This window comes from Pinus tabuliformis, chromosome 4_1, assembly GCF_031772625.1.
Source record: "Pinus tabuliformis cultivar Carrire ecotype Pingquan chromosome 4_1, CPIR1, whole genome shotgun sequence".
Taxonomy (NCBI): domain Eukaryota; kingdom Viridiplantae; phylum Streptophyta; class Pinopsida; order Pinales; family Pinaceae; genus Pinus; species Pinus tabuliformis.
The window spans coordinates 487,977,166-488,049,254 of record NC_142303.1 but is presented as its reverse complement, the minus strand read 5'-3'; the positions used below and the strand labels follow the sequence as shown (position 1 = coordinate 488,049,254).

At 36.2% G+C, this 72,089-nt stretch overlaps 1 long non-coding RNA gene and 1 pseudogene across 1 annotated transcript; one reads left to right on the top strand and one right to left on the bottom strand.

Moving 5' to 3' along the window:
• Nucleotides 1–37,431: 37,431 nt before the first annotated feature.
• On the bottom strand, nucleotides 37,432–43,146 carry LOC149176639 (transcription factor MYBS1 pseudogene; annotated as a pseudogene).
• Nucleotides 43,147–46,195: 3,049 nt separating this feature from the next.
• LOC149176638 (uncharacterized) lies at nucleotides 46,196–46,953 on the top strand. The gene is made up of 2 exons (XR_016258658.1): nucleotides 46,196–46,320; nucleotides 46,609–46,953. It is a non-coding gene; the product is annotated as an uncharacterized LOC149176638 (long non-coding RNA).
• The last annotated feature ends 25,136 nt before the right edge of the window (nucleotides 46,954–72,089 follow it).

Here is a 72,089-nt window from a genome sequence, read left to right as displayed (position 1 = left end):
AGGGTGCATCCCCTTAAAACCAACTCAAAGGTATTCCACATCTCCTCGTCATGAAGTCCTGGTTCTTCTGTCAAGGATGATGTCTTCAGGTAACTCATCGAGATAATGTTGTGCAAAGTCATCAACTATAGGAACTGTGCCCAACTCCTTGGCGTCCATAATCAATGGTGGCTCATATAGCTTTAAGTTCTCCACATTCACTACAAAGTACATTTGCATATATATCAACAAATCAAGATGAAAGGCATTATTCCCAATCTTCTCCAAGATAATGAATGAACCATACTGGATTGGTCGCAACTGTTATCGGGAAAAGTGTCCATTTAGATCTACTCTATCCCAGTAAGGTGTGACAGCTACCTTAGAAACAAACAGAGAAAACTACTTTTGTATTCTTCTTTATGAACTATAAACAAAGAGGAATTGGATGAACCACCCTGTGTATTGCGCTAGTCCTTCGATCCAATCTCTCTCCTCTTTGACAGCTTCCAGCTACCTGCTCCCTTACTTGCCCAGCTTCACCAAGTACCTGCAAGATCACAGAAGAAGGAAACTATACAAAGACATGGGTTTATATTCATAAATAACTTAGGATCAGATTTAAGTTAACCATACAAATGTAACAAACATCAATGAAACACAAGCATGGAGAAGAAACTCAAATAGTTTTATTGATATACAAGAAGATCCAGGAGGAGTTACAACCGATGACTCCTGACCCAGCATCAACCTCCCAGCAAAGAAATCCCTTCTTCAACCCCAACAATGCATAGATCACCCAATTCTTTGATATGTATCTCAAAACCAACAACAATTCCTTACAATATGCAAAATTCCAGCCTCTGGATCTCTGGGATGAGGGATCCATATATAGATGTATGCAAGGAGGATGAGTCAGCTCATGAATTGATTAGTGGCTTCTCTCTGTCAGTTCTTGCTTCCACTTGGAGACTGAGAGCCTCTTACTCATCCTTGGTCGAATTCAGTGAGGCAAGTGTCATTGGAGAAGATTCTGGAAGCTTCCATTGTCTCTCCACCTCGTGGAATGACTCTGCCACTTGTCATTTCCCGCTCAACGCACCCTGGTAGTGCATTTAGGTGTGTTGCAACACACCTAGCTAGTGGACTTAGGTGCTATGCAACGCACTTAGCTAGTGGAGCAGCTGAAATGATCCTGATTTGACTTATTCTGAGCAGTTTCTGGTGGAGAACTTCTGGGAGAAGCTGTAATTTGTTGACCTTGTTCCTTTAGGAGTTAGAACAACACTTTTAGGGACTTAGGAGCCCTTGGTTTATGGACATTTCATGCTTAGAGCTGTAAGGCACAAAAATGTCTATAACAGTTGCCCCCTAAAGTATGAGGCCGTTTATCGGGTGAAATGCTTTATTAGGAGGATCCGAAGTTCTTTCAATGCTGGGAGGAGACCTGTAATAAGATACAATACAATACATTATCTTCATATTGTTTTCATGATCTAGCTGAGGCGGACATTCCCATGCTCAGCTTTATAAATTCATTTTCATGTACATAGGATAGACAACTGTCTGATGGCAGACTGATGATTCTGATAGAGCCATCATCCTTTTCGTAGGATGATTATCTGTGCTGCAATGTTGTACACTTCAATATCTTTATCTTCCTGAATATATATCGCAGCCCGGACGGATGAAACTAGATCTGGGGTCTTCAATCTCGTCCGATCTTCACTCGAAGTACAAGTCGATCCATGTGAGAAATGTTTTGAAGTCGAACATGGAAAGACATCGCTTGATTACCAGTCAATGATGTAAACTGTTAACAAGTGTGAGAGGAATGACCGATAATGATAATGACTCTCAACGTACTGTAGTACAATTCACGTGGTGTGAATAAAGGACTTGGCGTCGAACACCACGCAAAATCTTTCGGTCGAAGGTCATTGATGTATACCTGTCGCCGGAAGTGAGAAACGTGCCATTGAGGCATGCAAGCTTTAAAGTACTGAATGGGGTGTTCCTAGATCAACTTCTTGGATAATGAGCTGATGTCGACAAGAAGTGATCCGTCATAGGAGGGCCTTAATGAATCCCACATCAATGACACGGAATGGAGCAAATGATTTTGATGGAGGTGAAAACGATCTGATGATATATGGTTCAGGGTGGCGGTCATGAAAGAATGGAGTATAATGTATGGTAGTGGGCAGGACACAGGTGGCCTTTCTGGATGACTTCTCTTGAACATGTCGGCGACACTTATGTGTTGGATTGGTAGCATTAACCCCAAATGTGGATGGTATGGCGAGACCATGGCGATGTGACCAGTGAATGAAACAACCCAACCCGACTCGGGCACAGAGTGGAAGTGTCATGTTCAAGAGCGACTTGCTACCAATAAAGATTCTTTGAGTTTTCTTCCCAATTTTTCACCAGTCATTGCTGACCAGTACCTCTTTATTTTTTTCAAGCTTGAGGAGGATAACATATGCTTGTTCTATAATTTTCCCTTCGGGCAAACCCATCGCTATGTTTTAATGAGCCTAGCGATAGTGAAACTCGTTCTCGTCTAAAGACAAGTTTGTTGCTATTAATCTTTTTAACGAGTCTAACGACAAAGATAACTCGGTCCTTTTCATTTTTAGAGAGTCTGAAAAGGTACGTAAAGGTAACTCCAAAATTCCTTTTTCGTCATCTAATCCCTTAAGTCCGAAAAAGTATAAAACAATACAGAAGGGATGAATTTTCGATCGCTTTAACGAGCCGAACAAAACAAGCGCTCCGTCTTTTTGTGCAATAATCCCTCAGCTCCAAAAAGATTAAAATCTAGAGGAGGGATAGCACTTCCTGTCGCTTTAACGAGCTGGAAGGCCAAAAATCGGCAATATTTTCATATTTTACGAGTCAATTGAAAAGAGCTTAAAGAAGACTCGTATTTTGAGGAACGAGTGGGTAGCAGCTGATTCCTGGTAAGGTTTGGAATTTTCCAATCACGGCAGTGTTACAAGGATGGCTAGTGAAATCACTCTTCGCAACTGTTCCTCAAAATGGGTAAACAATCAAATGGAGGTGAGTGATCGGCCAATGGAAAAGTGGAGGTGACGGTGCAAACACGACCAAGGCTTTAATGGCTGAAATGCTTCATTCACGGTGGTTATTTACCGGGGAATAGTTCATTTTTTAACGAGCTTAAACGCGGGTGGAAACATTTGCTCATGTCTTATGTTTATTTTTTAACGAGCTTGAAGTAAGTGATAAAACTGCTCGATTAATCCAGTCATATGATAAGAATATCTCATATAAGAACGACAACTTTTAGATTTGTGCCCCACATCCTTTCTTTATGCAAGTTAGGAAACAACCAATCCTACGAGTTTAAAGGGTTAGAGGTCCTATAAATTTTAAAAAAATAAATGGTCGCTCTTCGCTTGCACGCCAAAAGGTTTGCATGCCCCTAGGTATAAAATATGGTTTCAAGGTTACCCCTCAATTTGCAGACAAAACATTTGTTCTATCGGGAGAGGCCTACCTCTTACAGGTTACCAAAGATTGTCTTATTCGCGGCGCAAACAAAACACTTCTTCGGCGATGTCTACCGAGATAAACAAAGGTGAGTGACGATGCCCGCCAACTCACATAACTTTGACAAGAGAATCTTATTCTATAATAACCCCTCTTTCACTTACGGACGGGGTACAGACTAGTCATATTCTCCCGCGGAAACCTACCCTATACCCGAAGTTTTCCTGCCCAAGTAGACCAGGATGCATGCCCCCTGGGTTTCAGTCATATCCCTCCGAATTACTCGCGCTCATCGGGAGGATGGACTGGGGATTGAGACATTTCTTGCGGGAAGAGACCATTTAGGGACGGTATATGACTATTTGCTATGCGTGATCTGGGAAATGAAAGCTGGTCCACGAGCTTGACCACTATTCCTTCGTGCGGAAAACACATTACTCTAAAGAGTGAGGAGACAATGGCTCCCATGCAATAAATATAGTCTCATCCAAGGAGTAGGTTATAATCCAAGCGTCCTTGAACTACCATGACGTTCATGCGAACTGTCTTCCTTCTCAATGTTATGGTCACATCGGGAAGGATCCCTAAAGGTTGACTGGTTCCTTTATCAAAGCCTGTCAGATTTCTCATCTCAGGCAAACGCGATGGCGAACCAAGCGCTTTCCAAGCAGTAGAGGAAAGGATACTCATAGAATCCCCCTCATCTATGATGGTACCAGCCATGACCATTCTATATATTTCAACGATAATTCGGAATGGTACACTTGCTGGTAGGCGGGGTCTGCCTAGTTGATTCCAGTCAAAGGAGACAACTAGGTTGCTTGGAGGTGGGACCGAGTAGACGGTCGGATATGGCTCTAACAAACTTCCTTCCTGCGGTAAAGGAACGGGTAGATTGCCCCCATGTTCGTCAGAGTCTGTGTTGATGAAGAGAATTTGGACGGTGTCATCCTTGTTCTTTTCAGTGACTGTATCATCCGAAGATAAAACCTCTGAAGGCAAGACCGGGTCAACTGCCGCCTCGACCTTTTGACTTTCGTCTGGTATGGATTCAGTTGATTTATCTTCAATGATAGGTGCTTCAGCCAACCACCTGAGCGGGCCAACCGGATTCTCAACTAGTGATGGACTCGGCAAGAGTTTTTTTATATCCAGGAGGAAGTCGTAACGGTGAAACCGGACGATCATCCAAAACTCTTTTAGCTTCATCTAAGAAGGGACAATGGTGGAGGGCATGATTTCCTTCGCACAGTTTACAAGGAAATCTGGCTTTCCCTTTATGTCCTGGGGCTTCACTTTCACTAGTTGATGGTGTGCTTTCAACATGATCACCAAAGGTTGACGACACCGGGTTGTGCAAACGAGGAGACCAGTCCCTTAGTATCCGGGGGATGCAAGGACAATCTCTGTGAAAGTGGTCTCCTTTGCAAATGACACATGGTGATTTAGGCCTGGTCGGTGCAGTGTGTGGATTTTCATTAGACGACACTCGTTTTCCCCCATTCGCCTTTGGCTCCTTCTTCTTTTTATCTTTCTTCTTCTTTTCCTTCTTCTCCTTAGGAACTTGGATATTAGCTTTACCAATTCCATCAAGCAAAGAGGAAGGAGGAGAGGAAGAATTAGAGGAAGTAGAAGGTTGGTGGGCAACTCTGGACTCGTCTAATTGCTGATTCGATTGTTCAGGAATGGTGGTGTTCTGAATGACATTGGTTGAGAAGAGCCATAGTGGCAAGCCAATTGTCAGTCCTGGAAGCAACAATGTGGCCATATGGGGCGCACCAACATCTCCCCAAGAGGAGAAGGGACTAGGATTTCCACCAAGGGGAATTCCTTGGTTGGTAGGCTCCATTTTCTCAACCCAAGATCAACGTAGGAAAAGGGTATGAATATTCCGTTTAAAATAAATTTTAACACGCTTTGACACAACTTGTTTTTTCAGTTTTTAAGAGTCGAGAAAAAACAAAAGATGACTTTAGTCTCCTTCGATTTTTAATGAGCCTAAAGTGACAAGTGCTCAGATGGACCTTTTCCGTTAGGGAGTCTGAAAAGGAACGAAAGAGACTGCTCTAGAGGTCTAGGTAGAGGGAGTACCAAACCAATCGCAAAACTGCAGAATAATTTTTATGTTACGGCAGTCAATCTTCCTGAATGATGTGTTCGGTGCATTGCGATCAGTAGGGCGGCCGACACGGCTTCCTATGGATAAAGGTTTTAAGCCTGTAGGGGTCTCCCAATATATACTCGACGGTACGTGGGAGCACAAGTCCGTACTGGCACTTATCATCTCAAAGTGGAGGAATCACCCAACCATCAGTGAGGACAATAGTTACCAAGCTTTACGACGCCGGAATACGTCTCTAGCCTAGACCTCTAAATGTTGTGCGTTAAGTTCCAAAGCGTTGTTAAGTTCATTGAGTTTATTTCAAGTTGATCTTTCTTATGAAGTTTTCCTTTTGGGATCACCACGAGATGTAGATGTAATTCCTAAAATGCAATCTAAAGATGATAAACAAACTTTTATCTCTTTTCAGCAATGAAAATCCTAGCTACTAAGGGAAAAGAAAGACACAATCTTTTCGCAAAGAGCAAAGAGCACACTGTAAATGCACTTTCCTAAATCAAGCCAAACAGACTGCCAATATGCAAATGCACATGCATGTGTTTTTTTTTTCACTTTCTTAATATTGATGCCTAAAAAGAAAGTTGTTGTACAAATCTGAATTTGCTTCCAAGTGATAAACACAAACAAGCTTCTTTTCAAAATCAAAAGGTAGAGATGATTACGACACTTTATGATTTTGAAATAAATACTCGTTTCGACACTAGAAAGTCACAAATTCAAGCCAAAGGCAAAAGTAAAAGCATAATCGACTATCAACAGCAAATAAACTTTCTCCTATGATCAAAATCGACACTTGCGACAGATCTAAATCAAAGGACGACAGTACGACTATTATACTTTTGCAATGGAAAATCGTAAACGAAGCAACAAACACATAAAAACGTCTACGGTTTCTTTTGTACAACTGAGGCGGAATATTAGTAAGGAAAAGGGGTTTGAAACAGTGAAATACTGATCACAGGCTGCAAAAAACAGATACAAAACTAGAAAAATGAAGCAAAGAACCTTAGTTGCACAAGGCTAGGCTGATCAGCGCACCTGTTACACAGAGAAATTGCATTGCAGCGCAGGTAGCCCGCTCGGGAAGTGCGTTGAAATGCAAAACCTCTTCACAGAGCCTGCACTGGGGCAGAAATGAGAATTCTATCCGGGTTCTGGGTCACGGTTTACAGTTTAATCCTTGGTTTTTGGCCAACCAAAAGAAATCAATAATACACAATCAGAGGTAGATCTAAGGGGGGGTCCTAAGAGCTATCACAAGGGAAATCAGTTGGTCTATGAATCAGCTGTTCAAGTCATAAATAGATCCAATGAATGGATCGAAGTAGCAGATGTCTACTTTGCATTTGTTAATGGCAAATGCAGTTCGATTGCTACTTCTAAGTTTATGAAACAAACAACAAGAGAAACACAAACAAACTAACTAGACACGATCCCCAGTGGAGTCGCCATTTTGTTATCGGGAAAAGTGTCCATTTAGATCTACTCTATCCCACTAAGGTGTGACAGCTACCTTAGAAACAAACAGAGAAAACTACTTTTGTATTCTTCTTTATGAACTATAAACAAAGAGGAATTGGATGAACCAACCTGTGTCTTGCGCTAGTCCTTCGATCCAATCTCTCTCCTCTTTGATAGCTTCCAGCTACCTGCTCCCTTACTTGCCCAGCTTCACCAAGTACTTGCAAGATCACAGAAGAAGGAAACTATACAAAGACATGGGTTTATATTCATAAATAACTTAGGATCAGATTTATGTTAACCATACAAATGTAACAAACATCAATGAAACACAAGCATGCAGAAGAAACTCAAATAGTTTTATTGATATACAAGAAGATCTAGGAGGAGTTACAACCAATGATTCCTGAGCCAGCATCAACCTCCCAGCAAATAAATCCCTTCTTCAACCCCAACAAAGCATAGATCACCCAATTCTCTGATATGTATCTCAAAACCAACAGCAATTCCTTACAATATGCAAAATTCTAGCCTCTGGATCTTTGGGATGAGGGATCCATATATAGATGTATGCAAGGAGGATGAGTCAGCTCATGAATTGATTAGTGGCTTCTCTCTGTCAATTCTTGCTTCCACTTGGAGACTGAGAGCCTCTTACTCATCCTTGGTCGAATTCAGTGAGGCAAGTGTCATTGGAGAAGATTCTGGAAGCTTCCATTGTCTCTCCACCTCATGGAATGACTCTGCCACTTGTCATTTCCCACTCAACGCACCCTGGTAGTGCATTGAAACACACCTAGCTAGTGGACTTAGGTGCTATGCAACGCACTTGGCTAGTGGAGCAGCTGAAATGATCCTGATTTGACTTATTCTGAGCAGTTTCTGGTGGAGAACTTCTGGGAGAAGCTGTAATTTGTTGACCTTGTTCCTTTAGGAGTTAGAACAACACTTTTAGGGACTTAGGAGCCCTTGGTTTATGGATATTTCATGCTTAGAGCTGTAAGGCACAAAAATGTCTATAACAACAACTTCTTCCCTTCTCCCTTCATCCTGTCCTTACTGATATGGAACCACACTTTTTTGCCCACTTGAAATTGTTGGTCGACTTGGTGTTTGTCGTGTCGAGCCTTGTACTTGGCTTGAATTTTCTCCAACTGCTCCTGTACTACTTGGTGAATCAACTGGATCCACTGAATGAAATGATGCGCTTTGTCCCTTTCATCACGTCCACTAAAGTCAACTTCCCTTCCGCAGACTATATCAAAAAGGTCTTTTGGCATGTAGCCAAAACATGTCTCAAATGGTGAAAGATGTGTAGATGAGTGCACTACTTGGTTGTAGTGCTACACATATGGAAGATGCTCATCCCACAACTTAGGATGTTTTCCACAATAGCCTCACAACAAATGCACCACGGTGCAGTTTACAACCTCTGTCTGTTCGTCAGTCTGTGGGTGGAATGTCGTGCTTCTTTTCAACTTGGTGTCCATCATCTTCCACAAGCTGGTCCAAAACTCTCCAAGAAAGTGAGAGTCCCGATCTGACACAATTGATGTGGGCAACCCAATCTGGAGCCAAACATTCTGAAAGAAACAATAAGCAGTTTGCTCTGCAGTGATTTTCTTTTTACAAGGCATTAAAATATACATCTTACTAAAACCGTCAACAATGACATACAAATAGTCGTGACTTTTTCTAGACAAAGGCAAATCTTCTACAAAATCCATCGACACACTTTCCCATGGACGACTTGTAATAGGGAGTGGTGTGTAGAGCCTGTTATCACTCAGGTTGTTCCCTTTAACTCCCAAGGGAATACGGTCGAGGTAACCATAAACCAATCTTTGGACTGCAGGTACTAGCCTACCTGCAATCAGAGAGGGCTCTCTCTTTATGATTTAGCTTTTTTGCTGATGATTTTAGGCTAGTTATTGAGTTCAAGGGGTTTTGTTTAAGTTTTGGTGGGAAGGATGAAGCTCCCAAGTAGAGAGGTAGGTATAGTATGAAAGTTTCAAACCATTGGGCATGGAGTCAAGGAGTAGGACTGCTGGTGCGTTTTCTTAGTCACAAGAGAAAAATGGAGCAAGGTAGCTACACATGAAACAACTTTCGAGCTGAATGGAGATGGATTGAAGGCTAAGGAATGAGAGGCAATTAAGAATCTCTCTTTCAGCTTAACAGAGGGAAGATGAATGAGCTCTATCTAGGAGCAGTAAAGAATCCCTAGATAACTGTCAAACATGGGTGAATTAGGGAAAATATGAGCCAAAGGGAATTCATATTTATTACCAATTCAGAGGAAAACATAAAGAAACAGCAGAAATTGAGCATAGAGTGCAGTAAAACAAAGTATAAGCTATTCCTCTTTTCTGCTATTTTAGATGGTGACATATGTATGATATGAGCATATATCAACGGAAAAGAGAAGTAGAAATCACTTATTGAGTCATGTTGCAGCACAAGAATTCCATATTCATTCTTTAAAACATTAATAACATAGCAGACAGTCCATCCTCCAAGCTTTTCAGCAGTCTTTGATTAATGAAAAAATCAAGTATACAGAGCGAGTCTCTAGTGGAGAAAATCAACCAACCAACCCTCTAAACAGTAAATTAGGGTGGTTTTATAAGCAAAATATCTACAAGAATCAGATCTGAGACAAATCTGATGTAATAAGTGTCTTTAACCTAACATATGCCTGAAATAAATGCAAGAAAATATCTTCGAGTTGCGCTGGGGCCAGCTGTATCAAAAAGAGTTAATGTGTTGTCTTTATGGCTCTGTGCTGATCATTTAGTCATAACTGTGCTTTGGGTTTTGATCCCCTGCTCTTCAATGGTTTTGAGGTGCATTAACTGTGATTTGAGCGTTTTGAAATAGCTTCACCGCTTTCTTTGACTTTGCTTGGGGGCCTCCAATGTCTGCTTACTTTGGAAATACGGATTTCCACCAAAAGTACTAACTGATAATCTACGCCGCTTCCTCTGATACACTTTCATTGAATCTGGGCTCCTTGTTGTCTTATGATTGCTTTAAACTGTCCCATCAACATTTTATGGTTGCTGCTCAGCCCTCTGTTTTCCTTTAGAACTGTCTTTGCCCTTTTTCTGAACCTATGTGAAGAAATTCCTGTGAATTTGTGAATTTCGGGCGCTGCTAGTAGCCGCACCATGAGAGGGCTTCCATTTTGGCCTATTTTAATCGTGCATCAAAAACTGCCTCAGTTTTTCATTCCGGGCATCCATTGCTGTAGATTTGATGATTCGTGCCGTTTTTGATGATGACGTCAGCATGACGTCAGCGGTGGGTCCCAATACGGCAGTGACGTGGCAGGGTGATGTCAGTAGGGTGACGTAAGCAGCACGGCCGGGTGACGTGGCGGTACTGTAGGGGTGATGACGTGGTAGTACGATGGTAAGCGACGTGTCAATAATGTGGCAAGGACACAGTGGCAGGAGGCCGACGCAGGATGATGACGTCATGATGACGTGGTGCTGACGTAGGAGGGTGGAAGGTGGTATCCGGTTTTCCCCGCACCACCTTTCGGCATAGGCGGTATTGGGGGAGGGGCCTCCAAACACACCGGGAGGCTGACACGTGGCGAGTGTACAACAGGGAAACCACCCATCCCCCAGATGCTAACCTCTGACGGATCGGCATATGAAAACACCCGCCCACCGTTGATCTCGGGCACTGGCCATCGGACGGCTGGCAGGGTAGGTGAGGTAGCGGGAGGTTAGGGATGGGACCCGCCTGTTTTATTTAATCAAAATGCACGACGGGGTGGGGGGGGGGTCCAAAACTTTGGAAATGTGGGTTTTATGGGTTATTTTTAAGTGGGGGGAGACAACAATTTAATGTTTAATAAACATTTAAACATTAATTTTGGGAAAATGACTGTGGCGGGGTAGGAATATGAGGTTTTATGGGTAAAGTGGTGGATATAGGTTATTGGCCTAACCAGAGGTTCAGACCAATCCTAGAGTTATGACACGGATGGGTTCATAATAGTCCGAGGTGGACTATTATATCCCAGAACTATATGTACATAGCTATAGTGCTATAGGGGGGATATGTAATATTTTTGGGGTTTTTATATAGTTTTTTGTGTAATAGGGGATAAGGAGATGATTTAGGGAGCTAGATAGTAGAATTAGGAGTTAATATGAGTTTGTGAAATGGAAATGTAAGGGGAATGATGCCAAGTTTATGATCTGAAACTTAGACATGAGATTTGAATGGGATATGGAGAAATGAGTTTACACAAGAAATGTGGCTTCTTTCCACTGAAGAAAGTCAAAGCTTGACTTGGTATTTAAAAAAAATGAAGTAATAACAGGACTGGTTGGGCAGATCCTAAGGTCCTCAAGGGGATGTTAGTAAGTGATTTGGGGATTTAGAAGAAAGGGGAATTAGACATGCCTCGCTTGAGCTCTTCCAAAGGGGAATTGCCTTATACCTGTGACCTCAATAGTTATAGCATTAAAAAGCATGAAATGGGTCACCTAGCTTGATTCTGCAACCACAAAACTACTTACCCAGCCTACTTACCTAACATTTTTTCTTCTTTTTGCATGGGTGCACTAGGACTTGCAGATCCTGATTATCCTTTTTTCTTTTTGTTGTCCTCCTATCTAAATCTACACTTATTTCTTCCAAGGGCCCAGATTAAGCAGTTGGGCTCCTTTGTTTCTCTACCTACCTACAAATCTGCCAAGATTAAACTTTTTGGACAGATTTTCATTCTCTACATTCTAGAACAAGAAATTGAAACCTAGGGAAGCCAAGATTAAGCTGTTTGGCCTTCCCTTAACAGAAAATTCTTCAAAAAGGAATAAATCATCAAAATTGGAATACAACAGTGGCATTTAGACTGGCACACCTTCATGGCCTCTTCTTTGGCCTCTTTTGGAAATATGGAGCATTGCAGCATGCAAAGTATGACATATTTGGCACTTTCAACTGTCAATCATGAAAGATGAAAACCTATTGCAACAGGAAGCTAACAATGGCTCCACTTGGGGATGGCTTTTCCTTGTGAAAAGCCAAGAACAGCAGTTCAGAATGCCTTGATCTTCTATTGTTGTTGTAGACTGAAACTTCCCTTGTGCTAGCTGTCAAATGATTTGAAAATTTGAAACCTGAACACAACATTCTCATAAACTGAATTCTTATACAATAGCAACACTACCTGCTTTCTTCTGTGTGCTCCATTATTACATGCACCTCTGCCTGAGAACCTACCTTTGAAATAGACATAACATAGGGGAACAAAACTGGAGCACTTCCCTTGATTCTGTCTTGAAAAAGGGTGCTGATGTAAACTGAAAATCCTCCTTTCTTTTAATACTATTGACTGAAAAACTATCTGCTCTTTTGCTGAGATTAATGCAATGACAGAGATCTGAATGGAGGACTTGCTTTGGTTCTGCCTTTAAAAAACTTTGTTGCATTGTTCCATTATTCGGCCTGCTAAAGAAACAAAGTGCTGAAAATAAAAGTATTTATGTACAAATATAATACAGTTGCGTTGTGTTCAACAACAGGGATCATAATAATGCTTTAGCATTCGGCCATTGACAGGGCCTTCTTCAGTTATGCCGTCCTCTACGGATTTGAGGAAATATGTGTTATTGCCCTGCACAGCGCTGATAACGAATGGACCTTTCCATAAAAAATCAAATTTTTCATGTTTGCCCTTGTCTTTTCTTCGTGAGTCCCACCTTAGAACTGTGTTTCCAACACAGAAATATTTAGCCTTAGCTCTCTTATCAAACATCTTTTTGAGCTTCTCTTGCAAAATTTGAGCTCTGTTATAGACCTGTTCTCTTGTTTGCTGAAAATGAATGGTATGGTTTATTCTTCGTTGAATATCATTTGGTTCAGCTTGGATCTCTTGTAACAGCTTGATGATAGGAATGCCCAAGGAAGATGGAAATCTAGCCTCCATGCCATACACCAGCTCATAAGGGCTCATCCCAATGGATTTCTTTATTGAAAGTCTGTCTGCCCATAGGGCATTTGTGAGCATTTTATGCCAGTTCTTCTTGTTTTCTTCTAGCACTTTCTTTATGATGTTGATGAGGCTTTTGTTGGATGATTCGGCCAAGCCATTACCTTGAGGGTAACAGGCTGTGGAGTGGCCCATGGTAATGTGAAATTTATGGCAAAAATTGATCATCTTTTTGGATTTGAAGGCAGCAGCATTGTCAGTAATGATCTTCTCAGGGCATCCAAATCTAGAAAGGATGTTGGTCTGAAGGAATTGGATAATGATGGAGTCATTGGCCTGTCTACATGGGATGGCTTCCATCAATTTAGTGAAATAGTTGGTGGCTATTAGAATCCACTTATGCTTGCCTGAGGAAGAGGGGTGGATTTCTCCAGTGAAGTCAAGACCCCATTGTTGAAAAGGCTTCTCGGTTGAGATGGGCTTAAGAGGCAAAGGTGACAACTTTCTTTTGCCCTCAAAGATTTGGCATTTATGACATGAGATAGCAAACTTCTTTACATCTGCAAACAAAGAGGGCCAATAGAAACCAGCCCTTAAAATTTTATCAGCAGTGGACTTCCAATATAGATGTCCTCCACAGCCCCCTGCATGGAATTCTTTCATGACATTGTTAGCTTCATTCATGGTTAAACAATTTAGCAGTATGCCTTCATGATTTTTCCAAAATAAAGCACCATCTAAGACACAAAACTTTGAAGCTTTCATCTTTAAAAATCTTCTCTTGGTTCTGGACAATCCTAGGGGAGCAAACAGGTTTAACAATACAAAGCATATATCACCATACCAAGGGGATTGAAAAAAGGTTTCACTGATCTGTGGAGTCGCCAGCTATTGTTCATTGTCTAGTTGGTTAATGTCTAAGGCTTGGAAGTTTGTTTTGGACATCAGTTTGGCTAAACCTTGTCCCTTTATGAGCTTGGCTGGTTTTATTTCTATGTCATACTCAAGGATATTAGGAATCCACTTGCCACTTTTTCCTTCTAACCCCTCTTGGGTTAATATGTCTTTTACAACAGCATTTGGAACATAGGCAATCACATGTGAATATAAAATGTAAACTCGGAAATATTTGATTGCTTTAACAAGGGCATAGGCCTGCTTCTCCATGATTTGGCACTTCAAAGGGGCATCTCTTAAGGCTCAGCTGAAAAACACAATTGTCTTTTCCACTCCTTGATCATCCTTTTGCAAGAGGACAACAACTATGGTGTGCTCAGATGCAAATGAGAATATGATGAAGTCCCTATCAAATTGAGGACTTGTGATAACTGGAGCTTGGGTTAAGGCAAATTTGATACTCTCAAAGGCTTACTTGGTTTCAAGAGACCATTTTATCTTGGCATCCTTTTTTAACATGTTGCTTAACAGTCTTATCAGCTCAGCTAGATTTGGGATAAATCTCCTTAGGAAATTGATCTTTCCAAGGAATGCTTACAACTCTTTTATGTTTCTTGGAAATGGGATTTGAAGGATGGCTTGAATTCTTGTAGGCTCAATTCTAATTCCATCTTTTGAGATGATATGGCCTAGCAATTTACCTTCTTCAAGGCCAAAGAGAGACTTCTTGGGGTTCAAGGAAATGCCATATTTCCTACATGTCATGAATATTTTCCTTAGGTGTTTGAGGTGCTCTTGGTCAGATTTGGAGAAAGGGGTAAGGTCATCAAGATAGACAACCAAGAAATCATGGATTTCCTTGGCAAACGCAATGTCCATGGCCCTTTGAAGGGTAGCACCAGCGTTTTTAAGTCCGAAAGGCATATTCACATATTTAAATGTTCCCCACGGTGTGGTAAAGGCTGTCTTGTCTTGGTCATCCCGGTGAACCAGTATTTGATTAAAACCTGAAAATCCATCTAGCAAAGAGATTCTAGATGACCGCACTACTCTTTGTAGGATGTGGTCCATTTTTGGAAATGGGTAGTGGTCTTTTAGGGAGACTTGGTTTAAATTTCTTAGATCTACACATAGCATAATCTCACCTGTCTTCTTTCTTGTGGGAATACGATTGGATACCCATTCAGAAAATCTGATGGGTGCTATGATATCTGCTTCAAACATTCTTTTCACTTCCTTTTCAATCAAAGGGAGAAGCACAGGATTGATTCTCCTTAGTTTCTGTTTGAAGGGCTTTTGATTTGGTTTTAAGGGAATGGTATGTTGGATCACTGAGCTGTCATAGGACTTCAAGTCTTCATAACTCCAAGAAAATACATCTTGGAATTCTTTAAACAAATCAACATATTTGGGCTTTTGATCGTGTGGCAAAGATTGAGATAGTTTGACCATTTTGGGCTTCTCTGCTGTCCCAATGTTGTGTTCTTCTATAGCAGCATTTGAGGGCTGCATTTTTGGCTTTTTGGGAACATCATTTGCATCAAACATATCTTCTAATGAAGTGAGGCCAGCAGGGAGAAAGTTATCTTTTAGATCAACGATCTCGGCCTCTGTTTCGGCTATTTCCTCCAAATGCATCTGTTTCAACTCTTCTATGTTTGCATTGTCAAAAATAGTTGGGTTCAACATGTGTTTGGCTGTTACGGCTGCTACAGCCTGCTGATTTTTATTTGTTTGATGTTGCTCATCCATCATGGCATCCATGTCAATGTTAATATTTGAAAACTCATGCTCAAGAGTGAGGAAATTGTTAATCTGGGCATCATTTTCGAACACTTGCCAATCTTTAACATGATTTGGGATAGCAGGCCTATGTTTTATCTCCGCAGTGAAATGGTGATTTGGCTCAAAGGGAAGCTTGCATGTACTAGCAAAAGTGGCTAGGCTGTGTGCATGAATGTTATGATCTCTTGAGATCTTGGCAAGCTTGGATTCAGTGAATGCATTGAGTATATTAGTGGCAACAGTCCTATAGGCCCGCATTCTATTTTCATTAGTAACAAAGTTGCCTTTCATTTGCTGTATGACTAAATATGAGTCACCTAGAATGGATACTTTTGCAGCTCCTAGAGCTTTGAGCAGTTTAAGGCCTAAAAGGAGAGCCTCATACTCTACCATGTTGTTGGTACATTTGAAGTTTAGTCTGTAGGCATGGCCTTTTGCATGATTGTTGTGTGTATTGTGAATCCATACACCTGCCCCTGCTCATAACTTGTTGACAGAGCCATCAAACTCTAAATACCATGTGATTTCTTTCTTGTGGTTAGTATCAAGAGCTTCAGTCATTCTTGTAGTGGGCAGATTTGAATTTTCTATTTGGGGAGGTTCTTGTTGTATGCTGGTTGCCTTGATTGTTTTGACAGTTTCATCAGTATGGGCACCTGATTCTTCATTGATGTGCGTGTCCAGTTCTAAAGCCAACGGCTTATCATTAGTGGGAGGACTTGTTTCCTAATTAAATAAAATAAAAGAATCCATATCAGAATGGATTGAATAAATAGGAAAATATTGGGGCTTGTCCTCACTAGTTACCACATACTTCATTAGTGTTTCTCTATATAGTCTCTTTGGTTGCCCAAAGACAGATATAGTGGCATAAGAGAGGTCTAACTGAAGAGATCCTTGGATTTTTTCTCCCCAAGGTCTTGACAATAGCATGTCATACTTTGGTGGAATGTCAGCAATGACCACATCCATGAGGATTGTCTTGTTTGGGTATTGGACTAAGGAGACACATAAGTCTTTGATTAAGCCTAAACACTTGACCTGACTTGAGTCAAAGGAAAATAAGTCTTTGTAGGGTCTTGTAACATCAAGGTTTAGCTTCTCCATTACAGCTTTGGGCATAAGGTTGTGTGAGGCACCTGAGTCAAACATAGCATTATGCAATACTTTATCATGAATGTGCAAACTGACATAGAATGGTAACACAGCTCCATGTCCTGTTTTACCATTATCTTCAAGACCAAAAACAAGCTCAGGTTGATCATCTAATACATTCACATCATCCCTATTTTCTGGCATTTGCAATGATCTTTTGATTTGCTGCCTGTAGATATCATGTTTGGCAAGTTCAGATAAAGGGATGGATATCTTCAATTTACCGATTTCTGCCTCTAATTCAAAAGGTTTTTCTGACTGTGATTTAGTATTGTGACTGGAAAATTTTCCCTTTTCAATTGCACTTTCAGTGGTTTTTTCTTGTTCTTCGTTGATTTCTTGAACTATTTCTGATTTGGAAAGTTTTTTAGGATAGCTGTTCAAATCTTCTTTTGAGGAAGAAGGTGGCAGAGGGTGATCATTAGAGGGCTGCATGTCTGTGACATCCTCTATGGTGACATCCTTTGGATTTGGAACTGTTTTATCAGCAGTTTCTATGAGGGCAGCCTTTTCTTTGATCTTCTTAGGCTGTTTGGTATCACTTGGTTTAACCTTTTTGGGCACATCTATGGTTCTTGTCCTCATCTTATACTGTTTGTGGACCTCATAAACAGCTGAATCATAACCTTGCTTAAAATCAAAAGACTCACCAGACTTAGTTTGAAATTGATTAAAGTCATGCTCATCTTGGTCTGCTTGGGTTAGGAAAATTTGTTGCTCAGCCTTCAAATCCACCAAGTTCATGTGAGTGTCCTCTGTGGGCTCACTAGATGTAGATGCTTCAGCATAATTTTCATGAAAAGGAGGCCTTACATCATGGTCTGGGCTAGACCTACCAGCATTTGTGTTCTGAGTTTTCTGGAAATTTGGGTTCCTTATGGTATTAGGTTTTTGTCCTTCCCATGATGATTTCCTCTCAACACTTTCCACTCTATCTCCCAGCCTGTGCATGCCACTGATAATAGCATCCAACTTTTGGTCTAAGGCTAAGGGTTCTTCCTTAAAGGTGGTTCTTCTCTCAGTTCTAGCTCTGTTTCTTTTGGCAATTAGATTTGCCTCTACGCTAACAGTAACATTTTGCATGTCTGCAAGGGTTTGAGGGGCTCTTTCCCTTAACTGATAAGCCATGTCAGTATCAAAACCATCAGGGAATTTATACAAAGCAAGATCAGGTGGAGGTCTTAAGTTCAGTGGTATTGCATTATAAACATTATTGAATCTTGCACAATGGTCCAAGACAGACTCTTGAGGGCCTCTTTTGATGGTGTCATATTCAGATAATATGTGCAAGGGGTCTTTCTTCTTCTCCCATCTGTTGATAAATGACTGGTATAAGGCTTCTGGGTCTGCTATGGAATTGGCTATGAGTGCTCTAAACCAAGTCCTGACATCACCTATCAAACTTTGAACAAAAATCTTCATTCTCACGCTATCATCATCAATCTCGTAGTTCTCAAAATAGTCTTGCATTTTCTTGGTATGCTGAAGGGCTATTCAAGAACCAATACCATCGAAATATGTGGTTTTAGTTTGGTAATCCTGAGGCATAGCCCCTGGATTAGCAGGCAATTGTAACGGAGCATATCTTTTCGCCATATTCACAGGCATAAGTGGAACAGCATGGATTAACAGAACGACTGGAACAATGGTAATAATAGTGGTAATGGGAGTATGTGCAGTGAATGGAGGTGTGGAAGGAGTGCTTTGAGAGGTGGATGATGAACAAGGGGAAGTAGGGGTTGAACGAAATAAAACTTTGACAGGGGTTGGAACACAGCTTGGCTGGACTGTTTTAGGACTAGAATCAGCAAAATTTTCTCTTCGCTCTAGCTTCCTAAGGTTCCTTGGGATTAAATTGGGATTTTCAAAAATAGCTGGGGGATTTGGGTCTGGATTTGACCTTGTATAACGTGAGTTCCTTTTGGGAGCCAGATTCTGAACTTGTTTTGGTATTTTCTGTGAATGTTTTTAGAATTAGCAAGGGACTGATCAAATTTTGGAATAGCTATGTATAGCTTAAAACTAGCATGAAGATTGACTGAAGAAGATTTTATTTACTCCTATAAATGAAAAGCAAGAATAGTTTCAAAGGCTCCCTGGCTGACATACAGGCTTCATTTGTAGTTTTAAGGAATATACAGCAATTAGAAAATTCATTGGTTCCCCAGTGGAGTCGCCATTATGTTATCACTCAGGTTGTTCCCTTTGACTCCCAAGGGAATACGACAGAGGTAACCACAAACCAATCTTTGGACTGCAGGTCCTAGCCTACCTGCAATCAGAGAGGGCTCTCTCTTTATGATTTAGCTTTGTTGCTGATGATTTTAGGCTAGTTGTTAAGTTCAAGGGGTTTTGTTTAAGTTTTGGTGGGAAGGATGAAGCTCCCAAGTAGAGAGGTAGGTATAGTATGAAAGTTTCAAACCATTGGGCATGGAGTCAAGGAGTAGGACTACTGGTGCGTTTTCTTGGTCACAAGAGAAAAATGGAACAAGGTAGCTACAAATGAAACAACTTTCGAGCTAAATGGAGATGGATTGAAGGCTAAGGAATTAGAGGTAATTAAGAATCTCTCTTTCAGCTTAACAGAGGGAAGATGAATGAGCTCTTTCTAGGAGCAGTAAAGAATCCCTAGATAACTATCAAACATGGGTGAATTAGGGAAAATATGAGCCAAAGGGAATTCATATTTATTACCAATTCAGAGGAAAACATAAAGAAACAGCAGAAATTGAGCATAGAGACCAATAAAACAAAGTCTAAGCTATTCCTTTTCTCTGCTATTTTAAATGGTGACATATGTATGATATGAGCATATATCAACAGAAAACAGAGGTAGAAATCACTTATTGAGTCGTGTTGCAGCACAAGAATTCCATATTCATTCTTTAAAACATTAATAACACAGCAGACAGTCCATCCTCCAAGCTTTTCAACAGTCTTTGATTAATGAAAACATCAAGTATACAGAGCGAGTCTCTAGTGGAGCAAATCAACCAACCAACCCTCTAAACAGTAAATTAGGGTGGTTTTATAAGCAAAATATCTACAAGAATCAGATCTGAGATAGATCTGATGTAATAAGTGTCTTTAACCTAACATATGCCTGAAATAAATGCAAGAAAATATCTTCGAGTTGCGCTGGGGGCAGCTGTATCAAAAAGAGTTAATGTGTTGTCTTTATGGCTCTGTGCTGATCATTTAGTCATAACTGTGCTTTGGGTTTTGATCCCCTACTCTTGAGTGGTTTTGAGGTGCATTAACTATGATTTAAGAGTTTTGAAATAGCTTCACTGCTTTCTTTGACTTTGCTTGGGGGCCTTCAATGTCTGCCTGCTTTGGAAATACGGATTTCCACCAAAAGTACTAACTGATAATCTACGCTGCTTCCTCTGATACACTTTCACTGAACCTGGGCTCCTTGTTGTCTTCTAACTGCTTTAAACTGTCCCATCGACATTTTATGGCTGCTGCTTGGCCCTATGTTTGCCTTTAGAACTGTCTTTGCCCTTTTTCTGAACCTATGTGAAGAAATTCCTGTGAATTTACGAATTTCAGGCCCTGCTGGTAGCCGCGCCATGAGAGGGCTTCCATTTTGGCCTATTTCCCTTAGCGATTTGAAATTAGTGCTTAGCGTTAATCGCGCATCAAAAACTGCCTCGGTTTTCCATTCCGGGCATCCGTTGCTGCAAATTTCGCGGTTCGCGCCCTTTTTTATGATAACGTTAGCATGACGTCAGCGGTGGGTCCCAATACGGCGGTGATGTGGCAGGGTGACGTCAGTAGGGTGACATCAGCAGTACGGCTAGGTGACGTGGCAGTATGGTAGGGGTGATGACGTGGCAGTACAGTAGGGGTGATGACATGGCAATATGATGGTAAGCGACGTGGCAAGGACACGGTGGCAGGAGGCCGACGCAGGATGATGACGTGGTGCTGACGTAGGAGGGCGGAAGGTGGTATCCAGTTTTCCCTGCACCACCTTTCGGCACAGGCGGTATTGGGGGAGGGGCCTCCGAACACACTGGGAGGCTGACACGTGGCGGGGGTACGACAGGGAAACCACCCATCCCCCGGACGTTAACCTCCGGTGGATCGGCATATGAAAACACCTGCCCACCGTTGATCTCGGGCGCTGGCCATCGGACGACTAGCAGGGTAGGTGAGGTAGCGGGAGGTTAGGGATGGGACCCGCCCGTTTTATTTAATCAAAATGCACGACGCGGGGCGGGGGGGGGGGGGGGGGGTCCAAACTTTGGAAATGTGGGTTTTATGGGTTATTTTTAAGCGTGGGGAAATGAAAAGTTAATGTTTAATAAACATTTAAACATTAATTTTGGGAAAATTATTGTGGAGGGGTAGGAATATGAGGTTTTATGGGTAAAGGGGTGGATATAGGTTGTTGGCCTAACTAGAGGTTTAGACCAATCCCAGAGTTATGACATGGATGGGTTCATAATAGTCCCAGGTGGACTATTATATCCCAGAACTGTATGTACATAGCTATAGTGCTATAGGGGGGATATGTAATATTTTTGGGGTTTTTATATAGTTTTTTGTGTAATAGGGGATAGGGAGATGATCTAGGGAGCTAGGTAGTAGAATTAGGAGTTAATATGAGTTTGTGAAATGGAAATGTAAGGGGAATGATGCCAAGTTTATGATTTGAAACTTAGACATGAGATTTGAATGGGATATGGAGAAATGAGTTTACACAAGAAATGTGGCTTCTTTTCACTAAAGAAAGTCAAAGCTTGACTTGGTATTTTAAAAAAATAAAGTAATAACAGGACTGGTTGGGCAGATCCCAAGGTCCTCAAGGGGATGTTAGTAAGTGATTTGGGGATTTAGAAGAAAGCGGAATTAGACATGCCTCGCTTGAGCTCTTCCAAAGGGGAATTGCCTTATACCTGTCACCTGAATAGTTATAGCATTAAAAAGCATGAAATGGGTCACCTAGCTTGATTCTGCAACCACAAAACTACTTACCCAACCTACTTACCTAACATTTTTTCTTCTTTTTGCATGGGTGCACTTGGACTTGCAGACCCTGATTATCCTTTTTTCTTTTTGTTGTCCTCCTATCTAAATCTACACTTATTTCTTCCAAGGGCCCAGATTAAGCAGTTGGGCTCCTTTGCTTCTCTACCTACCTACAAATCCACCAAGATTAAACAGTTTGGACAGATTTTCATTCTCTACATTCTAGAACAAGAAATTGAAACCTAGGGAAGCCAAGATTAAGTTGTTTGGCCTTCCCTTAACAGAAAATTCTTCAAAAAGGAATAACTCATAAAAATTGGAATACAACAGTGGCATTTAGACGGGCACACTTTCATGGCCTCTTCTTTGGCCTCTTTTGGAAATATGGAGCATTGCAGCATGTAAAGTATGACATATTTGGCACTTTCAACTGTCAATCATGAAAGATGAACACCTATTGCAACAGGAAGCTAACAAAGCCCAAGTTTTTTATTATAGGGCTTCGAAACATAACACATCACACAACCCTTTACATAGCAGGTCACAATGTTCTTCATATGAGGACAAAAACTTAATCTTTATACATAACACAAATATTTCTCGACACCAAAATGACCAGACACAAGGGAGGTGTGGGCCTCTCGGATTACATGTACCCTTTCTCCTATGGGTATGCACAATTTACTAAGGTGATATAACAATTTCCCCTCCAAGTGATAGTTGTCCACGTGTGAACCATAGGTTAGTTTTGCATAAATCTCGTTAAATTCATCATCATTAGCATATTGTTCAGCATAACTTTCAAATGATAATGAAGCATTATGCAAAATAATAGAAGTAGAAATAGGAGGGTGAGATAGCATATCATACACTTTGTTGCTAATTTCCTTCTTATACTTTATTACTAGATGAAACTGTTGAAGAAAACCCATCCACCTGAAATGATGAGAATGTTGCAACTTGGTTTGTGACTAAAGAAAATTCACATACCCTCATGAGTATAATGAAGAAAAATCTCATACAGTTTCTACACCATTGTATTCTTAATACGAGGGATTGTCATGGTATTGGCCCAGAGTAATGAGCGTGACAATGGATATTTGATCCCATCAAAGAATACCATTGTAATAACTACAAAATTGGCCTAAGGTATTGTCTAAGGGCTAATTTATATATGGAGATGAAGGTAAAAATGTTATGTGCATGTGATATGTTTATTGATGAATTGTTTCATATGAAATAGGTGTGCACCCGGTAGTGTGATGATGGATCAAATATTATAGATCTGAAATGACTACACATTGAATAATCTTCTTATGGGTTGATATATTTGTGATGATGATGTTATGATGTGTGTCTTTTACAATATGTGCCTAGATTTTGGTTTTATTGATTATTTATTATGCAATGAAGGTATTATTCAGTAATTATAGATATATACACAGTGTTTCTTCAAAAAAATTGCGTAGAGACGTGGATCATATTTTTTGTTGTAGCATATTGATTCTATAGTATGGACATATTTGTACACAGGTATGTTCCTTGGAAGGAACATACATATGTAGAACTGTCTAGGAGGGTCACACACATATGCTAGGGTTTTGTCGTATGTGATGTATGATTAGTCTTGCTGTGTCTACTACTATATGTCAATGAAGTCTTCCATGTTGATCTATGTTTGACAGTGTTGATTGAGGTTGAACTCATTATGTTATGAAATTTTTAATAGCAATGATGTTGCTATGACATGATCTGTATTTGGTTTAGAAATATGTGACAAGTTCGGTGTGTGTTTCAGTGACTGGTTTCAGTAGTGCAGTGATTCAGTTTTTGGGTTCACTATATTGATATATATATGTGGGATATCTCAAGATAAAGCGAGTATATAAGAAAGTATTTCTCATTATAATAATGTATATGTTTTTACATAAGGTTGACCAGGATTTGTAGTGACAGGATCTGGTTTCTGGGATGAACACTAGGTAGTATGGCATTTTGATGAAGAGTATATAGTGAATTGAAATGACCTAGTTTTGTTGGTTGTTTGAGATTCAATATTTGATTTATCTAGTGATTTGGTGATTAATTTGGTTCAATGATTTGATACAGTGTTGGTTTCAATATTATTGTCTAATATTCAGAATGGATCCAGTTTGAAATATTCTGAACAGTGATCCACAAAGAACAAAGGATAAGGGGGTTGTAGCTCCCTTCCAGTAGAAGCTTAAAAACAAGAGAATGTTATAGCCTTCTGGATGTGGGTGCTTGCAAACTATTATGATTCTGCACCAATACAAGTATTGTAAGAAATTTCTCTTTATAATAAAATAAGAAGCCAAAGAAGACAACAACGGTGGTTCTTTCCCACATTGGGTTTCCACCTAAAAATCCTAGTGTTCACGTGTTTCTTATGTGTGCTCATTCATTTTATTATTAATACACTCGATTCTTATTTAGTTAATGTTAAATGAAGAACTTATATATTGCCTCAAGTTAAACATATGATGAATTAACTGAAAAAGTTAGTGAACTGGATATATGCTACTTTCCTGCATCGCAGTCATGTACATATGTAGGTTTACTTCATGAAAGTTTCATACAAAAATATCAATATAAAAAGAAAAGTTTAACTAGTTTAAAATATCGATTCACTCCCCCCCTCTCAGTATTTTTCTAACATTTGGTATCATATCAAGTCCTTAAGGATAGGCTTGATCACTTAAAGAAAGATTCATAAAGATGAGAAACTGAGAAGGATCATCATTTATTAGGCCACCATTGTTCAATGGATCCAATCTATTTTTTTGGAAAGTCATAACAAGATCTTACCTACAATCACTTAGAGAATATGTTTTGGGAACCGTTGAAGGATGCTATCAATATCGATCCTTTATTCCCATAGATCAAATGAAAAAGGAAAAATATGAGACCAATCCAAAGGTTGTCAATGCTCTATTAGGAATCTTGGAAGAATTAAAATTTGTTAAAGTCATGCACTTGAATACTAGAAAGGCTATATGGGACAAGATCATCCAGAGTTATAAAGGTGACACCAAGGTAAAGAGTGCCAAACTTCAAACTCTTAGAATTTAATATGAAAATCTCAAAATGCATAATCATGAAACTGCAATATTCTTTGTTAGGGTAGATGATATCATGAATTCTATGAGAAATCTTGGTGACAAAATGAAAGAATCATTAGTGGTTGAGAAAATCTTAAGATCTCTAACCCCAAAGTTTGCTTCAAAAGTCTCTTCCACTGAATAAATGTAGGATTTGAGGAACCTTACTATTGAAAAAATTCATGGGATTTTAATAGCCTACGAAATGATAAAAAGGGGTCCCTCAGATAGAAGAGAAGTTGCATTCAATGCTACTTCATGTGATTTTATCTAAGGGGAACTATTTTGGTGAAAGAAAGGGTTAAAGATGGAAATGCTTTGCTTGTTTATGGATTGAAACATAACTTATTGAGTGTTATTCAGATGTGTGATCGAGGGCATGAGGTGGTTTTTAGGTAAAAAATAGTGTGGTACAAAATATGGATATAGTTAAAATCATAAAAAATGGAACAAGAACTCTAGGTAACATGTATGCCTTTGGAGTTGGTTTAGAACATTGTTACTTGAGGAAATCAGAAGAAATCTCGCTCTAGCATAGAGGATTGTGACACCTAAGCTTCATTCAACTATAGAGATCAAACAAAATGTGAGCGGTTCGTGGCTTGTGTAACATCTCTCTTACCATATTAAAATCATGTCAATTTGGTAAGAAAACTAGAGTGTAGTTTAATGCCCTAAGAAGTTACTTCAAGTAAGCCATCAAACCTTATTCATACTGATTTATGTGGTCATACAAGAAATAAATCTACTCAACGGGAACGATACTTCATATTATTCATTTATGATTTTACTTTCATGTGTTGGATTGGCTTATTAAAACATAAATATGAAGAATATGATAAATTTAAAGCCTTCAAAGCTCTAGTACAGAATTAGATATATTTGAAAATAAAATTCCTCAGATCTCATAGAGGAGGAGAAATTATTTAAGATGAGTTTTTAAACTTTTGTGAACATTATGGCATTAAGAGGTAGTTTTTTATAGCTAAAAATCCTCAACAAAATGGAGTGGCAGAAAGAATGAAGAGAATAATCCAACAAATGTCACATGGCATGGTTGATGAGTGTGGAACACCTCATACCTTCTAGGGGGAAGCAACAAATACAATAGTAAATAAACTTAGCAAAGCCCATATTTGGGTAAACAATGACAAAATGCCTCAAGAACTATGGTTTGGTAAACCTCCAATATTCAAGAATTTTTGAGTCTTTGGGAGTAAATGTTACATAAATAATAATTATGATAAATTTGGAAAGTTTTAAGCTATAGTTGATCAAGGAATTGTCCTTGGATACTCCTCTAGAAGCAAAAGATATAAATTCTACTACAAAAGACTTCAAAATATTGTTGGATGCATTGATGTTGTGATTCATGAAGCAACAATAGATGATGAACATGCTCCTACAAAAAGGCAAAAGAATGTTGGAGAAGGAATCAATAAAGCATTAGATGAAGTAATTGACAAGAAAAAAAGAATAAAAAATGACTCCATCAAGCTATGTTCATAAAAGTGATGTAGAATCTCAAATTCTAGTTGATGAGGGAGATGGAGTACAAACTAGAAGAACTCTTATTTGAACTACTAGTTATCTAGACTTATTATCCACAATTGAACCAAAAAAATTAAATCAAGATAATGAATATGAATGTTGGGTTAAGGCTATCGATGAAGAACTTGGCCAAATAGAAAAGAACCATACATGGGAATTAGTACCAAGACCTCATGATACAAATGTTATTGGCACAAAATGGGTATTCAAAAACAAACTAAATGGAAATGGAGAGGTAATTAGAAACAAATCAAGACTTGTATGCAAAGGTGAAACATAGCAACAAGGAATAGAATTTAAAGAAATATTTGCACCTGGAGCTGACTTGAAGCCATAAGAATGTTCCTTGCATTTTCAAGCTTTCATAGCTTTAAAGTATATGAAATGGGTTTTAAATATACATTTCTGAATGGGGATCTAGAATAAGAATTTTATATTGAAAAACCTCAATGGTCTATTCTAGGAAATGATAAAAACCTTGTTTGCAAACTCAAGAAGGAATTGTATCGAAAAAAAAAAACCTCCTTTTTCATGGTATTATAGCCTTGAAAAGTACCTTCAACAACAAGGTTCGACTAACAGATCTGCAGATAAAAATCAATATATAAAGGTAGATTATGGTAAACTTTTAATAGTTGTTGTTTACATAGATGATGTCATACTTGCAAACAATGAAGATTCTATCAGTCAATATTTGGACTCAGTCATGCATAAATAATTTGAAATGTCATTACTTGGTGAACTAACATACTTTGTTGGTCTTCAAATTCAGCAAGCAAAGAATGGTATCTTTCTCTCACAGACTAGGTACCTAATGTAGATTTTAAAGAAGTATGGAATGGAAGACTACAAACTTGTTGGGTGTGTTTTATATTCATTCCAATGTGTGTTATATCTCATATTGGGTGTGTGTTATTTTTGGACCCAATATTAAGTCGGTGGACCTACATATGATTTTGTGCATGGGTTTTGCACATGGCTTTGGGAATGATGGTTTTCTGCCCGTGGTATCTTGCAGATTCGATCAAGAGAACTATGGTTATGCTCTAATCTACGATTAATGGATTGGTTTTAAGGGATGCTTCCACATGTATATATATGTATTGTAACATTGAAAGAAATAATGAAAAATCAACTTGGTAGTCCTAGTTTCAGGATTCAAGGGAAAATCTCAATGTATATATGTTTTATGTTTTATATTCTCGCCATTATGTATTTTCTAATTTTAAAAATTTGGTTGCAGGTAATTTCTATATAGGGTTAAAAATTACATTTGGTATCAGGGTTGTTTCAGCTTCAAGGGGACACCTTTTCTACTAAGGATTTTTTCTTAGGCCTGTGGTAGACCCTGTTCAGTGTGAGATCTGCGAGATCGATTCTTGCGGTGAAATAAGATTGCGAGCAGTGGAAAGATAGAGATTGAGAAATTTAATGCTTAGAGTTTTGAGTTGTGGAAACTCAATATGGAGGATCTGCGCGTGGATAAATATCAGTGGATCATGATAGATCCGGGTACTAAACCAACAACAATGTTAGATGAAGACTAAGGGAAGTTGGATTGGAAGGTAAAGAGAAATATATGGTTGTGTATCTCGGATATAGTATTGTTGAATGTATTAGGGAAGCTACAACAAAGGATTTTTGGGAGAATTTAGGGACGATAGAGCATATGGATGCCCTTAATACTATGGTAAGTTAGTTGTTATTTGTTGATATTAAAATTTCAAATGAATATAGGTGCATCAATTTTTTGTTTTGACTGCTAGGTTAATGGGATAGTCTGGTTGTTGCAAGAGGCCACAATACAACTACCTTGAAGTTTGACGAAATAGTCTCATCGTTGTTTTTGGAAGAGATGAGACGAAACAATATGGAGGGACAGAATGGATATGCCTTTTTTGTACGAGGATTCTCGTAGGAAAAAAATACAAATAAGTCCTCGAATGGGAGATCTAAATCTATAGGGAAATCTAAATCTCTATGAAAACATGTAAAGGTGTGTTGGAAATATGGAATGGAAGGGCACTTCAAATATGATTTTATATCCAAAGCTCCTCAGAAGAGAAAGGGATCTGATGATGCTCCTTCTGTAGAGGAAAAAATCACCTCACATGAATGTGGGGATGTGTACTTGGTTTCTTTATAAAGTACAAATGTAGATCATGAGGCATGGTTTCTTGACTTAGGTGCATCATTTCACTTCACTTGCCATAGGGAATGGTCTATGAGTATGAGAAATATGATGGTGGTGATGTATTCCTAGGGGATGACAGGAAGTATAGAATAGTCGGATGTACAAAATTGAAGTTGAAGTTGCAAGGTGGAAGAATTAGAACACTTCTGGGTGTTCTGCACATTCCTGCATTGGTGAGAAATCTAATTTCTCTAACCAATATGGATGATGCAGGTGTTAAAATAATGTTTGATAAAGATACCTATAATATGGTTTGTGGAGCATGGGTATTGATGTGGGGAGTTCAAATTGGAACTATGTACAAGGTTCTCTATAGCACTGTTATTAATGGGTGCAACAGTTTTGTGGTTCCTAAAAGTGGAGCAGAAAATATAGTGGTCTCTCTAGAAAAGAACATGTTATGGCATCAAATACTTGGACATATTGGAGAGAAGGACCTTCAAATACTTCATGATAATGGTATGGTAGAAGTTATGTCTAATTTCTCTCTAGATTTTGATTTTTGTGAAAATTGTGTATATGGAAAGAAAAATTGGGTGAGATTCCCCTCTGATTCTAAGAGGGCGAAAGGGATATTACAATTTTTGCACAGTGATGTGTTTGGACCTGTGTCAGTTCCATCACTCGGTAAGTCTATGTACTATATATCATTTATAGATGACTTCTCAAGGAATACATGGACATATTTCCTTAGGAAGAAATATGAATTCTTTGACATGTTGAAATAACTTAAGGTTCTGGTGGAAAACCAGATAGAGAAGAAGATAAATGTGTTGATGACAGATAATGGTGGACAGTTCTACAAGAAGGAATTTGAAGAGTTCTATAAGAAGTGTGGTACAGGACAGAAAAACACTACTCCATACACACGTCAAAAAAATGGAGTTGCAAAAGGAATGAACATGACGTTTATGGAAAAGGAAAGAAGCATGCTCGGTGGTGCCGAGTTAAGAGAAGAATTTTGGGCAGAGGTGGTGGAGATTGCATGTTACCTGGTTAATTGATCACCTTCATCAATGTTGGAGGATAAGTCTCCACATTATTTATGGAATGGTAAGAAACCATCTCTTTCACATCTGATGGTATTTGGATGGCCCTAGTGATTATGGTCTATGCTACCAAGGAAGACCATGAATGGGTAGATTTTTGGACATCCGTGGCTTTTTTGATGTAGACTGGGATGGAGATATGTATTAGAGAAGATCTACAAGTGGGTATTTTTTTAATCTACTTGCAAGTGCAGTTAGTTGGATGAGTAAGAGACAGTCTATAGTGATCCTTTCAACTACAGAGATAGAATAAATGGCAACCACTCATGCAAGCAAGGAAGAATTTTGGTTGTATAGATTGTGTTCAAGTATGGGGTTAGTACAACGAGCTATAAGGATAGATGGTGATAGCCAAAGTGAAATTTTCTTGTCAAAGAACCCTACTTATCATTCAGAGACAAAGCAAATTAATGTTTAATATCAATTTGTGAGGGATATGGTTGAGGAAAAAAAGGTGTTTCTTGTAAAGGTGGACACTTTGAAGAATATTGGAGATGCATTGACAAAGACTTTGAGCACTAAGAATTTTTTGGTTCTAGAGAAACAATGTCCATTGCAAGGTTGGACCAATGAATAATCTCTCCTTTGACCCCTTGTGCGCAAAGAAAACAAGAAGTGGGAGAATTTTGGGCGTGTGTTATATTTTTTCTAATTTTAATTATCTCTCATATTGGGTCTGTGTTATCTTTGGACCTTATATTTGGTGGGAAAACCTACCTATGGTTTTTTGCATGGATTTTGCACATGGTTTTCTGCATGATGGTTTTATGCCCATGGTATCTTATAGATCCGGTCAAGGGAACTATGGTTATGTTCTAATCCATAGTTAATCGATTGGGGTTTATGGATGCTTTTGTATCTATATATATGTATTGTAGCATTGAAAGAAATAATGAGAAATAAATCTGGTAGTCTTGGTTTTAGGATCCAAGTGAAAATATGTGTGTATATTTGTTTTATGTTTTATGTTCTCGCCATTTTTATTTTCAATTTTTAAGAATTCGTATGCAGGTAATTTTTGTATAGGGTTAAAACCTACAAAACTTGTATGCACACTAATGGTAATAGGTCATAACCTTAGTTCACATGATGATTCTCCCTTAGTAAATCAACCAAAATCAATATCTATGATTGGGAGCTTTCTCTATCTTAGAGGCACAAGACCATACATAGTGCATGAAATTGGGATTGTTCGATGATTTCAAGAAAATCCTAAACAAAATCATCTCCATGCAGTTAAGAGAATATTCGACGACCTACAAAGCACTCAATATTATGGCGTATGGTATCCCAAAGATGCATATTTTTCTCTTCATGCTTACATAGATGCAGATGAAGTAGGTAATGTTTTGAGTCGAAAAATTACTAGTTGAGGAGCATTCTATTTCAGACCCCGCTTGGTATCATGGTTCAACAAAAAATAAAGCTTCCTTTCTTTATCTACTACTGAAGCATAATATGTTTTTCTTGCATCTTGTTATACTCAACTTCTATGGATAATGCAAATATTGTAAGATATTCAAATCACTTTTCCTCAACCTATACCTATTTTGTGCGATAATACTAGTGCCATAAGTATTTCTAAAAATCATTTCATGCACTAAAAAACTAAGCATATTCCAATCAAATATCACTTTTTGATAGAACAGGTACATGCACAAAAGATCATGCTGGAATATGTTCCCTTAAAGGAACAAGTTGCAGATATATTTGCAAAGCCTCTTCCACGTGATTCCTCTGAATATCTAAAAAATAATCTAGGAGTGGCCTCTCCTTCATCACTTCATTAATTATTCTAACATATATTTCATATTCAGAGGGAGTAATAAATATGTTGTTTTGATAATTTCTCCCTTGGTTGTTTTGATATTAATGTTGCTTATATTACTGACAAGACATGTGATGTAGTAACAATGAATAGGTTCAGACAATATAGCCTGAGGGGGAGTTGTGGTTATAAAATTCAATTTTTTTTTTTAGTACGTGAATATTATGAAGGATAGTCACGTGTGCTTCTATATGATTGAGAGACAGTGGGATAGAGTTAGGGAAAGCCTCTGATATGCTTCATATGGTTATTATTTTTCATTTTGGTCCTGATGTTGATTGGTGCTACTTAGAAATGGTGTTGTCTTATGATGGTTTTTGAGTTGCTGTAATATAACATTGATGCTTTGATGAAATACTAAAGACACATGTGTTGATGAAGGATTTTTTTTCACTGTAAATTCTTATGGTGTAGATCCTATATGGTTTCTAATATTTGTTGATGAATATCATGGTCTTATTTAGGTCTTTTTTTTAATTATAAATTCCATATCTGAATCATGATGTAAAGGTCATGTTAAGACCTATGTTATAAATCATTGTAAAATTCAATAATGGAGTATTGTGGTCAAGTTATGTAATCCCATCATTTTGGTCATGTGATGTAATGTTGAGTCAAATATGTAACCCCACATTGTTGGGTGATCAATGGAAACATGAGTCATTGATGATAGGAAAGTTTGTTTCTGATTGAGTCATAGATTCATGTACTTCTTTCTATATCTTCAGAAATTCAGCATGTGCTCATGGGGAGCATGGTCAGTATTTACTGTTCATACTTAGCAAATCAGATCTACAAAACTCAAGTCAACAAAGGAAGAGAAACCTTCATTCAACATTGGTCAACCATTTTTTCTTGATGTCAAAGGGGGGAAGAAGCCTCAAGCTTGGTGTTTGAGAAACTTGGTATAACTACAGATGTCTTAACATATATCTATAGGTGGTGGTGACCAAACACCAAAGTGGTTGCCATCAAGTTGAAAGGGGGAGATTGTTGGCATTACAATAGATGTGTTGTCCTTAATGAAAACCTATTTAATAAAGATGTCAACATGCTAAAAGTAGGATAAGTATTCAGGCCAGTATAGATGTGACAAAAATATTGGAGAAAGGAATATCAGATCAAAGACAAAGGAATGATAAATATAAAGTATGAAAAAGTATACACAGGCTCTGAGAAGAAAAGACACATAAATACATGAGTATTGTGAAGAAAAGTTTTGTAGGGTTTTTACACCTTAGTATTCTTAATACCATGGGTATTTACCATGGTATTGGCCAATAATAATAAGTGCGACAATGGATATTTGATATAATAAAATAATACCATCGACATAATTACGGAATTTACCTAAGTTATTAGCTAAGGCCTAAGATATATAAGGAGATGGATATCAAATTGTTATCTATGCAAGATTTGGTTTATTGATGAATTATTTTATTTGAAATAAGTGTGCATACAGGACTGTGATGATGCACCAAATCTTATAGATCTGAAATTACTACACATTGAATAATTTTCTTATGGGTTGATATATTTGTGATGATGATGTTGTGATGCATGTCTTGTATAGTATCTGCCAAGATTTGGTTTTTATTGATGATATGTTTTGCAATGAAGGTATTATTCAATAGTTATAGATATATAAGATTTCTTTCTTCACAAAGATTATGTACATACGAAGATCAAATTTTGGGTAGTAGAGTACTGAATTTGTAGGGGACAGATCTGTACGTGGATATGCCTCTTCCAATATGTATACATACACGAAAGTGTCTTACAAGGGTTGTGTACATATGCTAGGGTTTTGCTGTAAATGATGTTTGATCAGTCTTTCTGTGTTTGCTATTGTTTGTTGATGAAGTCTTCCATTATGATCTATGTTTGACAGTGTTTGTTGAGGTTGAACCAATTATGTTATGAAATATTGAATAAAGTGATGCTTCTATGAGATGACCTATATTTGGTTAAGACGTTTGTGAGATCACTGTGTGTTCTAGTGATTGATTTCAACAGTGTAGTGGTTCAGTTTCAGGGTTCATTATTTTGAGATCTCTAACGGGTTATCTTAACATAATGTGTGTATATACGCATGTATGTCTCATAATAATAACGTGTATATTCTAACATAAGGTTGACTAGGTTTTACAGTCACAAGATCATGTTTTTGTGATGAACAATAGGTGGGTTGACACTCTGATGAAGGGTATAGAGTGAATTGGAATGATCTTGTTTCTTTTCTTATGTGGGATCAAGTATTCGATTTATTTAATGATTTGGTGATTAAGTTGGTTTAGTGATTTCATACAATGTTGGTTTTAGTATTGTTGTCTGATAATTGGAACATATCCAGTTTGAAATGTTCTAAAAAGTAATCCACAAGGAACAAAGGATAAGCGGGTTGTAGTTCCCTTCCAGTATAAGCTGAAAATAAGAGAAGGTTGTAGCCTTCTACAGGTGGGTTCCTACATACTGGTATGAGTCTACACCATTAGAAGTATTGTAAGAAATTACTCTTTATAATAAAAGAAGAAGACAAAGATGAAAACAACAGTGGTTTTTTCCCACATTGGGTTTCCACCTAAAAGTCATGGTGTTCATGTGTTTCTTGTGTGTAATGACTTATTTTGTCTTACTGCACATGATTACTATTTAATTAATATTTAATGAAGAACTGATATATTGGTTCAAGTTAAAGAGATGATGAATTAACTGAAAAAGTTAGTGAACTAGATATATGCGACTTTTCGGCATCAAAGTCATGTAACTAAATCTGAATAAGCAAAAATAGATTAACTGGTTTAAAATAATGATTCACCCTACCCCCCCTGTAAGTATTTTTCTAACATTTTCATGTTGGTACGTGGTTATTGTCTTATCATTGGCATGGATTTTAGCCTATCGTTTCCATTTTTGGATAGCCATGGTATGATGGGATTGTTCTCAATTTGAGCTTTGGGTTGTCACATCGTTTCATAATATGGGGTGAGGTTGTGTCAGGAAATTTCCCAAAGGCTTAGGAATCCTTTGACTGGTAATGACACGATACACAATAACACCTTAGGGTGGAGACAATAAAATTCCTCAAGGATGGTGAAGAAATTCTAAAGCATCCAAGCTCGGTTTAGTTTTCTGATCTCAAGACTGGTTTAGGTGAGATCACGCTATAGTGGGAGTGGAGGTACCTTAACCTTTGAATTCCCTTGGATGTTTATGGATTGGTTTATCCCATAATATCACACATTCATTCTCAAATATGGTAGGAGGGTGATTGGATAAAATAAAGATCTGGTTCAACCAATATATGGTCTGGTGGAATGTGGAAGTCCTAAACCCGGTTGGTAATTTCCTATGGTTAATAAAAACTAAGTTTCTCTTTATTTTGGTAAGGGAATGTATTGGTTATTATGTGGCTTTAGTGATTGTTCTCTTATGGTTATTTATCTGGTTATATGCTACTTATAAGCATGGTTTTATGATAGATCCTAATCATGGCTCTTTTCATGCTTTCACTCATAACTAAATAAATAATGAATGCAATACCTAATTGGTGTTAAGACAATAAATGAGAGAACATAGTGACCCGTATGCTGCATATCTAGCAATTGTTTGAGAAAATGTGAGTCTCGACTAGAGATGAGCAGGTCAAGTCTTCGCTATAGCTTTTGGTCTACAAACATTGTCTTCATTTATTTTATGACTTCTGGAAGTTTCATAGTTTTCTGGGCCGAGGCTAAGTCCCACGCCTAAAAAATAGAGTTAATTATCGCGGTCGCTAGCACATCACTAGAAGAAAAATGCCACAGTCAGACTTATGCAGGCCTATTGGGAGTGACTAAGAATGCATAGTTGCATTGATGCCTTGGCAAGGGAGTAAATGGGGATCTACATTAGGGAAAAGGTGAGTTGTATCACGTATTGGACACTTGGAGGGGTTGAGTTTCTCGTGGGGGTCCTGTCGCACCCGAGGGAATCGAGTAAGGTCTAGTTCTGCTGACTCCATTTCTTTAAGGTCATCTAGGAGGTTGGGACATATCATAGTAGCCCTTAATCTTATGTTTACACCTCCCCTACCAAGTGAGAAAAAAATGCACATAACGCCCGTCTTCTATAATATATAATGATACTTCTACTTTTCGATGGTTCTAATTTTTCCCTACCATACCTGTCAACTATCGATAGAAATTCGAACATGTGTCATACTATGTCAGGGCCCCGGTTGTTAACAAAGGCCCATACCATTCGTTCAGCCACCTCCTCAAGATATATATAAATAAAAATAATATGTTATACCTGAAATAAATTTATAATATTATAATAAAGTTAATACAATCATACATATATATTTACTTACTATATATACATACATATCTATATATATATATATATATATATATATATATATATATATATATATATATTTGGAGAAAAATTATAATACTAAGATGAATAAATAATCATACATATCAATCGACACGTATTTATGTAATTAAAAATATTTCAATTAGGTATAACTAGCATTTGCATCATATGCTGCAAAGGAAATGTCATAAATAATTTGCAATGACACTTGCATACATGTTTAAATTTTGCACAAGTTTGCGCTAGAGCAGTTTTCGAAGGCTTATGATCAATTGGAATATGCCTTTGAGGGACACATAATATTAAATTGGCAAAGGACCCTCCCAGTATCATAAAATCTCATATTGTTGCAACCATATTGGCCTTCCACTGTATGGTTGCATTTGTTTTTATTTTGAGTTGATGATGATCATGGCTCAAACATAATGCATGCTTATTAGGCACCTATCCACATTCCCATCATTATTCTCATTGAATTTTGTATTCTAGAACAATTGTAGTAATTAGAATGGAGTTTCAATGTGAAGATATCAATGGTAAGAATGAGGAGAGCAATATGTTGGAGATGAAATCATATGTTCCAGATATGCATCCATTTTTTCCCCAAAATAGAAACACAAAGGATAAATATGTTGGAATTTAGGTTTTTCATTTGGCTACAAATGTGTGAATATGGATAGCATTGATTACTGACTTAGATGATAAAAAAAAAATTGGTTGTGCCTGCGAGGGTAGTATACTACAATAGAGAAGATTCTGATGAAGCCTTTGTTGAGGAAAATGAAAATGATAGCAGATTGAGAAGCAAGAATTTTGAGTTCCACATATTGAATGTTTCTTAGAAATATTCTATAGTTGGTACAATGATTGTTTCTAAAAACACTTGGATGGAATGCACAAAGTGGTAAATGCATTGATATTGCTATCTATATCTGTTGAATTCCCTCTATAAAGAGAGTATGTTGCATGTAGAGGGCATGCTGCATGAATAAACTACAATCCTTGATGATGTAGTGAAAGACAAAGAGGTGCACAAAGCATCCTAAATCATGTTGATGCTATATAGAGAAACATTATTAAACTCTTCATATTTGTGTATTATGTGCCAAATTGTAAAAATTATCATATAATATTTCTATATGTATCCAAAGGACCAGAGACTTTCTCTTTTATGATTTTGATTGAAGAATGGAAATAATAAAATAATCGCAAATCAAGTTTTTTCTGATGTGTATCCCCATCAAAATGATTATTTGGAAGAAAATTAACATCCTCCACTTTGGAAATCTTAGTGGAGGAAGAAAATGATCTCTTTGATACAACAGATGAAAAGGTGGATATTGAGAAATGATACACCAACTACTTAGCATTTAGAATTTCAATTGACATGAATGATTTCCCATAGATACTATCACAACAAACATACTATCAAATGAAGCTTTGTAGTCCAAAGTGTTGAGCTCCTTCCCTCTAGTTATCTATGCATAGCTGGCTGTGGCATAGGGTAAGAAATTGGAACAACATAAGGATCATGTCTGAGAGGAAGCATTATAGGAGTGCCAACAGTGGAAACCGTAGGCCTGACAATGGGTTGACCAAAAGTATCTCCATATACACTAGGAAGCCCTCGCTGAGAAGCATGATTAGCAGATTTCCCTGCAGATCATAAAGATTGATTTCCTTGACCAGTTATAGGTCCTTGTGGTGATGATACATCACTCCCATTCACACTAGGAATATCACTATTTCTATTTCATCTTCTATCCCTCTTCATTGAATTCAACCGAATAAAATACTTTTGCCCATTACCACCCACCTGTGTGGGAGTTCAAGAATAAAAAACTTCCTTGAGATCCTCCTCGAGTAAACTTTACCAATTTTTTCCAGACCAAGCAAGAACATCCCGCATTAACAAAGATACAAAATTTATCATTAAAATAATCAAAGGAATAGTATTCGATGTCCTACTTCTACCCACATATTCCTCCATCTTGAACAAAGTTGATTTCAATAAGTTCTCATATGTTAGCATTTTTGAAACATTTCCCACTAGTCCAATACCACCAGAGACATCATTGAAAACACAAAATGGATTACAACATTTACAACTATCTCACGACCCTGTACTATATGCCTAGCAGCAAGGGAACACGAGGTTATGATCCCAGTTTTAGGTGTGGCTAGGATACATGTTTTTGCACAATTTCCTTTTACTTCTCATTCTCAATTTACTGAGATTGAAGACGTCAACTCTCGAGCATTCATTAAGCTCAATCACAGCCAACTCCAGAGCCCTCAATGTTCACTTTTAAAATGACGATGCATTAACTATTCAAGTAGATAAGGATTATTTTCCACTCACTGTTATTAAATTTTCAAGGGAATTTTTAAGGTTGTTTACCGCAATAGTCTATTCACCAATACTTTTTCGTTTTGTAGATTTTCAACTGTAGTTACCAAGTTTTTTTCCAAGAGAATGCCAAATTCTTGACTCCTTTTGTGAGCCATTTTTTTCCAAACCAAGTCACCATACTTAAAAGTTCATATACACATACCTGATCTATGATCCCATTTAGTTTTCCTATAAAGTAAGATTTTTCTACTCCATTATGTAAGTAGATTTTCTATTCAATCAAATATAATGCAAAGAGTTCTCTGAAATAACCCTTGTTTGCCAAAACCATGATTCTGTCCAAATATTTATATTTCCCAGATTAATATTTGAAAATACTTAGACGAGATGAGAAATGATTAATTGACAAAGCACATGTTTGCATAAGGAGTCATTTAAGTGAATATCTAGAGTCTCTCGCCCTTGAAATCATTTGATCAACTCGAGCTAATGTATGTAGGCTCTTATAGTGCCTCAAACCTAATTTAATAGTCTTTACTTTGGAAACGATTTTTTATTTTAATTATGAGTTGTCACAACCTAATTTAGGTTGTCTAAAATTTGTTTATTGAATTTGTAGGACAACCCTCTAGAAATTAACCAGATAAGAGAAACAAAAGCATTATCCTTATAAAAAGTTTCAAAATAGTCACCATAAAGGTCACCATCGGAAAAATCGAATAGTTCAATCCAATTTGTTTATTTTCATGTAGGAAACGGAATGAATTGAGATACTAAGTTCATATCCACATTGTGTCAATAAAAAATATTCTCATTAATAGCCCACCACCACATCCTCATGCAGTCGCTATTTGCAGGAAAAATTCAGAACTCGATTGGGTTATAATTTATAAATAATAACTTCTCCTATACTCAACCCTCATTAGACCCTAAGGGTATAGAGCAAGAGTGGCAATCAAAAACATTTTGAAATAGACCGAAGTGCAAGTGAATATAAGGGTTCAGTTTTAACATAAAAAAAAATAATGATTTCATAAGAAAAGAAAACAATAACATCAAAAAACCCAAATGAATATAAATCTGCATTTCATTCTCACAAAGATAAAGTTAGAAAACCTGTGCGAGAATTTTTTTCCTTATAATAATAACAAGTCCACAAGAATATAGTCTAGAGGCAATTTGTAGGTTAGATCAATAAACTAATGATAAAGAATCTCGGATAGATATACAATTTGAAGCTATAAAAACCCCAAAAAATCACAAACCCAAATCAATATAGAGTTTTTAGAGTAATTTAATATATTGATATATTAGATAAAAAAAGAGAACAAATTGTCGAATGGACAAAAGACAAATGAATAGCACTCATCCATAAAAACTTTGCTGAAAATAAAATTATTGGAGAGGAAAGGAATCAAGGGATTAAATTTTTACCTATGTTCTTCCTCGGTCCAATTCCCTTGCAACGTTCCTGGTTGGATTTGAGTTTTTTCTTACATGTATCCCCATCAAAATCATTCGTTGCAAGACAATTAACATCCTCCACTTTGGCAATCTTAGTGGAGGAATAAAATTATCTCTTTCATACCACCCACGAAAATATGCATACTAAGCAATGGTACACCAATTGATCAACATTTATCAGATTAGTTGAAATTTATCATTTCCTATTGATACGATGACAACAAACATATTATCAAATGAATCTTTGTATTCCAAAGTGATCAGGTCCTTCTCTCTAATTATCAATGCATAGTTGGTTGTCGCTTAGGGTAAGCAATTGGAAGAACACAAGGAGCGTTTCCAGGAGGAAGTATTATAGGAGGGATAGTAATGAAAACCATAGGCCCAACAACGCGCTGATGAACAGTAGCTTCATATACACCAGGAAGCCCTCGCTGAGAAGTATGACTAGAAGATTGTCCTGTAGATCCTGAAGGTTGATTTCCTTGACCACTTATAGGTCTGTGTGGTGATTATACATCACTCCCATTCACACTAACAATTTCATGAATATTAGATCCTCTTATGTCCTTGTTCATCAAATTCAACCGAATAAAATTCTTTTGTGCATGACTAGCCACCTATGTGGGAGTTCGCGAAATAACAAAATTCCTTGAGATGCTCCTCCAGTCACCTTTGCAAAATTTTTCCACACCAAGCAAGAACATCCTACATCAGCAAAGATACACACATTATCATTAAAATGAGTCAAGGTAGATTTTTTGATGTCCTGCTTTTTGCCAAACATTCCTCCATCCTGAACAAAGTCAATTTCAACAAGTTCTCATTTGTTAACATTTTTTAAACATTTCTCACTAGTCCAATACCATCGGAGACATCAATGAAAACGCAAAATGGATTACGACATTGACAACTATCCCACGACCCTATACTATATTCCTAGCAGTAGGGGAACATGGGATTATGATACCAATTTTAGGTGTGGTTAGGATACATGGTTTTGCACAATTTCCTTTTACTCCTCATTCTCTATTTATTTATATTGAAGAATTCAACTCTCAAGGATTCACTAAGCTCAATAATAACCAACTATTTGGGAAATCAATGTTCACTTTGCAAATAGAGATACATGAAATATTCAAGTAGATAAGGATTATTTTCCACTAACTATTATATTAAATTTCAGGGGAAACTTTAAGGCTAGCGCAATAGTATATTCACCAATTCTTCTGGTGATAACTAATTTATAACAATTTAATCCAAACAAAATTACATTGTACAAGCTTATGGGGTTGGGGGAATGGTAAGAGGTGAGGATGAGTTTATGGTAATGGGCACACTTTCAAATGGAAGGACCATAGGTGGTGAAATAGAGAAGGTACATGGATGAAAACCATAAAGCACAAGTAGCACATAAGGGATAGTTAGTTGGAAGGTTTGTTCCCAACTTGAGATTGGAAAGAGAAACTTCTCTTGATTTTATTCATTGTTTATGGGGAGTAAGAGAGGATGATTTTCCTACTCGAGGTTACTGGGCCATCTCACAACTTGTCTGAGGATAGCTAGGAATGGTTTTTGACCACTCCTTGTTTTGAGCTACTGGAAAAAAGGGGAAAAAAGCATTGGAAAATGTCATTAGACAACACAAGAAAATACAAACTAGAGTAAAAGAACGTCCCACTATATCCAAGGACTTTCTTAAAGGAATTGAGTATTATGGGACCTATAAAGACTATTTGCTACTTCAAGCAATAAACATATAAATGATCCATCGGAATTGAAAATTTACATGATTTGTGAATATTTAAAGGTTTCAGATCATAGTTATCACTAACGAGACTCACAAGTTGAACTCATTGGTTACTGATTCATTGAGAAACTATTTTGACCCATTTCCATTACTGTCTTCTATAGATTTTCAATTGTAGTAGCCAAGTTTTTTCCAAGAGAATGCCAAATTATTGACTCTTTTGCCTAGCCATATTTTTTCCAAGCTGAGTTACCATATTTAATTTTCCTATAAAGTAAGATTTTTCTACAGTATTATGTAAGTAGATTTTCTATTCAATCAAATATAATGCAGAGAGTTGTATGAAATAACCCTTGTTTTCCAAAACCATGGTTCTGCCCAAATATTTCTATTTCCCAGTTTAATATTGGAAAATACCCACAAGAGATGAGAAATGACTAGACAAAGCACATGTTTCCATAAGGATTCATTTAAGGTAATATCTAGCGTGTCTCCCCTCTGGACTCATTTGATCAACTCCAACTCATGTATGCAGGCTATTAGAGTGCCCCAAACCTACTTTAAGAGTCTTTACTTTGGCAACTAATTTTTATTTTAATTATCAGATGTCACAACCTAAGTCACGTGGCCTTAAATTTGTTTATTGAATTTGTAGGACAGGGCCTCAAGAAATTAACTAGATAGGAGAAACAGAAGCATTATCCTTCTAAAATGTTTCAAAATATTCACCATATATACAACCATCACAAAAATCGAATGGTTCAATCAGATTTGTTTATTTTCATGTAGGAAATGGAATCAATTTAGATACTAAGTTAATATCCACATCCTTCCAATAAAAAATATTCTCATTAATATCCCACTGCGAGAGCCTCATGCAGTTACTCTTTGCAGGAAAAATTCAAAACTCGATTGGGTTATAATTTATAAACAATAACTTCTCGTGTACTTAAACATCAGAAGACCCTAAGGGCATAAAGTGAGAGTGGTAGTCAAATAAATTGTGAAAGAGACCCAACTATAAGTGAATATAAGGGTTTAGTTTTAACATAATAAAAATAGTGTTTTCAGGAAAAAGGAAAACAATAATATCAAAAAACCCAAACGAATATATATCCATATTTCCTTTGGACAAAGATAAAGGTAGAAAACCCACACCATAATGTTTTTCCTTATAATAATAACAAGCCCATAAGAACAGAACCTCGAGGCAATTTGTAGGTGAGATCAATAAACTAATGATAAAGAATCCTTGACAATTATAAACTTTGAAGCTCTAAAAATCACAAAAAAACACAAACCCAAATCAATATAAAGTTGTCACAGTAATTTAATATATTGATATATTAGATAAAAACACAGGAACAAACTGTCAAATGGACTGAAGCCAAGTGAATACCATTGGTCTATATAGTTATTGCATAATTATCAGAGATAAAAGGCATCCATGGCTTACTGTGCTGTTCTTGGGTCGATGGAATTCCCTTGCGACATTCCTGATCAGATTTGGAGCTCCCCTTTCCCGTTCCATTACTTTCAGATGCCAGATTCACATAAAGAGAACAAAAAGTTCGCCCTTTCTTAGCGTTTCCATTATCAACAACTTTCTCTGCTTTCACCATCAAGGACATCAAACAAGAACACATTTCTTGAAACTCAGGGCTTGGAGCATAAAATGAATTTTGGAAAACCTCTTGCTTAATGACAATATGTTCCACTAGTGACAGACTATTCTCAATCTCAGGATAGTCTTCAGTTGCAATCTAGCCAAGATCAACTCCAATATCTCCTCATGAAGACCCTTCCATACATATGGCACCATTGGAATATATTCTTTGTATTGATTTTCCGGTATAGATTTTTCAGTATCTTCAGTTTCCAAAGGCACTCGTTGAGAGCATTCCAGCAACACCAACATCATATTTTCGGAAACCCAATCGCTCACTCTTGTTATCAAATCCATGGCTTTCCCCAAACCCTTGCTTCTAAATTTCAAGGATTTTCTTCCAAATACTTGAATCTAACAATTTCATACACTTAGTTTCTTCAGTCCACATGCTTGCAGAGATACCAGATATTTCATCATTTCCAGATTATGCCTGTAAAACAAGAGGGCCAATCATATGCACGGAAGGAACTCTCCTCCAGAGCGCATTGACTATAGGACCATCAAGCTCATAAAATGTAATAATAATTACAAATTCGGCTTCGAGGGTGGTTTGTGCTTCACTTTTGAGAAACTAAAACATGTAATTGGGGGAGTGCGTGAGTTGCAATGATTTGGTGAGATCTTTTACATGCAATTGGGGCATTCCACAAATGAAGAGGATTATTTGATCCATGTACCTATTTGTGAAACAACTCTCATATGCAACAACAAGTAATATGATACAGAGTAAGCTCGCTCTTCGTAATCAAGAGGGGGTTAGAACTTAGAACCCAAAATCAGTGCAGTGAAAAATGAGTATTCGATAAGAGATATACCTTTGAGAAAAATATAACCATGGTGGACAACAAGAGGGATGAAGAAGAAAGCGGAGAAACCGCAAGCGCTATGCAACGAGACACACAACCCTTCGAGATAACGTTGAATATGCTTCACACAGGATAACCTTCATTTGTAACCAAGCTTGCAAGTTTCTCGCACGATGCATGAGGCTATTTGGTAACGAATTGTAACCGGCAAATAGTGGTTTCTAAACAATCTGATGGCATAAATTATTTCTATCGTCTAACAACAAAATCAATGACTCATAATTTTACATGTGGTATGGGAGGGGAGTTAGCCTCAGAGGGAAACCCCTTATGCCGTAATTATAAAATAAATATTTGGTAATGTGGCTTAGTCTATTATATTATATTATGTTATAATATTGTCTTATAATCATATATTATATTATAAGTTCTATTCTATATATAAGTGTTATATTTTAATTTATGAAAAGTTATTTAATATGGATATTGAAATGTTTTATTTGGTTTATTAAGATACTTTTATGTTAATAATATATTTTTGTTATAAATATTAAAGTTAAATTCAACATAAAATGAGTTAGATATCATGTAATACTAGTAGAACGACATTAAAAATATTAATGTGGTTGGACCATTTTACTAAATAAAATTTATCTATATATAAATGAATGTTATAAATAATAATTATGAACTTATTAGAATTGAAATAATCTGAAATCCCTAGTAAATTGGTGGGTGGGGAGCCAAGTGACATGAATCTAGTTTTTTAAATTTATTAAATGTAATGGGCCATTTTGCTCAATAAAATTTCCTTATATACAAATAAATGTTATAAATAATAATGAGGAACTTATGATGGAGGAAGTTAATAGAATTGGAATAATCTATAATCCCTAAGAAATTTGTGGGCAGCTAGCCACCTCAGAAGAATCAAATTTTAAAAATTTATTAGAAGTCAATGCAAACTAACAAACTATGTAACACACTACAACTATTAATAAGCATTGATACCAAGCATATGCTTAGCATATTCTTTTGAGAATCAATCTAAGTCAATGCAAACTAACAAAGTGTGTAACACACTACAACTATTAATAAGCATTGATACCAAGCATATGCTTAGCATATTCTTTTGAGAATCAATCTAGGCCCTCAATTAAGAAAAATAAACAAATCCTCATCCACGTTAAGTTGAAATAAGAATCTTTGAGCAATTAATAATTTTTTTTTTTGTATAAAATTTCAATTAATTTGTGACTAAATATAGAGTTGACTTAAAAGTAAGCTCCAAATTCAAAATTTTATTTAATGAGTCACATTGATTTTTTTGTTATTACTATATTGTAATAAATATTATTTTATTATTTTTTAAAGTCCATTCACTTCGTATGGGATTATACAAGACTTCTAAAGAAAAAATATGAATGAATTAACCTTTTATCCCGATATTAACTTCTTCTTTTTTAAATATAACTGACATTTATATAATATAACTTTTATTATAAACCATATTACACAATAAACACCTATGTATATAGATTCGTGGTGTTTCAGATTGCACCTCAGGTATTTAGTAGACCAGTAGATTTGGACTTGTGGACCATATATCTATTTATACTTTAACCTCCACTTGTTCTCTGCACCATGTACATAGATTCGTCGTGTTTCAGATTTAACCTCCGGTATTTAGTACAGCCCGCGATCGTTGACTTTTTCTTATCAACATTCGTCGTCACCTATGTACATAGATTCGTCGTGTTTCAGATTTAACCTCCGGTATTTAGTACAGCCCGCGATCGTTGACTTTTTGTTATCTACATCCGTCGTCACCTATGTACATAGATTCGTCGTGTTTCAGATTTAACCTCCGGTATTTAGAACAGCCCGCGATCGTTGACTTTTTGCTATCTACATCCGTCGTCACCTATGTACATAGATTCCTCGTGTTACAGATTTAACCTCCGGTATTTAGTACAGCCCGCGATCGTTGAGCTTTTGTTATCTACATCCGTCGTCACCTATGTACATAGATTCCTCGTGTTTCAGATTTAACTTCCGGTATTTAGTACAGCCCGCGATCGTTGACTTTTTATTTATGTACTTCCGTCGTATTCGGCTTAAGCAGCAGTAGATTTGGACTCGTGCACCATATCTCTATTTAACCTCCACTTGTTCTCTGCACCATCTCATCTCATTCCTGCTTTTCTTTCTGGAATTTGTTTTGTTGTTTTGGTTCATATCAATGGCTTCGAAGCTCGTATTAGCGTTGGGTATTTGCATTTTCGCTCTTTTCATGTTATCTCCCGTACCAGCCGGACCAGGTAAAATACCACTCAATCACATGTTACGTAGCAAAGTTGAAAAGCTTGGAATTCCTCCCTTATTACAATAGTGTTGTATCATCCTAATGTCCTCTCAGCCGATCTCTAACTCTTCACCATTTTATGTTATAGAATATATGCAGGGTTCATAACATGATCAAATATGTGATTTTAGTAAACGTAATATAAAAATAAAAATATCAAAACAAAATTCAGTTATGTTGGAAAAAATTCGCTTAATAGTTTATTACTAATTGTAAAATTATTTGATGTGTACGGCACATACAGAACGTCCCACCGTGGAGAGATACTGCTGCATTACCGGCCCCAATGGTTTGTGCATCCCACAGCCCTGCCCTCCTCCCGAGGCACATGGTGTAGCCGAGGGGGCTGTTGGTGCATCAGATGGTGGTCACCGCTAGATAGAATAATTAGGCTAGGTTTCGGTGCAGACTTGGATCTATATAAAGTACTCCATGACTGTTTAGGTTTGTTTAGGAGCTAATAAGAAGTGCAATAGCATTCATTATTTTATAGTATAAAGTACTTTATCACTGTTTGGGTTTGTTTGGGAGCTAACAAGAAGTGCAATAGCTCATTATGTTATGTGTTACGCTATTTTGATGATTGATCTGTTAAATGTGTGGCCATTTTGATAATTGATTTGGTTAAATGTTAATATTTATTTGTGTTTTTTTTATAATAGGTTTTGGCCACTTTGTTGAGTGGTATATTAAAGGTTTTAATGTTGAGTGGTATATTAAAGGTTTTAATGTTTATGTGTGAGTTTTCTCTAAATATTTTAAATATTTTGGTATATTAAAGGTTTTAATGTTTATTTGTGTGTTTTTCAAATATCTTTGAATATATAGTTTTCTATTTAGATTCACAGGTCTTGGAAATGTGAAGTGAGATTAAACAATTACATCAATTCTAGTTATAAAGGAAGCAATGTATAATTCATAATTTTTAATTGTTTTAGGACTCAATATAGATTCATTTGAACTTTGGATTTATAGAGGGTTTATTGGTTCAAATCTATTGAAAGCGCAAATTTTTTTGAGAATGAAAATTTTGAAGAATATTTGATTCATTTAGAAAAATGATAAATCCTAAGCTTATAGGAATTTATAATTGTTCTTTAAAGATTTTATTCATTTCAATATTTGATAAATAGTAGATTAAGATGGATATATACTAGTTCCTTATACTCAACATTCTTTTGATATATATATATATATATATATCCCCAACCAATTCAACCGTGACTATAAAAAAAAATAAGCATCTTTTTGGTTTTAAGCATTTTTTTTTAATAATTATTTTGTAGATTATGTATATATTGACACTGAAATATTTTATTGAAAATGATTACTGAATTATTTTATATAAAGGCACATTATCCACACTAAAATGTTTTCACTATAAAAAAAATTTAATACATTATACATATAGTTGTCATTAAAACATGTGTTTTTAGATGGTTAATATATTTTTAAATACACACTTAAGCAATAATATCTATCGATCTATATATATGAAATATTTGCCTAAATATTGTGGATTACCATTTTTTTTTTTTTTTTTTTTTTTAATTCACTAAAGGAAATATGATGACCATATGTTTACTGTTAATGTTTATTAAGGGTTGTAATGTGTTACAAGGTTTGATAGGTTGCATTGACTTTTAATAAATTTAGAAAAACATATTCATGGGTGGTGATGTTTGTGAACCAATTTCCTATTTGACATTATTCCAATTCTAAGAAATAAATTTAAAAGATTAGATGTGTGCCAAGTGCCTCATGACCCACCAATTTCCAATTTCATAGGGATTTGACATTATTCCAATTATAATAATTCCCTCCATGATAACTTTCTTATTACTATTTATAACATTCATTTATATATAATAGCTCATTTTCCTCTTCAACTTAAAGTTGTGTAATTTCTTTTCCTCCTCAACTTACAGTTTACCCATGAACTTTTTATACATGATTAATAAGGTAAATGTGTTCATTGGTTAAACATTTTTAGTGTGTCGCAATTGTTTATTTTGTTATATTTATGAAGCCTTCGGTTATATCAACCACATTAATATTTTTAATGTGGTTGTACTAGTTTACTTAATGTTCATATCAAGTTTTGTTATTATTATTTTTGAAATGCCACATATGAACTCTATATTAAGAACAAACAAAAATTATTCTTCTACAACATGCTAAGGATTTGGAAGCAATCTAATCTCTTGTACTTTATAGATATACTATTGCTATAAAATTATTTAATTCAAGATTGAATTTGATTTTTTTTTAAATAATAAAAAATAATATATTTACCTTATAATGAAAAGTGAAAATCTTTTTTTTTTTTTTTTTTTACTTTTAATTACTTTATCTCTATATAAAGTTTACATAACATTGAAATATTCTAATTGGGGTTATGAATTTATTTTTTTTATTCATATAATTTTTTTGAATTACTATTTGTAAACTCTATTTACCATGGAATGAATTGCACATGGTGTAAAATATATATTATTATCATTTCAGATTGTCCATGTCAACTCCATACTTGGTGTACTAATTACATATCTCCTGAAGGAGACAATTATAGAGAAAATTAAAGATGTTTCACTATAAATTGCTTTATATCTCTATATATAAATATAAAGTAGAATTAACTTGTACATTGAAGTTCCTTGGATGGGGTGCTTGTCAAAGAATAGGTGGGGGCATAATGCATTAGTGGAGGGACATGACATTAAGTGTTGTAGATACCATGCAACAATTTCATTTAAGGCTACTAGTTTAAATGATTATTTTAGGTGGAGATGAAGCTCATAGATGAAGATTCATGCTTGCAAAAATGGTGGATTCATTGCTACTAAAGGGCCCTATTCTTGTTGGATAGGGAATGAATGAATGGAATCTCATATTGCAAATAAGAGAAATTTAGTATAATGGTTTGAGTTGACACCAAAGATATTATGTGAAAAGCCATTATTGGAAGTAATGCTTGGAAGACTTCTAAGTTGTCACCACCTGTAAGTGTGTGACTTCTTATGTTATTAGTTGTATCAACTATTTTTAGTATTCTACATCCCCTTTTCTAGGATCTAGAAGTATCATGTATTCTTATGTATGTAATCTTTGTGAGATCAATAAAATTATTGTATTAACTATTTTTAGTATTCTTCATCCACTATTCTCTGATCTAGAAGTATCATGTATTCTTATGTATGTAATCTTTGTGAGATCAATAAAATTATTGTATGATTAGTGTTGTGTGAACAATCTCTTCCTCTATCTCTATTTTCTAACATGGTATGAGAGTGGGTTCTAAATGCTACTAAAATATGAGAAAGCCCTTAATTTTATTACTGTAAATAAATAACACAGGAGATTGTGTTTTGTAAGTAAATTATATTATTAATTTTTGTTTGTAGATTTGTTTTCATTATTGCCAATGGAAAAGTGGTTTTACGTGCTGCCTAGGAAATTTATCCTGTGAGGTTCTATGTTAGAGGATATCCAGATTTGTTCTTCAGTCGATGTGAAAGAGCAATTCGGCAAATTAAGAAGGCGTGGGAGTTCATTCCAAATTGGAAAGGAGTCATTCACCACTCAATGATCTTTATGTTTGTCACCCACACTTATGGTGATCTTTATGTTTGTCATGCACACTTATGGTAACTAGGGATGCGGCGATAGACAAGTTTGAATACAATGATGGTCAAAATTTGCTTCAACGATCAGCCAAAGCGTAATAATATTTTCTTCAGGATTTTGAAATCCGTCCAATGGTTTTGCGATTTTGCTAACGGATCTCTCTCCCTGTATCCAGAAGCACTGTTTTCGCTGTTGTTAAAACACATTGTGGATTATGTGACCAGTTTCGTGGATCTCTGTGTCGAGGTATTATCCATGCCAGTTTAGGGACTGGGATCTGTTATTATCCAACAACCGTATAATATCGAGGTTAGTGGTTTGGGCAGCAATTTTTGTGTTGCCGTTCCGGCACAGGGATATCAGACATCGGCGTTATATAGCGGAGCAACTGTCATCATTGCTTTGTTGTAGACCTCGAGAAGCTTAGCGCTGTCGACAAGTATAAAGCCATATAATGAGGACGTCATGGAGAGTCGAGAGCCAAATATTATTGATTGAGTGTTTGTGTATGCAAGTTTGTGGTGTGAATTGTAGTATGTTATTATATGGTGTAAAAATCAAATAACGCAGAATTATTAAGAACAACTTAATTTCATGTGAAGTTAGTGTTATTTGTCATGTTTTAACAATTTGAGTAATAGGTTATTTATACAAGGTCAAGATCAAGTTGTAGAATTGTCTATTGAATACATTTTGTACCCATAATTCTATCCTAGATAATTAGTGAATATAGGGGTATCCTAAAAGATATATTCAACATATGGTGGAAGTTCCATAAGATGGTTGGGTATGGAGACTCACCCATTGTGCTCTGGAGGTTGAGAATATAGAAAATTTTAGGGGCCAATGTTAGCACGAGGGAAAATTCTAAGGGTTTTTATATTTTGGAGCCCATTTGTTTTTATAATACACCCATTTATTATAATTAGCCCAACATTTATTTAAAAAATAATTATTTATGACATTTTAGCCATTAAAAAAAAAATTAGGATAAACCATGCAAATCCCTATCCACCTAGTTTGGGAGGCTAGATTTGCTTGCAAGGATTTTGTGGGTTGGGAGGTTAGATTTTCTTGCAATAGTGTGATTCTCTAGTTTGAGAGGTTGGATCTCAATCGGCCTCATTTGATTGCAAATCTAGGAGTCTCCATTAGGGCACACTTCTTTAGAGCATTCACTGACATGCAAGGCTTCAACATTGGAATATTCACCATATTGGTGCCTTTGACGATCTATGCATGCATGGGACTACATGCAAGATCCTTTGTGCATGATTTACTTTGTGTTTTGCTCCTCCTTTCACTCAGCAACTGCCTAGTTCTCTCTCGAACTTGTTGTAGGTGTCAAGTCTTCTCATTAATCACTACATGCAAGATGCTTTCTGCATGTCTCTCCAGAACTTGTTGTAGGTGTCAAGTCCTCTCATTGATCAGCACTATGGTGCATTACCTTGGATCTTCAGCTAGTGATGCTAAATCATGAGTATTGTAACATATTTTCTGAATCAATAATTGTTTTTGTTCTTTCAATTTTTTTAGTGTTTTTGCTCCGCAAAGCTGTGTGTTCAACCTTTACTAGCTAGTTCATATGTGGAGGTTTTCTAACACATATACATGGTATGAAAGCCTCGACCCAGGTTTGATTCCCCCGAGTTGCATTTGAGGGGGGGTTTTGGAAGAATCACCGCACCTCTATGGAATCCGTAATTTCCACCGTGGGGATGTTAGTTATTGTTTTCGAATGTTTACCAACACTTGCGGGTTTTGGTGTAACGGAAAACCTCTTCAATTATTGTATCAAGAGGAACTCGAGGTCATGCCTATTCTTTTATAGATTATGGTAGTAGCAATTACTTTCAACTACATGCCCAGACAAGCTCAAATAGTTCTAGAAAAGCCTAGACATATTCCTCTTCATCGTGTGCATCAAACCTCATCTCACAAACATATTAAAAATACATTAAGTATAATGGAACATAGAGTGTCATTGTTGTACCTCACATAATGTCAAATATGCTACTTATTTTCTACTAATTCCTTCTACCTTTTGTGGATTTTAAGAAACCCATATCATAGGTAGGAGACTTTCATTGTCCATACTGTCAAATCAATCACAATTAATTATACGAGTAGTTGAGATTCATTGATGATGGAAACCAATGTATCCAAATTGTAATTGTATTTCTTATGAGGGCTTAGATTAGGACCTAGATTACATAGGCATTCCCACAAAAAAGAACAATTCATAAATCATTCATCTCATTAAGTTCCCACATATGCACAATTTTCTACTGTTGCACAATGGTCACATGCATAGTTGATCATGAGTAAGCTAGCTCCTTGGCACAAGTATTAACGACTACCTACTATGATTCCACCACCAACTCTACACTTGGATGCAATAAGAGTGACATGTGTAAAAATGCAATGACTCTCATAAATACTGATAACACAAACTTCTATACTTTCAAGTTCAATGATTTAACAACTTCAACAGTAAGTAGTAAACATAAAGTGTAAGAAACCAACATATAGTGCACCCCATGCAATTGAATCCAATTAAATGAGAAGAGAGAACACCACTTGGAAAATGGAGCACCACCACCAAACCATGAATCACCTCTGATTCCGCCCGAGCTGAGGTTCTTGCCATGGATCAACTGCCTCCAATTGATCTATGCAACGGGTATTTAATACCCTCTTTCATGATATGGTTTCCATTAGCAGTGTCCCACTTTATGGGTCTTTTTAATCCATTTTCCTAGGTTTATCTTAGAAAATCTCGCCTTTATATCCCACGAGGCTTTTCCTCATTGATCCAAAATCTTTTGCTTATAGATGTGTTAAAGAATTACATGCATAAATTGTAGTTTAACATAGAAAACTTAATGTGCATATGAGAGAAGAGGAGAAACACATAAATCATGAAATATGACAAAAAGACTTGATAACAGAGTTCGTCTGACTTGGACTATGTCTCTAGGCCCTGCTTGGTCAATGGGGAGGCCTTCATTCATTAAATGGCATGAGAAAAAGGAGTACAAGCATGAGTTACAAAAAAGGAGTTTTATACCTCAATACTGAAAAATGACCGAGAAATGCAGAACTCTCATGGAGAAACAACCAAAACCATTGCATTCGTGGCATCGAGAAGTGTTGAAATGATATAAAATTTGTCAAATTATGACAAAGTGAAAATTCGCCCCTCCTACAAAATTCTACCCTACACTGCGTGCATTGCCTCCTCTCCCTGGGCACACTGATAAACTGTGTTTTAAATATAAATTGTGGTGGCACATTTCTTAAAAATGTTGTTGGCGCAGTTGGTTAAGGATTTGTTTATTATGGACGAGGTCGGGCAGTCAAACCCCGCCTCCTCCTTTTTTATAACAGATTCCCTTTTTTTAGTAAAAAAATGGTTGTTGGCTGGGTCGGGCCCGCCTTGGGTGGCCTACCCACTTTACCCACTATACCCACCTCCGTTGGTTGTCCTTTAAATTTTGGTGGTTGTTTTTGTGTGGGCGTGGTTGGGTTCATGCCCCAAGGGTTGGCCCACCACCCATTGTTGGTTACGGTGCTGAGCTGTGGGGTGGCGGGGTCATGGCCACCCACCCCATGTTAATTGCTGCATTATTTGGGTTGTGTGGAGGGGTCGGGGGTCATGACCCTCCTCTCCATAAATAACTATATTGTTATGCGGATTCAGTTGGGGTGGTGGGGTTGGTGGCCTCCCACCCCCTTTTTAATTTTTTTTTGTTTAAATAAAACTAATTGCGCATCTTTCGAAAATTTGGTTTTGGACCAAAGTTGTCTTTTTAACAAGGCAACAATTTTGCCTAGAATCTGGCCAGAGTTGGCTAGGTTGCGTCTGCCGGAAAAAGTCCAAATTGTGCCTTCATTAATCATGCTGAGTCATCAAAAGTCAACCTAACTTTGATTACCTCTATGTCCTTCATCCAGACTCAGATTGGAGTGCCATTCACACAATTGGAATTAGGGCAACGAGCACTTTGATCTGATGTCAAGTTCATCACCTTTCCACCACTTTCAATTTTGAGATTTTTCCATGCCACTGTGTCTGGAGATCCACCTGGATCAATCCTCCACATTGAGGAACCTTTGGACTGCCAAAAACTTTATCAGTCAATTGGCAAGTGAGGGAATTGTTCCCTCACTCTTTCTTTTTCCAGCAATTTTGCCTGGCTAGGGTGCATCCCCTTGAAACCAACTTGAAGTTATTCCACATCTCCCTGTTGTCAAGTCCTAGTTCTTCTGTCAAGGATGATGTCTTCACGTAACTCATCGAAATACCCTGGTGCAAAGTCATCAACTATAGGAACTATGCCCACCTCCTCGGTGTCCATAATCAATGGTGGCTCATACAGCTTTAAGTTCTGCACATTCACTATGGAGTACATTTTCATATATATCGACAAATCGAGACGAAAGGCATTGTTCCCAATCTTTTCCAAGATGATGAATGGACCATACTAGATTGGTCGCAACTTCTTCCATTCTCCCTTCTTCCTGTCCTTACTGATACGGAACCACACTTTTTCACCCAATTCAAATTGATGGTTGACTCGGTGTTTGTCGTTTCGAGGCTTGTACCATGCTTGACTTTTCTCCAACTGCTCATGTACTCCTTAGTGAATCAACTGGATCCGCTGAATGAACTACTGTGCTTTTTCCCTGTCGACAGGTCCATAGGAGTCATTTTCCCTTCCAAAGACCATATGAAAAGGGTCTTTTGGTAGGTAGCCAAAACATGTCTCAAATGGTGAAAGATGCATAGATGAGTCACTGCTCGGTTGTAGGAATGCTACACATATGGAAGATGCTCATTCCACAACTTAGGATGTTCTCCACAATAGCCTCACAACAAGTGCACCACGGTGTGGTTTACAACCTCTGTCTGTCTGTCAGTCTGTGGATGGAATGTCGTGATTCTTTTCAACTCTGTGCCCATCATCTTCCACAAGTTGGTCCAAAAATCTCCAAGAAAGCGAGAGTCCCAATCTGACACAATCGATGTGGGCAACCCAAAATGGACCCAAACATTCTGAAAGAAAAGATAAGCAGTTTTCTCTACAGTGATCTGCTTTTTACAAGGAATTAAAATACACATCTTACTAAAATGGTCAACAACGACATACAAATAGTCGTGACTTTTTCTAGACAAAGGAAAACCTCCTACAAAATCCATCGACACACATTCCCATGGACGAATCGAAATAGGGATTGGTGTGTCTAGCCCGAGTTTACTATTAGAGGGCTTTGAAACATAACACATCACACAACCCTTTACATAGCGAGTCATAATGTTCTTCATATGAGGCCAAAAGAAATCTTTGTACATAACACAAAGTTTTTTCGACACCAAAATGACAAGACACAAGGGAGGTGTGGGCCTCTCGGATTACATGTACGCTTTCTCCTGTGGGTATGCATAATTTGCTGAGGTGATACAACAATTTCCCCTGCAAGTGATAGTTGTCCACGTGTGAACCATGGGTTAGTTTTGCATAAATCTCCTTAAAGTCATCATTGTTAGCATATTGTTCAACATAACTTTCAAAAGATAACAAAGCAGTATGCAAAATAACATAATCAGAAATAGGAAGGCGAGATAGCATATCAGACACTTTGCTGCTAATGCCCTTCTTATACTTTATTACCAGATGAAAATGTTGAAGAAAACCCATCCACCTGAAATGACGAGATTGTTGCAACTTGGTTTTTGACTAAAGAAAATTCACATACATACACGAGTATAATGAAAAAAAATCTCATATAGTTTCTACACCATTGTATTCTTAATACCAAGGATTGTCATGGTATTGGTCCACAGTAATGAGCGCGACAATGGATATTTGATCCCATCAAAGAATACCATTGGAATAACTACAAAATTTGCCTAAGGTATTGTCTAAGGGATAATTTATATAAGGATATGAAGGTCAAAATGTTATGTGCACGTGATTTAGTTTATTGATGAAATGTTTCATATGAAATAAGTGTGTACCTAGTAGTGTGATGATGGATCAAATCTTATAGATCTGAAACGACTACACATTGAATAATCTTCTTATGGGTTGATATATTTGTGATGATGATGTTATGATGTGTGTCTTTTACAATATGTCCCTAGATTTGGGTTTTATTGATGATCTATTATGCAATGAAGGTATTATTTGGTAGTTATAGATATATACACAGTGTTTCTTCGGAAAAATTGTGTAGAGACAAGGATCAACTTTTTTGTAGTAGCATATTGATTCTATAGTATGGACATATTTGTATGTAGGTATGTTTCTTGAAAGGAACATACATACGTAAAACTGTCTTAGAAGGGACACTTACATATATGCTAGGGTTTTATTGTACATGATGTATGATCAGTCTTGCTGTGTCTACTACTATATGTCAATGAAGTCATTCCATGTTGATCTATGTTTGAAAATGTTGATTGAGGTTGAACTCATTACGTTGTGAAATTTTTAATAGCAATGATGTCGCTATGAGATGATCTGTATTTGGTTTAGAAATATGTGACAAGTTCGGTGTGTGTTTCAGTGACTGATTTCTGTAGTGCAGTGATTCAGTTTTTGGGTTCACTGTTTTGATATATGTACGTGGGATATCTCAAGATAATGCAAGTATATAAGAATGTATTTCTCATAATAATAATTTATATGTTTTGACATAAGGCTGACTAGGATTTTCAGTGATGAGATCAGGTTTCTGGGATGAACACTAGGTGGTATGACATATTGATGAAGAGTATATAGTGAATTGAAATGACCTAGTTTTTTTGGTTGTTTGAGATTCAATATTTGATTTATTCAATGATTTGGTGATTAATTTGGTTCAATGATTTGATACAGTGTTGGTTTCAGTATTATTGTCTGATATTTAGAATGGATCCAGTTTCAAATATTTTGAAAAATGATCCACAAAGAGCAAAGGATAAGGGGGTTGTAACTCCCTTCGAGTAGAAGCTTAAAAAGAAGAGAATGTTATAGCCTTCTGGATGTGGGTGCCTACAGATTATTATGCTTTTGTACCAATACAAGTATTGTAAGAAATTTCTCTTTATAATAAAATAAGAAGCCAAAGAAGACAACAATGGTGGTTCTTTCCCACATTGGGTTTCCACCTATCCTAGTGTTCATGTGTTGCTTGTGTGTGCTGACTTATTTTGTTATTAATACACTCGATTCTTATTTAATTAATGTTAAATGAAGCACTTATATATTACCTCAAGTTAAACATATGAGGAATTAACTAAAAAAGTTAGTGAACTGGATATATTCTACTTTCCTGCATCGCAGTCATGTACATATGTAGGTTTACTTCATGAAAGTTGCATATAGAAATATAAATATAAAAAGAAAAGTTTAACTAGTTTAAAATATTGATTCACTACCCCCGTCTCAGTATTTTTCTAACATTTGGTATCATATAAAGTCCTTAAGAATAGGCTTGGTCACTTAAAGGAAGATTCATAAAGATGAGAAACCAAGAAGGATCATCATTTACCAGGCCACCATTGTTCAATGGATCCAATCTGTTTTTTTGGAAAGTCATAACAACAACTTCTCTACAATCACTTAGAGAAGATGTTTTGGGAACCGTTGAATGATGCTATCAATATCGATCCTCTATTCCCATAGATCAAATAAAAAAGGAAAACTATGAGACCAATCCAAAGGTTGTCAATGCTCAATTAGGAAGCTTGGAAGAATCAAAATTTGTTAAAGTCATGCACTTGAATACTAGAAAAGCTATATGGGACAAGATCATCCAGAGTTATAAAGGTGACACCAAGGTAAAGAGTGCCAAACTTCAAACTCCTAGAATTTAATATGAAACTCTCAAAATGCATAATCATGAAATTGCAAGTTTCTTTGTTATGGTAGATGACATCATGAATTCTATGAGAAATCTTGGTGGCAAAATGAAAGAAACATTAATGGTTGAGAAAATCTTAAGATCTCTAACACCAAAGCTTGATTCAAAAGTCTCTCCCATTGAATAAATGTAGGATTTGAGGAACCTTACTATTGAAAAACTTCATGGGATTTTAATAGCCTACGAAATGATAAAAAGGGGTCCCTCAGATAGAAGAGAAGTTGCATTCAATGCTACTTCTAAAGGAAAGTAAAAGGAGCAGGTCAAGGACTGAGGATATGTATCAGATACTTAAGAGGTGAATTTCATAGAGAAACTCCAAGTGGGTACTCGAATATTTAGAGGTAAGCTTCCTTTCAAATGTTTTTCTTATGAAAGAGTTGGTCATTATGCTGCTAAATTCCCTTATAGAGAAAACCATGAGAAAGGAAAATATGCTACAAAAATGAAGGTTAGAAGAAGGCTTGAAAACAAGAGAATCTTCTACACACATGAAGATAGGGATGGTATTTCAAATGGAGAAGAAAGTGTGTCTAATCAAGAATATCAACTACTATTGATGAATTTAATGATATTTTTATGGATGCCCTAGAAGAAAAGGATAATCTCATAGAATAAATAACTCAGCTTAAAATGCATTTAGAAGAAGCTAAATTAGTAGAATATGCTCTGAAGAATCAAATCCTAGAAAAGGACAGGCATAATGAAAATTTAGAACTACAAGTTCTATGTCTAACGAAAGAACTTGAAAAATAAAAAAGTCTAAAACTTAGATTCGCCAAAGGATCTGAGACGTTAGAAGAAACCATCTAAGTAAAACACTCTATTGTAAACAAAGGTCTCAAATATAATAGAGAATCATAAAAGACTGTAAAATCTTCTGAAATAGGTACATGAAGCTATCTCAATGCAATAAAAGCAAGCAGTCAACATAGTTCTAGCTCTCAGCAAAGGAGAATGAGATCAAATGTTTCTAAGTGGAATAAACCTTGTCACAATCAAAGGGAAATCTACAAAATAAGGTACCACACTCCAAGGAATTTTTAATTTAATGGTCAATGCTTCACTTGCCATAATTTTTTTCATAAGGTTGCTTAGTGTGTTGCTTCTAAAACTATCATGACTACAAAAGAATAAGACAAGGTTAAAGAAATAATCTTACAATACCTTCTCACCTCTTGACGATGAATCTATATTCTCCTTTTTAAATAAATTTGGGCATAGAGAAACTGAATGCAGAAGAAAAATATGACCTACTCTTCAGAATGAACAAATAAAAACAACATGTAATGTATGGAAAAAGAAAACCATAGAATATGAGAATTGTGCTTTAGATTTATATGCACGAGATCAAGAAAAGAGGTGTTACATTAATAGGTGATAAAGAGAAGCTTAGTTCATTTGAGGGAATAAAGAAACAAAAGAATGTAAGATTTAGAAATAATTCACGTGCTTTTATCAAAGAGGAACTATTTTGGTGAAATAAAATTTTAAAGATGGAAATGTTTTGCTTGTTTATGGATTAAAACATAACTTATTGAGTGTTAGTGAGATGTCAGTTCAAGGGCATGAGGTGGTTTTCAGGTAACAAATAGTGTGGTACAAAATATGGATATAGTTAAAATCATAGAAAAGTGGAACAAGAACTCTAGGTAATCTCTATGTCTTTGGAGTTGGTTTAGAACACTGTTACTTGAGGAAATCAGAAGAAAGCTCACTCTGGCATAGAGGATTGTGACACCTAAGCTTCAGTAAACTATAGAGGTCAAAAAAATGGGAGCGGTTCGTCGCTTGCGTAACATCTCTCTTACCATATTAAAATCATGTCAATTCGCTAAGAAAATGAGAGTGTAGTTTAATGCCCTAAGAAGTTACTTCAAGTAAGCCACCAAACCTTATTCATACTGATTTATGTGGTCGTACAAGAAATAAGTCTACACGGGGGGAACAATACTTCATATTATTCATTTATGATTTTACTTGCACGTGTTGGATTGGCCTATTAAAACATAAATATGAACCATATGATATATTTAAATCCTTCAAATCTCTAGTAGAGAATCAGACAGATTTGAAAATAAAATGCCTTAGATCTGATAGAGGAGGAGAATTTATATCAGATGAATTTTTCAACTTTTGTGAACAATATGGCATTAACAAGTAGTTTTTTATAGCTAAAACTCCTCAACAAAATGGAGTGGAAGAAAGAATGAAGAGAATAATCCAACAAATGTCACATGGCATGGTTGATGAGTGTGGAACACCTCATACCTTCTGGGGGGAAGCAACAAATACAATAGTAAATAAACTCAGCAAAGCCCATATTTAGGTGAATAGTGACAAAAAGCCTCAAGAACTATGGTTTGGTAAACCTCCAGTTTTCAAGAATTTTAGAGTCTTTTGGAGTAAATGTTACATAAAGAATAATTATGATAAATCTGGAAATTTTTAAGCTATAGTTGATGAAGGAATTGTCCTTGGATACTCCTCTGGAAGCAAAAGATATAAATTCTAGAACAAAAGACTTCAAAATATTCTTGGATGCATTGGTGTTGTGATTGATGAATCAACAATAGATGATGAACATAGTCCTACAGAAAGGAAAAAGAATGTTGGAGAAGGAATCAATGAAGCATCAGATGAAGCAATTGACAAGAAAAAAAGCATAAAAAATGACTCCATCAAGCTATGTTCATAAAAGTGATGTAGAATCTCAAATTCTAGGTGATAAGCGAGATGGAGTAAAAACTAGAAGAACTCTTATTTGAACTACTATTTATCTAGACTTATTATCCATAATTGAACCAAAAAAACTAAATCAAGATAATAAATATGAATGTTGGGTTAAGGCTATCGAAGAGGAACTTGGCCAAATAGAAAAGAACCATACATGGGAATTAGTACCAAGATGTCATGATACAAATGTTATTGGCAAAAAGTGGGTTTTAAAAAACAAACTAAATGGAAATGGAGAGGTAATTAGAAACAAATCAAGACTTGTATGCAAAGGTGAAATACAACAACAAGGAATGTAATTTAAGGAAACATTTGCGCCTAGAGCTGACTTGAAGCCATAAGAATGCTCCTTGCATTTTCAAGCTTTCATAGCTTTAAAGTATATGAAATGGATTTTAAATCTACATTTATGAATGAGGATCTAGAATAAGAATTTTATATTGAAAAACCTCAATGGTCTATTCTAGGAAATGATAAAAACCTTGTTTGAAAACTCATGAAGTAACTGTATCCGAAAAAAGAATCTCCTTCTGCATGGTATTATAGCCTTGACAGGTAGCTCCAACAACAAGGTTCGACTAACAGATTTGTAGATAAAAATCAATATATAAAGATAGATTATGGTAAACATTAAATAGTTGTTGTTTACGTAGATGACATAATATTTGGAAGCAATGAATATTCTATCAGTCAATATTTTGACTCAGTCATGCATAAATAATTTGAAATGTCATTACTTGGTGAACTAACATACTTTGTTGCTCTTCAAATTCAGAAAGCAAAGAATGGCATCTTTCTCTCACAGACTAAGTACCTAAAGTAGATTTTAAAGAAGTATGGAATGGAAGACTACAAACTTGTTGGGTGCGCTTTATATTCATTCCAATGTGTGTTATCTCTCATATTGGGTGTGTGTTATTTTTGGACGCTATATTAAGTGGGTTGAAGTACATATGGTTTTGTGCATGGGTTTTGCAAATGGTTTTGGGAATGATGGCTTTCTGCCCATGGTATCTTGCAGATCCAATCAAGAGAACTATGGTTATGCTCTAACCTAGGGTTAATGGATTAGTTTTTATGGATGCTTCTGCATGTATATATATGTATTGTAACCTTGAAAGAAATAATGAAAGATCAACCTGGTAGTCCTAGTTTTGGGATTCAAGAGAAAATCTCAATGTATATATGTTTTATGTTTTATGTTCTCGCCATTATGTGTTTTCTAATTTTAAGAATTAGTTTGGAGGTAATTTCTAAATAGGGTTAAAACTTACATTTGGTATTAAGGTTGTTCCAACATCAAGGGGACAACTTTCCTATTGAGGTGTTTTTCTTAGGCTTGTGGTAGACCTTGTTCAGTGTGAGATCTATGAGATCGATTCTTGTGGTGAAATAAGATGGCCAACAATGGAAAGATAGAGGTCAAGAAATTTAATGGTTAGATTTTTGAGTTGTGGAAACTCAAGATGGAGGATCTGCACTTAGATAAATATCAGTGGATCATGGTAGATCCAGGTAATAAATCAATGACAATGTTAGATGAAGACTAAGGGAAGTTGGATTGGATGGTAAAGAGAAATATATTGTTGTGTATCTCAGATATAGTATTGTTGAATGTATTAGGTAAGCTACAACAGAGGATTTTTGGGAGAATTTAGGGACTTTGTATCAATCTAAGTGTCCGGTGAAAAAAATATTTCTACGAAAACATATATATGACCAAAGGATGAGGATGGAAACTTGACGATAGAGCATATGGATGCCCTTAATACTATGGTAAGTTAGTTGTTATTTGTTGATATTAAAATTTCAGATGAATATAAGTGAATCAGTTTTTTGTTTTTTCTACTAGGTTAATGGGATAGTCTGGTTGTTACAAGAGGTTGCAATACAACTACCTTGAAGTTTGACGAAATAGTCTTATCGTTGTTATTGGAAGAGATGGGACGGAAAAATAGGGAGGGACATAATGGATATGCCTTGTTTGTACGAGGATTTTTGTAGGAAAAAAATACAAATAAGTCCTCGAATGGGAGATCTAAATCTATAGGGAAATCTAAATATCTATGAAAACATGTAAAGGTGTGCTAGAAATACAGAAAGGAAGGGCACTTGAAAATATGATTTTATATTCAAAGCTCCTGAGAAAAGGAAGGTATGTGATGAAGCTCCTTCTGTAGAGGAAAAAATCACCTCAAATGAATGTGGGGATGTGTACTTGGTTTCTTTATAAAGTACAAATGTACATCAGGAGGCATGGTTGCTTGACTCAAGTGCATCATTTCACTTCACTTGCTATAGGGAATGGTTCTGCGAGTATGAGAAATATGATGGTGGTGATGTATTCTTAGGGGATGACAAGAAGGATAGAATAGTCGGATGTAGAAAATTGAAGTTGACATTGCAAGGTGGAAGAATTAGAACACTTCTGGGTGTTCTGCATATTCCTGCATTGGTGAGAAATCTGATTTCTCTAACCAATATGGATGATGCAGGTGTAAAAATAATGTTTGATAAAGATACCTATAATATGGTTCGCAGAGCACGGGTATTGATGTGGGGAGTTCAAATTGGAACTATGTACAAGGTTCTTTGTAGCACTATTATTAATGGGTGCAACAGTTTTTTGGTTCCTGAAAGTGTAGCAGAAAATATAGTGGTGTCTCTAGAAACAAACATGCTATGGCATCAAATACTTGGACATGTTGGAGAGAAGGGACTTCAAATACTTCATGATAATGGTATGGTAAAAGTTATGTCTAATTTCTCTCTGGATTTTGATCTTTGTGAACATTGTGTATATGGAAAGAAAAATTGGGTGAGTTTCCCCTCTGGTGCTAAGAGAGCGAAAGGGATATTACAATTTTTGCACAATGATGTGTTTGGACCTGTGTCGATTCCATCACTTGGTAAGTCTATGTACTATATATCATTTGTAGATTACTTCTTAAGGAATACATGGATATATTTCCTTAGGAAGAAATACGAATTCTTTGACATGTTGAAATAACTTAATTTTTTGGTGGAAAACTAGATAGAGAAGAAGATAAATGTGTTGCTGACAGATAATGGTGGAAAATTTTGTAAGAAGGAATTTGAAGAGTTTTGTAAGAAGCATGGTATAGGACAGAAAAACAATACTCCATACACACATGAGAAAAATGGAGTTGCAAAAAGAATGAACATGACGTTTACGAAAAAGGAAAGAAGCATGCTCGATGGTGTCGAGTTAAGACAAGAATTTTGGGTAGAGGCGGTGGAGAGTGCATGTTACCTGGTTAATTGATCACCTTCATAAATGTTGGAGGACAAGTCTCCACATGATTTATGGAATGGTAAGAAGCCATCTATTTCACATTTGAGGGTATTAGGATGTGATGCATATGTACGTGTTCCAAATGATAAAAGAAGAAAGTTGGATATTAAATCAGAAACATGCGTATTTATTGGGTATGAAGATGTTTTGAAATATTATAAGATTTGGAACCCATAAATAAGGATGGTGGTATAAAACCGAGATGTGGTTTTTATAGAGGTGGAATATGTTATTAAAAATGAAGTCTTACCAAAGGAAAATGAGAATATAGAGTTTGAGCTAAAGGAGGAAAGGTCAAACTCTAAGATGAAGATCTGCAAATTCCAACTCTGAGAACACCAATTCAGGAGAGAAGGCAACCAAAAATGTATAATCCATCGGCTTTCTATTCGAATTTATCTTTATCTATTACTGATGATGATCCCATAATTGTCATGGATGGAGTAGATTAATAGGATGGCACGTAGAAGCAGACCCATTGGAAGAAAATGTGTGTTTAAGAAGAATATTAATCCATAAGTCAAGGTGGAGAAATAAAAAGCTCTGTTGGTAGAAAGAGACTATTGCTAGGTGTCGAGAATTGATTTTGGTGATATTTTATTGTTGTTGCTAAGGTAGCTTCTATTATATTACTTTTATCTATTGTTGTTGCTTTTGTTTTTGGTGTAAAATAGATGGATGTGAAGACAACATTTCTTCATGGCGATCTGGAAGAAGAGATGTACATAAAGCAGCCCGAAGGCTTTGTGGTGAATGGTAAGAATGAAATGGTATGCAAGTTAAAAAATTATTTGTATGGGTTAAAACAATCACCAAGGATGTGGTATCAAAATTTTGATACATTTATATTGGGACTTGGCTTCACTAGAAGAAAAGTGAATCACTGTGTGTATTTTAAATCAATTGGTGAGTGTGTTATTTATCTGGTCTTGTATGTTAGTGATATGTTGTTGATTGGAAATGACAAGGAAATTATTGAGGAATTCAAGACCCAATTTTCCTCCAAATTCGACATGAAAGATCTTGGTGCTGCAAACTATATTTTTAGCATGGAAATTAAACGAGACTCGGAAAATGAGATGCTTTGGTTGAACACAAGGAAGTATGTTGAGAAAATACTACAAACATTTAATATGCGGGATTGTTAACTGATGAAGGTTCCTATTCCTGTAGGTGTAAAGTTATCTGTTGAACAATGTCCCAAGACATAAGAAGATGAAGAAGACATGTCTCGTGTTCCATACAGAAGTGAATTCAGTAGCCAAATGTATGAAATGGTCTCTAGCAGACCAAACATTACAGATGCAGTGGGAGTATCGAGGAGGTTTATGTTAAAACTAGGGTTGAAGCATTAGACAACAGTGAAGCGGGTTTTCAGGTATTTCAATGGCACTGGTGATTATGGTTTGCGCTACCAAGGAAGACCATGAATGGGTAGAGTTTTGGACATTCGTGGCTTTGTTGATGTAGACTTGGCTAGAGATATGGATTAGAGAAGATCTACGAGTGGGTATTTGTTTAATCTACTTGCCAGTGCAGTTAATTGGATGAGTAAGAGACAGTCTATAATGATCCTTCCAACTACAGAGATAGAATAAATGGCAACCACTCATGCAAGCAAGGAAGAATTCTGGTTGTAGAGATTGTGCTCAAGTATGGGGTTAGTACAATGAGCTATAAGGATAGATGGTGATAGCCAAAGTGAAATTTTCTTTTCAAAGAACCCTACAAATAATTCAAAGACAAAGAAAATTAATGTTTAATATCAGTTTGTGAGGGATATGGTTGAGGAAAAAAAGGTGTTGCTCGTAAAGGTGGACACTTTGAAGAATATTGGAGATGCAATGACGAATTCTGTGAGCACTGAATTTTTTTTTGTTGTAGAGAAACAATGTCCATTGTAGGGTTGGACCAACAATTAAACTCTCCTTTGACCCCTTGTGTGGAAAGAAAACAAGAAGTTGGAGAATTTTTGGCGTGTGTTATATTTTTTCTAATGTGTGTTATCTCTCATATTGGGTGTGTGTTATTTTTGGACCCTATATTTGGTGGGCAAACCTACCTATGGTTTTTTTCATGGGTTTTGCACATGGTTTTGGGCATGATGGTTTTATGCCCATGGTATCTTATACATCCGGTCAAGGGAACTATGGTTATGTTCTAATCCATAGTAAATCAATTGGGGTTTATGGATGCTTCTGTATCTATATATATGTATTGTAGCATTGAAATAAATAATGAAAAATCAATCTGGTAGTCTCAGTTTTAGAATCCAAGTGAAAATATGTGTGTATATTTGTTTTATGTTTTATGTTCTCACCATTTTTATTTTCTATTTTTAAGAATTCATTTGTAGGTAATTTTTGTATAGGGTTAAAACCTACAAAACTTGTATGCACACTAATGGTAATAGGTTATAACCTCAGTTCACATGATGATTCTCCCTTAGTAAATCAACCAGAATAAATATCTATGATTGGGAGCTTTCTCTATCTTAGAGGCACAAGACCATAAATAGTGCATGAAATTAGGATTGTTCGACGATTTCAAGCAAATCCTAAACAAACTCATCTCCATGCAGTTAAGAGAATATTCAACGACCTACAAAGAACTCAATATTATGGCCTATGGTATCCCAAAGATGCATATTTCTTTCTTCATGCTTACATAGATGCAGATGAAGAAAATAATGTTTTTAGTCGAAAAATTACTAATTGAGGAGCATTCTATTTCGAATGTCGCTTGGTATCATGGCTCAACGAAAAATAAAGCTTCCTTTCTTTATCTACTGCTGAACCATAATATGTTTTTCTTGCATCTTTTTGTACTCAACTTCTATGGATAATGCAAATATTGTAAGATATTCAAATAACTTTTCCTCAATTATAACTATTTTGTGCAATAATACTAGTGCCATAAGTATTTCTAAAAATCATTTCATGCACTGCAAAACCAAGCATATTCCAATCAAATATCACTTTTTGATAGAATAGGTACATGCAGAAAAGATCAAATTGGAGTATGTTACCTTAAAGTAACAAGTTGCAAATATATTTGCAAAGCCTCTTCCACGTGATTCGTTTGAATATCTCAAAAATAATCTAGGAGTGGCCTCTCCTACATCACTTCATTAATTATTTGAACAGATATTTCATATTCAGAGGGAGTAATAAATATGTTGTTTTGATAATGTCTCCCATGGTTGTTTTGATATTCATGTTTCTTATATTACTCACAAGACATGTGATGTAGTAAGAATGAATAGGTTCAGACAATACAACCTGAGGGGGAGTTGTGGTTATAAAATTCATTTTTTTTTTGTTTTAGTACATGAATATTATGAAGGATAGTCATTTTTGTTTCTATATGATTGAGAGACAGTGGGATAGAACTAGGAAAAACCTCTGATATGGTTCATATGGTTATTATTTTGCGTTTTGGTCCTAATGTTGATTTGTGCTACTTACAAATCATGTTGTCTTATGATGGTTTTTGAGTTGCTGCAATATAACATTGATGCTTTGGTGAACTACTAAAGACACATATGTTGCTGAAGGGTTTTTTGTCACTGTAGATTCTTATGGTGTAGATCCGATATGGTTTATGATATTTGTTAATGAATATCATGGTCTTATTTTGGTCTTTTGTTTTGATTATAAATTCCATATCTTAATCTTGATGTGAAGGTCATGTTAAGACGTATGTTATAAATCGTTGTAAAATTTAGTAATGGACTATTGTGGTCAAGTTATGTAATCCCATCATTTTGGGCATGTGATGTAATGTTAAGTCAAATATGTAACCCCACTTTGTCGGGTGATCAATGTAAACATGAGTCATTGATGATAGGAAAGTTCGTTTCTGATTGTGTCATAAATTCATGTACTTCTTTCTATATCTTTATAAATTCAGCATGTGCTCATGGGTAGGATGGTCAGTATTTAATGTTCATACTTAGAAAATTAGATCTATAACACTCAAGTCAACAAAGGAAGAGAAACCTTCATTGAACATTGGTCATCCATTTTGCCTTGATGTCAAAGGGGGGAAGAAGCTTGAACCCTGGTGCTTGAGAAACTTGGTATATCTACAAATGTGTTAACCAAACACCAAAGTGTTTCCCATTGGGTCGAAAGGGGGAGATTCTTGGCATTGTGATAAATGTGTTGTCCTTAATGAAAACCTACATAATAAAGATGTCAACATGGTAATAGTAGGATAAGTATTCAGGCCAGTACAGATGTGACAAAAATATTGGACAAAGGAATATTAGTTCAAAGACAAAGGAATGATAAATATAAAGCATGAATAATTATACACAGGTTCTGAGAAGAAAAGAGACATAAATACGTGATTCTTGTGAAGAAAAGTTGTGTATGATATTTTCACCTTAGTATTCTTAATACCATGGTTATTTACCATGGTATTGGCCAATAATAATGAGTGTGACAATGGATATTTGATATAATCAAAGAATTCTATCGACATAATTATGGAATTTACCTAAGGTATTAGCTAAGTCCTAAGCTACATAAGGAGATGGATATCAAATTGTTATGTGTGCAAGATTTTGTTTATTGATGAATTATTTTATTTGAAATAAGTGTGCATCTAGGACTGTGATGTTGCACCAAATCTTATAGATCTAAAATGAATACACATCGAATAATTTTCTTATGGGTTGATATATTTGTGATGATGATGTTGTGATGTATGTCTTTTACAGTATCTGCCAAGATTTGGTTTTTATTGATGATATGTTGTGCAATGAAGGTATTATTCAATAGTTATAGATATATAAGATGTTTTTCTTCAGAAAAATTATGTACACACGAAGATAAAATTTTGGGTAGTAGCGTACTGATTTTGTAGGGGATAGATCTATACGTGGATATTCCTCTTCCAATATGCATACACTATAGTGAGAGTGGAGGTGCCTTAACCTTTGAATTCCCTTGGATGTTTATGGATTCGTTTATCCCATAAGATCACACGTTCATTCTTTGAATATGGTAGGGTGGTGATTGGCTAAAATAAAGATCTGGTTCAACCAATATATGGTCTGGTCGAATGTGGAAGTGATAAACTTGGTTGGTAATCTCCTATTGTTAATAAAAACTAAGTTTCTCTTGATTTTGGTAAGGGAATGTATTGGTTATTATGTGGCTTTAGTGATTGTTCTCTTATGGTTATTTATGTCGTTATATGCTACTTATAAGCATGGTTTTATGACAGATCTTATTCATGGATCTTTTGATGTTTTCACTCATAACTGAATAAATAATGAATGTAATACCTAATTGGTGTTAAGACAATAAATGAGAGAACAGAGTGACCCTTATTTTTAAACCTCATATAAGTTTTCAGTCCCTTATGTTCAGACTTACATTCATGACCTATAGGCTGCATATCTACCAATTGTTTGAGAAAATGTGAGTCCCGACTGCAGATGGGTAGGTCAAGTCTTGGCTGTAGCTTTTGGTATACAAACATTATCTTCATTTCTTTTATGAATTCTGGAAGTTTCATAGTTTTTTGGGCCGAGGCTATGTCCCATGCCTAAAAAATAGCGTTAATTCTCGTAGTCGCTAGCACATCACTAGAAGAAAAATGCCACAGTCACACTTATGCAAGCCTATGGGAGCGACTAGGAACCCATAGTCACATGGATGCATTGGAAAGGGAGTGAATGGGGATCTAAGTTAGGGAAAAGGTGAGTTGTATCACATATTGGACACTTGGAGGGGTTGGGTTTCTCCTGGGGGTCTTGTCACACCCGAGGGAATTGAGTAAGGTCTACTTGTGTCGACTCCATTTCTTTAAGGTCATCTAGGAGGTTGGGACATATCATAGTAGCCCCTAATCTTATGTTTACCTCGGTAAGCCATTGAGAGTGGGTAGATGTGAGAGGAGGCAATGTTACACCTCGCATACCAAGTGAGAAAAAATGCACATAATGCCCATCTTCTACAATATAGAACGATACTTCTCCTTTTCGATGTCTCTAATTTTTCCTTACCACACCTGTCAACCATTCATTCAACTACCTCCTCAAGATATATATAAATAAAAATTATATGTTATACTTGAACTAAATTTATATTAGAATAAAGTTAATACAATCATACATATATGTTTACTTACTATATATATATATATATATATATATATATATAGATAGATAGCTATATTATATTTGGAGAAAAAATATAATACTAAGATGAATAAATAATCATACATATCAATCTACATGTATTTATGTAATCAAAAATATTTCAATTAGTTATAACTAGCATTTGCACCATATGCTGCAAAGGAAACATCGTAAAGAATTTCCAATGACACTTCCATATGTGTTTAAATTTTGCACAAGTTCTTGCTATAGTAGTTTTCCAAGGCTTATGATCAATTGTAAGATGCCTTTGAGGGACACATAATATCAAATCGGAAAAGGACCCTCCGAGTATCATAAAAGTTCATAGTGCTGCAACCATATTGGCCTTCCAATGTATGGATGCATTTGTTTTTTATTTTGAGTTGATGATGATCATGGCTCAGACAGAATGCTTGATTATTAGGCACCAACCCACATTCCCATCATCATTCTCATTGAATTCTATATTCTAGAAGAACTGTAGTAATTAGAATGGAGTTTCAATGTGAAAATATAAATGGTAAGAATGAGGATAACAATACGTTGGAGATGAAAGCTTATGTTCTAGATATGCATCCATTTTTCCCCCAAAATAGCAACATAGAGGATAAAAGTGTTGGAATTTAGGTTTGTCATTCGGCTACAAATGTGTGAATATGGATAGCGTTGATTATTGACTCAGATGATAAAAAAATGGTTGTGCCGAGGGTAGTATACTACAATAGAGAAGATTTGGATGAATTATTTATTGAGGAAAATGGAAATGATAATAGATTGAGAAGCAAGAATTTTGAGTTCCACATATTGAATGTTTCTCAGAAATCTTCTATAGTTGGTACAATGATTGTTTCTAAAAACACTTGGATGGAATGTACAAAGTGGGAAATGCATTGATATTTCTATCTATACATGTGTTGAATTCCCTCTATAAAGAGAGGATGTTCCATGTAGAGGGCATGTTGCATGAATAAACTACAATCCTTGATGATGTAGTAAAAGAAAAAGAGGTGCACAAAGCATCCTAAATCATGTTGATGCTAAATAGAGAAAAATTATTGAAATCTCTATATTTGTGTATTATGTGCCAAATTGTAACAATTATCATATAATATTTCTATATGTATCCACTTTACCAGATGTTTTCTCTTTTAAGATTTTGATTGAAGAAATGAAATAATAAAATAATAGCAAATCAATTTTTTCTTGATGTGTATCCCCATCAAAATGATTATTTGCAATAAAATTATCATCCTCCACTTTGGAAATCTTAGTGGGGGAAGAAAATGATCTCTTTAATACAAGAGAGGAAAAGGTGCATATTGAGAAATGATAAACCAACTGATTAGCATTTAGAATTTCAATTGACATGCATGATTTCCCATTGATACTATCAAAACAAACATACTATCAAACGAAGCTTTGTAGTCCAAAGTGTTGAGCTCCTTCCCTCTAGTTATCTATGCATAGCTGGATGTGGCATAGGGTAAGAAATTGGAACAACATAGGGATCATGTTCGAGAGGAAGCATTATAGGAGTGCCAATAGCGGAAACCATAGGCCTGACAATGGGTTGACCAACAATCTCTCCATATACACTAGGAAGCCCTCGCTGAGAAGCATGATTAGCAGATTTCCCTACAGATCCTAAAGATTGATTTCCTTGACCAGTTATAGTTCCTTGTGGTGATGATACACCACTCCCATTCACACTAGGAATATCACTATTTCGATATCATCTTCTATCCCTCTTCATTGAATTCAACCGAATAAAATACTTTTGTCCATGACTAGCCACCTGTGTGGGAAATCGGGAATAAAAAAACTCCTTGAGATGCTCCTCGAGTCAACTTTGCCAATTTTTTCCAGACCAAGCAAGAACATCCTGCATCAGCAAAGATACACAAATACCACTGGAGACATCGTTGAAAACAAAAAATGGATCACAACATTTACAACTGTCTGACGACACTATACTATA